The sequence below is a fragment of the Lampetra fluviatilis genome, chromosome 13 (assembly GCF_964198595.1).
Source record: "Lampetra fluviatilis chromosome 13, kcLamFluv1.1, whole genome shotgun sequence".
In the NCBI taxonomy this organism is placed as follows: Eukaryota; Metazoa; Chordata; class Hyperoartia; order Petromyzontiformes; family Petromyzontidae; genus Lampetra; species Lampetra fluviatilis.
In genome coordinates this window covers 6,370,760-6,442,848 of record NC_136287.1, presented here as the reverse complement: position 1 = coordinate 6,442,848, position 72,089 = coordinate 6,370,760, and the positions used below count along the sequence as shown (strand labels likewise).

At 45.1% G+C, this 72,089-nt stretch overlaps 2 protein-coding genes across 2 annotated transcripts; one reads left to right on the top strand and one right to left on the bottom strand.

Annotated features, from left to right (window-relative positions):
* The first annotated feature begins 7,864 nt into the window (after positions 1-7,864).
* On the top strand, positions 7,865-9,248 carry RXFP3 (relaxin family peptide receptor 3). The gene has a single exon (XM_078862167.1). The coding sequence runs from the start codon at positions 7,938-7,940 to the stop codon at positions 9,177-9,179; it is 1,242 nt and encodes a 413-aa protein (XP_078718293.1). The 5' UTR covers positions 7,865-7,937; the 3' UTR covers positions 9,180-9,248.
* A 25,825-nt stretch (positions 9,249-35,073) lies between these two features.
* SLC45A2 (solute carrier family 45 member 2) lies at positions 35,074-63,923 on the bottom strand. Its single transcript, XM_078861870.1, has 7 exons — positions 63,575-63,923; positions 61,670-61,840; positions 57,631-58,004; positions 53,719-53,865; positions 50,042-50,165; positions 39,579-39,784; positions 35,074-35,349 (listed from the first exon to the last, which is right to left on the bottom strand). The coding sequence occupies exons 1-7, from the start codon at positions 63,921-63,923 to the stop codon at positions 35,116-35,118; spliced, it is 1,605 nt and encodes a 534-aa protein (XP_078717996.1). The 3' UTR covers positions 35,074-35,115.
* Positions 63,924-72,089: the final 8,166 nt, after the last annotated feature.

Below are 72,089 nucleotides of genomic sequence, written 5' to 3'. Positions count from 1 at the left end.
AATTCGGACCTCCCCGTATCACCCACAAACTGACGGGATGGTGGAACGGCTGCATCGGACCATCACGTCCATGCTGTCCCAGCAGGTATCGGAATCCCAGACAGATTGGGACCTTCGCATTGCCGGTGTGTTGCAAGCCTACAGGATGGCTCCCCATGCGGCCACCGGATTTTCCCCTTTCTTTTTAATGTATGGCCGCGAGGCTAACCCCCCTGTGACGACCCAGGTGAAGCTCTCGGCGCCTCAGGCGAAGTCTACATTGTCCGAACACGTTAAGTTTAACATCGGCAAATTATCTGAGGCGCGGGAAGCGGCTGTGCAAAATTTTGAACTCCGCCAGAAGGCGAACGAGAGGCTTCGGCTGGGGCGGGTACATGTGTTCAAATGGAAACCAGGGGACAGGGCATGGTTGCACTGTCCCCAGGTGCCGCTGGCGACCTCGTCAAAGTTGGTACGGCCGTGGCGGGGGCCCGTGGAGGTCGTACAGGTCTTGCGGCCGCAATGTGTACTCATCAAGTGGGGGAGGCGTCGGTGGTACGTGCACCCCTCAAGGTTGAAACCGTTCATTGCGCCGCCCCGTGGTTCACACACACACACGCATGGCCAAACGTGTGAGGGGTCCGCCGACTCCCCGACGTCGCTGCTCTCGCCTAACCTGACATCACCTGTTCCATCTCCAGGTGCAACTGGAGTGACGGGTCCACGACCGCCAACCCCCCCCCCGGGGGGGTCGGGGGTCACTCGGCAGCGAAACCAGACTCTCTCGCACCCGGACCGTCAACAACCGCCACTGAGCATGCCGGGACGGGCCCTTGTGACGGGCCCGCCGCGAGAACGCGCGCCAAAACGCGCACACAATTGTGAGGTCGGCCGTTGGGGGGCCTTTGCGGACGAGGGGGGGAGGCGTCCGGTGAGCGTGTATATATGTTGGGTTTGCGGAATGGGGTATTTATTCGGGAGGGTGCGCCGGGTTATTTTTTTTCTTTCTCTTTCTTCTTCTACCTGTTTCCTGTTGTTGTTGTTATGGTTGTCATTGTTCTTGTTCAAATTACGGGAGGCACACACGGTTTTGGGGAGGGATGCACCTTTATTCTGATTTTGTTGCAGCCGGGGACGGCTGCGAGCTGTACAGGGGGGGTGATGTAGAGGTGTAATTGTGTATGGGCGCGGATGGCTAACAAACACAAGGGGCGTGGTTAGGGCCGTACACAGAGGAGGTGCTCACACCGACGTCCGCACCTGGATCCCCCACGGGCCCCTCCCGGGGGCCGAGTACTATAAAAGGTGGTGAGCCGGAGTGCTCGAGGTCGGAGTATCAGCTTTAACCAGCGAAGACCGAAGACCAGCTAGCATAGGCCCCGGAGCTCCCCTGGCTCGCTGTCCTTGTCAGGGCCGACCAGGGCAAGCCGGTGGCGTGGCCCCGAGAGCCCAGACTCAGGGTGCCGAGATCCCAGCTTGACCAGGGCTGGGATAGGTAGCCTCCCTTAGCTCCGTAGTGGAGGACTCGGGTTTAGGTTAGCGGGGTTAGATGTCGTGTCTCCCTGTTAGTTGAGTAAAGGGGACGTTAACCCCTTAAGTACTGTGTACACAAGTTGGTGTCAATAAATAAGTGTGCCTTCGATCCCGTCGTCAAGCCTCCTGAATACTACTACACAGGCGGAAGGCACACGATCCCCTCCCACCGAGCAGGGGATGAGGTTGCCAGTCAATGATGGTTGCGTGTGCGGCTGGCCACTTGTGGAGAGTACAGAGTGAAATGAGCAGGGAGAGGTAATGTCGCTCATGCAGAACGACATTTCTCTGCGGCCCTCTTCATTCCTATTTCCGCAGTTGTCCACGATTTTACCCATAATAGCGTATGAGAAGTCCTGCAGCAATTGCTGTATCCCCCAAATACCCACCACGATTGTCTGCAATAAAACAAAAATCCCGTAATCGAAACCTGCACACGGGTGAGAACAGTACTTTGCTATAATCGTGTGACAGAGAGAAACGGACATGAATACACTCACAGAGACACGGAGGCACAGGCACGAATACACTCGGACACGGAGGCACAGACATGAATACACTCACGGAGAGCCCATGAGACAAATTCACGGTGCCAGAGACGAAGGCAAACATGGAGACGCAACAACAGCCACGGTGTGGATTTTCCAGATGCTTCTCATGTCGTGGTGACTGCGGCGCTTGTGCCATACTAGGCGAATTTTGAGGCCACGCGAAACTGTTCAGTGGCTTATACGAAGATACAAATACAAAGATCCCCCATATATCCCTGAACAGACGGCTGATGCCAGTGCTGTTAGCGAGCACCTATGAAAGCCGGCACAGCACACGAGGGGGTGGGTGGCCAACACCACGCCTTTCCGCCTTTGTCTCCCAAGTGGCGATGCTTACACACTGGACCAGGTACTCATTTGAGACTGAGTCGACTTAGGGGAGCCCCAGGACCGGTTCAGATAATCGTCACTGGTGTTGGCCGTGAGCGGGAATCGAACGTAACGCAGCGTGCTAACCGCTGCACTACCGCTTCCCACATACGAAGATAAACGCACATACAGACACACACGGAGACACACAAAGACACGTGTCTCTCCGTAATTCTGTGTGAGCAGCATAAACTTCAGTGACCCCGCTGTGCTGTAAACACTCATTACGTCCCACTTTTGTTCGCAGGTACTGTAAGAGCTGTCACGTGGACATTTCATCCTATTACCCATGATGTTATCAATGGGTAATGGTCATCACGTCATTAATCTTATTATCCACGATATTTTTGCAGATAAGAAAAGTCGTGTGGAAATGTCATCCTGGTATCAGTGCATCATCCATATTTTTTACCCCCTGTATAACAGGACGAAATTTGAGAAAAACTCACAGATAATATAATCCACGATAATGCCCCCCCATATCTCTGTCGAGAAGGGGCGTTCTGTATAAATCAGAACAGTTTACGATCATAGTGTAATGGTCCATGCCTCCAAGCTAGCACCTTGGAGACAAGGGTTTGTGTATCATGTACATCTGTGAATATCCCAAATCCGCTCTCTATAACGGTGACCAGCAGTATGGAAAGTTTATCAAGCAGCGTTTTGCGGAACTTTGAATGTCATCCCCTTCTGTGCAGTTTCTTCAGAAACATTGTGTTCTTCTCACATGTCAAACATTCATCCATGGAATTTTCTAAAATATCCCAATGAAAAAAAAAGTACTTTGCCTCAGTATGGATTTCCCAGATGCTTCCTATGTGCGGAATTGTATAGCCACTCATTTTCAGGTCTAATAGCCAAAGGGCAGCCTCTGGGTGAACTGAATGGATGTCTTCAATGCCTCTGCTGAATTCATGAAGTTCAGAAGCGAATTCCCTTGACTTATTCTGAATTACAAGTGTACTGCACTAATGGTGTGATACGCCTTCAGGGTATACTTTCGGAGTGCCACGGGCAAGACGGTGTATAGTGGGTTGGTATCTCCTTCGGTGGAATTATCCGACCAGCGCACCTCTGCCGCTAAGCAACACCACTCTGGGAATACTTCCTCTACCCACCCGTACAGACGTGAACAATCTCCTACTAATACGCCTAGAATCAAGTCAGACATTCTGGAACACATCATTCTAGACTGTTGGAAGAACAATTGAGAGAAAGTAAACGTCATTCCGAATTTGCAGCTCATTGAGAGTGAGACCATCAGAAAGCCATTAGGAGACTCACTGCCCCACCAGCAGTGGGCTGCCTAATCCACATTGTATCCGAACCGGCCACGGAAGGTGCAATCACCTTTTGCACAAAGGGAAAATAAAAATTCACCCAAGTGTGACTGGCGCACCGCAACAAACAGTGGGACAAGCACACAAGTGGTTTACACTCATTGTCGTCTGATGCTGGCAGTTGGATTACAACCTAGACATCGATTCGCCGTTGCTACTCAATCCATATCGATGCTAAATAGAGAGGGTGGCACTCGTGGTGTTTCACAAACCCTGGATCATGCAAATTCACAATGAATATTCATAAATGTCGGAGGATAATTCGACACAATAGGGAATATATTGGCATGTGAGAGATATGCCACCTTGAGATATAAATATATTAACTGATAAGATATGCAAATGTGACCAGTCTATGTGCTCAAAACGCCATCAATGCAATATCAATGCATTTTTTTTACCAGCTATCCCGAACATCGCATTTTTATGATATATTGTTTTTACATTCCAGGGTAAACGCTCTATATTTTACTATACGATGCATTCATGTGTTCATAGAACATTCATTGCCGATGAAACCATGTAATTTGCGATGCGTTTACACTCCAACGTGCTGTGGTGTTGTCACATCCACAGGAATTGAATGATCTCCAAGCATCGCTTTGCTCAGTAATGCGGTCATTGCGCCGTCTGCTGGCCACAATGATTTACTAACCAATGCATTGGCATTACATACAGACGTAATATTGTGTTGTGTCACTGTTAAATGCGTCAGCACATCAACATGAAGTTTTAACAGTCTATCATTATTGAGATATTCACTGACCATTTACACTGAATGAGTGATGATCAGCGGACTCTACTAACTCATTCGAGGTTGGGAGGCTCAGGACTGATTCAGATAATCGTCACTAGTGTTGGCCGTAAGCGTGTCGTGCCGGCCTCCATAGGTACTCACTAACAGCACTTGCCTCAACAGTCTGTTAAAGGCTATACGGGGATCTTTGTTTGTGTCTACTAACTCACTTTAAGCCAGTGGTTAAACATGTGCAATTTCGTATTATCCAGGTTCTGTACAAAGAGGCACACCCTGACTCGTAGGTTACGTCTATGGAATTCTACGATACAAAGCTTACTCTTTCTCACAGGATTACGGACGCTTGTGTTGCGCCCGAAACGTTGTGATTTATTTCATTTTATACCAACGTGACTTTACCGAAAGAACCAAAGACTATGGATTCCTGCAGTCACGAAAGTTTCAAATCAAGATTGATACAAAGCTTTTCATTTACTTGGTGATATGTTTTTGCGAAGACTACAGGTAGATTGTAAGTGCATTGTTAAACGTGGTTGGGTTTGCTAATTTTGGTATGGCTTGTTGCACTGCCTAGGCAAAACTAAATAAATGTTGACAAGATGTATGCATCCATAATACAGTCACACGATTGTGCGCTGGGAGAGTCAGCGCGTCGGCATACCCTGGCTCTGTTCTATTTCGAGGTCATTAATGGTCGATATGTAATAGTTTTAAGTGTCTTCGTGGAAACAAATCAATGCATTTGTGCAATTTCTAGTAACTTAAAAAATATGTTATATCCATTCATCCCACACAACAAAATATTCAAGTGTTATCTGGCTACACTTTACCTATCACAAGTAGGCACATTATTACGCAATTATCGAAGCTCACGGCAATGTCCAATTAGGTGTCTTCATGCCGAGTTCTATTATTTTTCCACTCATCCTACAATTTACGATGGAAGTAATCTGGATAGTTTATGTAAATGTGATAATGCATTGAGCAAATACAAAAAACACATGCGTGTTATTTACACTACTTTCTAACAGGAAAAAAATATACAGCAGACTGACATTCGCAGTCATTGCCCTTGTTCAGAACACAAAGAGAATAAACTCCCTGTGAATGTTCCCTTCATAAAGAACGTGTGTTTTTGTTTATGCCATGCCAGAGGAAAATTACACTAGGCTAATCAATAGGCTGACATTAAACTGGATATGCATTTGGAAAGGAAATCAGTTTGCTTTAATCGGTCTTTGCACCCCAATTTTTTTCACGGGTGTTAAATCTTTATATGTTGTTACCAAAAGTTAACCTCTATAGTGGATCAATTGAACAGCAAAGGTCACATTTATCATATGTATACATTCTTATACTTTTCACTGTCTAGAAAAAAAAAATTCTCCATCATAATCCCAAATGGAATGATGCTATTCTCGACCATTCGCTCTGGCTTCACAAGTTGAAGACAAACGCCAGTTGGGTTGTCCCAAGACAACCCAACACGACGGTGCTTGGAACATTCCGCGGGGGTTAATTTAGTGATTTCTTTTTTAAAACAACAACCAAACGAGAAAAAACAAGGTCACTCAATGGCCAGCTTTGCAGTTTCGTGTTACATTCGCTCAAAACAGATGAATAGGATACAGTTAAAACGTAAAGGTGTCATCTATTGTATGGATTTAACATGCTTCGCGTGTACGTTTTATATTTCGAGCCAATTGTTAGAAAAAAATAAAACACTGGTTGCTGCAAAAAAAACACAACACGATTTGAATTCTATTTTAAGATTTTGCCATTACATTTGAGCTTGGCATAGAGTCAGGTACTCACGTTAGGACTATTGTTAGCTGTCATTTGTATGAAACGATTTACATTCAAATACCAATTTGTAGTGTAATCACGTTTAATTGCTAATAATGTTTTGCCATGAAAGAGTGTAACGAGGGTATTTAATTTTGATTTTGTTTAGCAATGGCCAGATTACAAATTATCTACAATTAAGTCAACAATCCATCTTACAGGTGCAGTGGATATAATGATACAAAGTTGCCACCCACAGGGCATATTTGGGGGGGGGGCGGAAGAGCGAGCTGACAGGCGAGCAAATTGCCCCGAAACCTATTCTTCAATCTGTGCACACACTCGCGCATGACGCACACAGTGATCGTAGAAGATTGCGACTGAATAATTGACGTAAATAATTATGATGTCGTAGAAGAGATACAAAAACAAGAATTTAACACGAACAAGGTCGAGTTTATTTTAGCAGCGATACATGTTTGAAAGCCGACATTTTTCCAATTTTGGCACCCAAAACTTACAGACAAGAGGGTCATCTCGTAGGGAAAGAACACCATACAAATCTCCATTGCAGCCCCCCAGAACCACGACAATCTCCGGTGGGGTGTATCGCTTAAGCCAATACAAATCGGGAAAACCCCCGCTGCTACTAGTGCTGCTGGAAACACACACTCCACAACAGTAAAGATTTACATTTGACTCTCACCATGAGCGGTCAACCGTGGTTAACATGTAGCTAAACAAAACATATTTTAAGAGGTTCTAGTTGAAGTGTGTTGTCAACATAACTCACCGCATTACTGCGCTTGACTCACCATTAACATCACTCGCTCTCACACAGTCTATATATAAAAGCCAAAACTTGCAGAGCTTCTTGCTGATAATCGGTCACTTCCGAGTGGGGGGAAAGGCGGAGGAGGAGGGGGAAGGTCGGGGCGGGAGAGGAGGGGAGCAGGCGCGATTTATAAACACAGCTCGCAAGGGCTGCTCCTGCAGTTGGACTTTCAGTCTCGGCTCGTGCGCTTGCTTTCACGCGGCGATGTAAGTTGCAGCGTGTTGACGGTGGGAAGCTGCGTTCCGAATTGATTTGTTTCTCTTTGTGAATTGGTGTGCTATTCGTGCGGAAGACAAATATACATTTGACGAATTACGTTACGACCAATTGACATCGTTTGATTCCGTGTATCACAGAAGCCTTTTTTTCCGAGAAACATGTTCGCTACTTTCAGCACCTCGGACAGCGCACGCGACCGCGCTGCGTGCTGATTGATTACCGAGCACTGGTCAGCTGCATTGTGTTATCGTGCACGGTGTTAGCCAGTCGAGCGCGGTGGGTTAAGGACCCAACCGATGTGATTTTGTTTTGTTTACGCGCGACTTACAATTGTCGATCGGCAGTCTGCTCAGGTGGGAAACGAACTTCGCGTCAAGCTCTCCAGCACCCGCGCTTTCGGCAGACGAAGACCCGTTGCAGGTGTCAGTCAAGTCGCAGGTATTTTGCTCATTCGCAAGGCGATATGCGTCGGTGAGTGGCTGCCCCGCTACACGCGGCAATTCACGCTCTATTGGTATTGTTGTTGTAGGTCTCAAAGCAATCACAGAGCAACGGACAAAGGGATCCAAATGGAGCCAGTGTCGCTAACCGGCGTGAAGACCTCTGCGGGCGCGAACGTCTCCAAGTATAATATCAACTTCACAGCGCCGCGATACGTGACTCTGTACGACATCGACGTACCGGCTGACGGCTCAGCCGGCCTTCGGATCATCATCTCCATAGTCTACTCGCTGGTGTGCGCCCTGGGACTCGTGGGCAACTTCTTGGTTATTTTCCTCATGAGGAGCAAGCAGCGGTGGCAGAAATCGGCGATAAACACTCTGGTGTTCGGGCTGGCAGTCACGGACTTCCAGTTCGTGCTCACTCTGCCGTTCTGGGCCGTGGAGGTGGCGCTGGATATGACCTGGCCATTCGGGCTCGTCATGTGCAAGCTCATCCTGTCGCTGACCGTCATGAACATGTACGCGAGCGTCTTCTTCCTGACGGTCATCTGCATCACGCGCTACTGGTCCATCGCTTCGGCCCTGAAAGCGCGGAGAAGGCCCGCGGCTTGCACGGCCATGTGGCTCAACCTGGTCATCTGGCTCGCGGCTGGACTCGCCACGCTGCCGCACGCCATCTACTCCACGACGGCGGTCGTGTCCAGCGAGGAGCTGTGCCTCGTCCGCTTCCACGGTCCCGTCAGCAGCGCGCAGTTCTGGCTCGGGCTGTACCATCTCCAGAAGATTGTGCTCGGCTTCGCGTTGCCCCTGCTCACCATCAGCGTGTGCTACCTGCTGCTGCTGCGCTACCTCAAAGTGCACACGCTCAACAACAACAACCCCAAGAAGCGGTCACGCGTCACCAAGTCGGTGACGGTCATCGTGCTCTCGTTCTTCATCTGCTGGCTCCCCAACCAGGCCATCACGCTCTGGGGAGTGCTGGTCAAGTTCAACAGGGTGCCCTTCAGCTCGGCGTTCTACGCCGCACAGACGTACGTGTTCCCGGCCAGCGTGTGCCTGGCCCACACCAACAGCTGCCTCAACCCGATCATCTACTGCCTCATGCGCACCGAGTTCCGCGAGGTGCTCAACGAGATGTTCTGGAGAATATCCCCCGCCGCGCTGACGCGCAATTGCCAGATCGGTCCCTTTCTGCACACCGGGGCTCGCACCCGCGAGCGCTGCGAGGCTAGGGTCGCCAACGACATCGTGGCCATACCCCTGCAGCCCCTGGATAGCAGCGAGCAGGCCCGCAACCGGGGCTCGAACCTGTGCCACCGGAGAGACGACACCCTGCCCAGCACCACGGCCGTGCAGCGGCTGTGCTGAGCATCGGAGCTCACGAGGCCACAGTGTTCCTCGCGCACACTCTGCACCACGCGTGTTGCTTGTTCAAGATGCCACGAGGCGGTTCGACCCGCTGAGATGCATTTCATCGGAAAAAAAAATATTTTATTTATAGTCTTGCCCTCGCAATGGGCTTTGTAGGGTACCGTGGTAGTCTATTCATTTTGATGGTGGTAGTGATCCATACGCTCGGTTGAGATACTGCCACGATTTATTACGCTTGTACATCCTGGGTGTGCGTAAAACGTAATTACGGTTGTATTTAACCTCACTGAACTGAACGCATTACGCACACAGATGGCGCATACGAGGTGGGAGCGCGCGCGTATTCTGCTTGTTGTGCAAATGCACGGACAAGTACTGTACTGTACTTAAGCACGAAGCCCATGAGGCTATGACCCCCCCCCCCCACGCCGAAATGCGCCCGCTCTCGTCAGATCTCGGAAGCTCAGCAGGTGTGAACCTGCACAGCGTTCGGATGGTCGACCACCAATGCGTAAAGCAGGCGTCGTAGAATGCCGCGGGACTGCATCGTCAGCAGCGGGCAGTGCAGCAAGAGGCCAATGTTGTATTCTACTATCGTTCAACCTTCTAAGCTCACCGCCTTCACGAACCCGTGCTGACCAGCGTGGTGAAGTGCGCTCAAATACCTAACCACATTTAACCGCACGGCCCTAATCCAGCGGCGGATTGACAAAAGGGCTGTAACATGGGCATGCGCCAGTATAATTAAAAACACGTTACTACTGATGCGTGCGATCAAGAGAGCACGCGCTGGGGGTTGACGCCTGCGTGTTGAAACTGCAGGGAGGGGAAGGTCCGCACAACATCGTAGAAAAAAACACGGAGTCCTACTGTTTGGGGACATTGAGGACGAGTAAACTCATTGGCAAACATTATTCCATCTGTTCTGCTTGTACAACGGGCAGTCAAATCGTTATAATTGAGTGCACTGTGGGTGGGTCTGTTCGTCGATGTAGATCACAGGGTTTGCTTAATAGTTCGTGTTTTGTGTGCATACTTCGTTAAAGTGGTGTATACATACTTGGCCAACAAAATCTACTTACATAAACATTTATATGGTGGTGCCAAATTGTATGATGCAATGGGCTTGCTTAACACCAGTAATTTAACATTGGAGCCATTTGCTTGTTGTGTTTTAAGCAACCCAATCCAATTGATGCCATATATGTCGCTACAGTATGTCCACAGTGCTTGAAATTGAAGTGCGCATTGCTAATTGGTGTAGCAAGAATTAAGTGTAATGCATATTGGGAATTTCTGTGAACCCATGAATATTTCTTGTTGGGGCGGTTGCACAGTGGTTAACACGGTCTGCTACAAACCCGGCGAGCCGAGGTCTATGCAAAAACCGGTGACGATTATCTGACTAGTTCAGGGCCTCCTCTAGGTAGACTCAGCCTCAAATGAATACCTGGTGTGGTGTGCAATCATCACCACGAGCGAGACGAAGGCAAGGACCAAATCAAATCGGGTTGTCACGTGGGCATGTGTTGCCAAATGATTGTTTTCCTTTTCAGCAAAAACCGGTTACGTTGAAACGCAAACGAAAATCTTTGGTCAAGCATCACCAGGCGCTCGCAAGAGCTCAAGGTACCTGATGTAGGCGCCACGACGCCATGGGGAAGAGTTATGCAGGTGAACCCGTTTGATAGAGCAGATTGCTGCTTGGTTGTAATTTACAAAGTTCAAATAGTGTAGCTAAGTGAATGTATTTAATTATTGGCGAACACAGGCTATGGGTTAACTCTATTACGGTGTTATTGCGTTCGTTCAAATTGAGAATGGTAAAAAAAGTCGAAGTAAATCGTGAGTAAATGACAATAATGTAAACAACTTGAGATATTAGTGAGAGGTGCCTTACAAATACATGTAAATTGTTATATCTTCAATGAGGTAGATTTACCCAACTATAATGTAACAAACAATAACTCTCCATCCCCCACCCTACTAATATTTATAACTAACCCTCATAGCTCAAAATTACATTATACTTTGAGCATTAGCCCAAAATAAATCAATTATTGGTCGTCATAATATTGGTTATGAAAGTAAAAACCAATTTATATGATTATACTCTTAACCTGGGTTCATTCGGAACATTGAACACACTCCATGATAATTTCCAATTTTGAAATATTGATTCAAGAAGAGTTTTACAAATTCGTGTAGATTTTGTGCATACTTGAGTGGAAATTCAGACGTTCTGATTATCATAACTAGACGTAATGTTAATGTATTGATTTTTCGGCTTATTTGGAAGCATTACACATATGATTACATCTGTAATAATGTTAATATAGTGTTTTTGTGCTATGTGTTTGTGTACGTTGTATTGCACACTCTAGTATTGCAACATGTGAGTGTGTGTGGCTGTGTGATACTCTCTGTGGAATTGAAATTGCGAAGCCATCAAGGATCATTATAATTATGGTTTATATATATTTAAAACCGTTTGGCCTTGATTTGTAAGAGCTCGTAATGCCTGCATCAGTTTCTCCTAATTCAAATCAATATACAGTAGTTGATAGCATTCATCTGATCAATATATACATAGAATTCATCGAGACTATTTGTTAAAGATTTAACTTTTACAACTCAGAATGCAGATGAACGTGACGACAATACAAATTAGAATGAGAAGATATTTTCTGAAATTGGATTTTGAGAAAAAGTCAATGGGAAATGATTAGGCATCTCAGATTTTATAACCACGTGGTCATTAAAACAACCAATGTCAATGAACGATACGAAAGAAAGCCGTAAAGTTTGGTTCAAGATTCATATGAGCAAAATAAGTAATGTACAAGTTACTAAACAAAATTTTAAAGAATTGGAAGCACACAACTGGAAAAACACAGCAGAATATATAAACGTATGGCAATTATTGAACGTGGATTGATATAAAAAAAAATACATCAAACAAATAGTGGATGAAAGCAGGATGGAGTGCTTTTGTAAAACTGCAAAAGCGCCTAACGATGCATGTGGTGAAATCAGTTCATGTGCAAAAATCTCATCGCAATTCATTTCCCTCGTGGACACGAACAGAGTGAAATTAATTGTGACATCACAAGACCATGGGAAATGGTGAACGCATGTTCCCGAAATCTTCGAAAAAAGTCAGCTTCATAAAATGCTTGCTTGTCACATTAGCTTCGCAATTATACACCTTGTGGTTATACGCATTGTCGGTTCAAATTAATAATGGATAAATATTTTTAACGTAACATTGATGGTGAGACGTAATTTGATCACGAAAGAATGTTGTGAATGTTTGTATGCTTCAATTAAACGTAATATTTGTTGTTTTCTTGCCAGCCATCGTCCCGCCAAACTACCTTTTGGAGATAATTAGGTCAATGTATTAAATGTGCCCAGTAATGACAACGACAGGCATTGTACCGAAGATGGATAACATTTACGAAGAATTCTAATCGGACTTTCAGCACACAAGCGTTAATATAGCCACAACACCGTCACAGCGGTTGTCTCAGACCCCTAATGCGATGGAATGATTCTTCCCCCTCAAAAGTTCAGAGGAAATGCCTGTGGCTCCGCATGTCACATTGAGTCACCCAAATGGTAAAAAGTTACAAGCCGGTGGGATGACAAAGCGTGTTGTTCTCTTTCCACAGGCGCGCACTGTCAATCGTAGATCTGTTTGAGCTCCAATCACGCGTGGCTCGTTTTTCACTGAGGTGCTCGCTGACAGCACTCGCCACCACGTCGTTCGCAACAAATTTGTTTTCGACATTTGGAGAACTATTTATGAAGCGTGAAAGCGAGGTGAGCAACCCGATGAGCGGTTAAGCATGCCATTGACTGTAGCAACTCAATAAAGAGCTAAGGCTGCAAGCTAAAGTAATGAACACTTTGAAAATAACTGCATGTCGATAACTTTTCTCAATTTCACTGTGGGGTTCACGGTGTCTTATCTATTGTTTAACATGTGTGTATATTGAAACGTTTCGTTCGTATATATATCCAGAGATGACTTTCTCATTAAATATTTCCAGGAGCCATCGACCTGCCCAAGCGGGGCAGGAGAAGGCTTGGGAGGGATTATTTTCTGGAGCTCAGCCCCAGAAAGCTCCAGATGAAATTAAGCCCTGGTATTATCTATTCCAAGCATCGCTAGCCGCAAATAGTAAGCATACACACAGGTGGTGTGTTGTTTTTATATATTTCTGAGAGCAAACATGGTCAGCAGACTTACAGAGGTCATATATGGGTAACTTTTTGGCCTCATAAATGGTGGGGAGTGAATACAAATCCATCACATGGCTGGTTATAGATCACTACAAGACTCGTCCTTGTGTATCGGTTGAAAATGTAAAAAAGAAAAATCTAAAATGTGAATATTACATCGTGAGAGATATGGTTTAAAAATACCATTGATATTTATCAATTTGTATTGCCTCATTGTATTTTTTTTTATCGATGAAATACTTACACTGTTGTACAACAATTGCGTTAGTGTTCTCTGAAGGCCAAATCCTGGACCTTTCTGGAATGCGTCATACAAGCCAGCCGCATGCCAATATTCCTGCTCGCATGGATTTGATAAATACGTAATAACAGAGTGCACACCAGTTTAAAAGCCAAAAGTAATATGTAATTTGGTTAAAAAACAATCTCATGCGACCCAGAATTATTACATGAGGTTGTCTTCAGGGCTGTTCCATAAAGTGCCTGTGGCATTGTCTTAAACACCTTGACTGCTACTTTGTTAATCAACACAGGGCATCTCTGTGATAATTGACAAAGTACAGGTTGTCCACGAAGATGTCATCATCTATTTATGAAATAATTATAATTGGGTTGGAGGTGCGTTTTAAGGTTTGATAGGTGTGGTTTGAAAATTTTGGCAAAGGAATTCATTAAACTCAATCAATAGAGACAATCACAGCCGATGCAATCACGGTGGGCGAACACCTGGGACCCTCTCTCCAATCTAGATGCGATGTGTATCGCCACACGCCATGGTGGACAGGCGAAGGATAAGATGGGATGAAACCCTCGTGATAAAAAAATCTTCACACTACCGCGTGTGCGTGTATAGTTTTATGGGGAGCGGCGGCGCAGTGGTTAGCGCATTACGCTATGACCCTGGGCGAGCTGAGTTCGATGCCCGCTCACAACCAATAACAGTGGCAGTCCTGAGACTCCCCGAGGTAGATTCAGCCTTAAATGAGTACCTGGCGTGGTGTACCATGCTGGCCTTCATAGATCTTCGCTAATTGTACTTGCAGCGACAGGCAACAGGCTATTCGGGGGAATCTGAATTATTGATCTAGAATAAACCGCTGTCTCGTAATTCTTGAATAATAGATCACACCTTTGTGGACACCCTGCGCATTCACTCGAGTTCTTAAAGCACTTTTAGAAAACAGTGAAGTTGTCTATGGAAAGAGAGAATACCGTAATTTTGTCGACAGTACTCTTTAACTGGGACTAAGGGGCTATTTGAAAGTGTGTCACAACATACAAAAATACATGTAAATATATATATACTTCACTATGTGTTATATATAAACGATATGTACTTTATACGTAGCTGCTGTATGCTGAGCAACACACACTCGTGAACATTTGTGTTGTAATGTTTTGATGCCCTCGAACTCCCTTCGGCTGGTTATTAAGAAGCAGCGGTGTCACAACGCGTCACGACATCGATTTAATATTGATTATTGAGCTCACAACGCAGGCACGTCAATCGCATGTATGTAAATTATTGTTCTTTCAATAAATACGCTGAACGTAATAGGTTCGCCTGACCCCCTGAAGTTAACCGTGACACTGAATTATGACAAGTGATGGAATCGTTAGGAAATATTTCAATGGGGGAAAAACACGCCCAAGGTTTCCTCTGGGTATCGATCGTACTATTCCGCAGTTGGCAAGAGTAGATTGAGCCATTGCATCTCAGATACATCAGTGTACAATCGGAATTATGTACCACTGTTACATTATTTCATTAACTGTTTGCTTCGGGATGGGGCTTAACCTCTGATGTTCAGGTAACGTGTGAATTCTCGCAACATCAATTCAGGATGTATGCATATTGAACTTCTTTCGCACCGTACGTAGCCAACCATGCTAATCAGATGTGCGGGGGAAGGGCAATGCCTCTGTGGTGTGATTTCGGGTTATTGCGCTGTGCTGTTGGACATGTTGTTTGACGTTTTGCGTCATGTGCTGGGAGTTTCTTCGGTGAATTCATCGCACGCGGAGCGAAACGTCAGACACCGTGCCTAACAGCACGCGGCACAATTAGAGGGCTGGGCAGCACAACCGCTCGTTGTGGTGGTTTACAGTGAGGACTCTCCTGGCGAGATCGATAATGTTCGAGCACAAACGTTACGAGAGTGGAACTTTGACACTGACTCGCGACTATTTTGTTGGGGGGGGGGGCTCAAGTAAACATTGCATTGTGAACCTATCCACAGTACAGCATTAATGGTATTATAAAACTGCGGTTAACAGAGTGATTATCCAAGTTTGTTGAAGATATGGTAATTTCGTCCCATCTCAGAAGCCATGTAGGTTTGAGCCTAATGAGGATTTGTTGCAGGGGTAGCCAGCCATCAAATTTTCCCCACCGATGTAGATACAGGGCCGTGTGGTGGCCAAGAGCATGGTCGTGTGGAGTGTCACCTGCTCTTATGTGAGATCTCTCTCGGTAATTCTGGCTTCCTTACATTTGGCAAAAAAATACATTAAAATGCAGGACAATCCTTAAGATGAGTTTTGACACTTGGTGAGGCTTTCATGGGTAAATAATTTGCATTTTTTTAAGTCAACAATAATTCTTCAACAAATTAGTAATGTGCACGAATCCTATAACGCAGTTTAAAGGTATACCGGTATAAGACTCACATCCCAAAGAAACTCTATGGAATGAATACTGTCTATTATGTAGGATGTTGTGAGAGAAAAAATCAGGAGCACGTGCTTCGTTTCTCACGTAGAATGAAGGAGGAAGAAGCTCTCTCTTGGCAATGAAGCCGGCTCATTTAAGGTGTTGACAGTGCTATTACCTGCGGGTCAGGAATATTCTTATTTGGAATGTGCTGCTATATTCCCATAATGTAATGGAAACCAATTATATAGAGATACACAGAATGCAAAAAAGAAAGCGAAGGAGAGAACATGAACTTAGTGGTGTATATTTTGTATTTGAACGTAGATTGTGGACAACAACAAACAAAAAAATGTGCATACATTATATATCATAAATGAGTGTAATCTTGTGCCTTTGGAATAAGGAATGGCCAAGTTGACATAGCATTAGACCATTGATTACATTTTTATATACTAAAGTATTGTGATTTATTCAGTGATCATTTTATATAAAAAAGAAATATATACACATGCTAATATTTGCAAATTTTGCACTTTATATATAAACACTTAGAGGCAAACCATGTTATCCTAGAGTGCTTCAGCATATTATAATATCAATTAAATGTGCTACCACTCAATCATTGATACAGTCGATGAACACAACAACGAGCAGTGTTATAATAAAGTAGATGGATGAGCAATTCATTGCCGTGACATTATAAGTCACTGCAGAATAATACGAGCATTTCCTAATTTCCTCGTAAAAATCACTGCACTTTATATACCTGTTACTTAAATATCCCTTGGCCATCACTCTCTGAATTGTGGTTCTGTGATCGTGTAATCCATTGTGCATTTGTCCTGGGTTAGTGATAACTGGTTAAACATTATTAATGTATTTTCAAACCTAAAACCTGCAAAGTTAGTTTCGCTTGTGTTGTGCACTTTCTTTCTTCATGAATTTCATTGACATTATCATAGTTCAGTGTGTACAATGCTATAATTGAAGCCATTGTGTGGCTTGCCAGCTTCGTTTTTTACGTATTTAATTTTAGAGCTTAGATTTCTCATGGAATGTTTGACATGGTCCCCAAATCATCCAACCATCTGTACTTTAGACCTCAGCCCCAATTATGTAACACTCGTGTTTGAAGTACAGCCCTGTAACTGATACATAATTAATATTATATGGCTACCATGCGCATGTAAGGCAGAGCGTGTGAATAACTGAATCAAGGGCCTGGGAGATGGGTGGAACAGTCAACAACTCGGGCCCCCGCGGTAGCGAGATGTTAACTCCCTCGCCTGGTATGTGGGATGTGCGTGGCTTCCATCCCGACCCTGACACCTGTATATTTGGAGTCTGTATGTTCTCTCTGTGGTCGCGTGGATTTTTCTCCGGGACCTCCGGGTTTTCTCTCCACATTTAGAATCAACATGCATCGAGAGTATGCGGTTGGTATACATTTCCACATGATAAGCCACTTCGTCGCTTTTGAAAAAAGAGCTATAAAGCTCAGTGAGCCCTACCTGGTAGAATAAACATAGTTTAGTTCAATAGTTTTAGTTTCACTCGTGATAATATTACCCTCGTGCATGCGTAACATGTCCTCCGCGCTAATACATGCAGATGGCGGACATTGGCACCACGTTGCCATGAAGTGGACTCTTGTTGAAGATCATTGTCTCCTTGAGTGAGATAGGCGGTAGGCCAGCCCCTACAAACAGCCGCAATCACACACTCCACCTGCACGTGTTCGCCAGTCTTCACCGAGGTCTTCATTAGAAGTTTGGGTGGTTGGGAGGGGGGTGCTGAATCTATTTTCCACATCCTACCGCCTGGCTGCTCCAACTAATGAAAGACCGCTACTCTTGTGATAAGATGTCATGAAAGGTACGGATCATACGGAAGTGTGTTTTTTGTTGTTGTTTTTGTGAACCACCGTCGCGATGAGTAGATGCTGAATTTAAGCGCGGGGAAATGCACGAAACGAACATGGAGGTTCCACTGGAACACGTCTTGATTTGTCGTCTACGGTATTTAATCGATGTCCGTTTCATGCCGGGCCGTTTCTTCTTCTTCTAAATGTAACCCCCGCGTACATGGCTAGTGTGTGTTGGTGTTCAGCTTGTGAAAGTGATTATTAATACAGTCGCAGTAAAATCCTCTGCATTCAAGTTGTTGTTCATGTGAAATATAATATTGCAGAACGAAATGAATAAATATGTAATGTACAACGACTGCAATACGTTTTATATGTTTTCATTGCAAATCATTAACTTAACAAAAAATGACGTGAACAAAATAGCACGCGCTGCTGTGTGGCATGTGTACAAGTACACCGAAGGCAATGGTAGATGATTTGCAATTTAGATTGAAGAGTAATTTTTGGGACAAGCTGTCCCATCGTACGTGTTCCACCACTCAACCCTAACCCTCTGGGGCTGATAGTCTCGTGATTACATGAAACAGTTTGCATAAAAAGCCATCATTTCACAAAACTGCATTTCACCAAATGTCCCGTATTGCTTTCACAGCTGTAGGCACGTTTGAGAGTGTGCCTTTTCAGGGTGCAAAATGTATGATAATTGTGTTTTCTGAATGTGTGTTTAGTTTTGATCCTTTCAGGTTCAAGCACTTCATTTCTGTGCTGTATTTATGATCATTATGGAGGCACTTGTTGCTTGTGTGACTTCTGTTCAGCACACTTATGATTTAATGTCCGCACCTGTTTTTTTGCTGAATTATTTTGTGCATGTGAATATCTATTTGCATCCACAAAAAGCTCAACACATTTCCTCAATAATACTGTGGCCTTCACGGGAATATATATATTAGGTGATATTTCGAGCAATAGCCCTTCTTTATAGCACATATGCAACAATTGCGCTTGTGTATCACTGTACACCTCCGATTCGCTTGGTTGGTTACGTACGGTGAGAAAGAAGTGTAACATACACACTGTCATAACAGCATCAGAAAATAGTGTATGTGGCATTAAGATATGCATCACATCCGTGACACTACATAGCATATGTGTTTGGCATATGCTTGTAACCTGCATAGGTTCAAGCACACACCAACAGGTGATGCATGTCTGCCACACGGTCTCCATGTACTGAATACATGTTAGGTTTACGATACAATAATCAAATCTCATCCTTAAGACTCGACTACGTTTATTTGTATGTTGTACGGAATTGGATCACGTGGCTCTCACATTCACAGCCGCTAAAAGGCGCGACCATTCACAGCGGTGTTTAAACAAACAAAAAAGAAAATTCAATCTTCAATCCCAATAATTAAATTTAATTATCGGGGGATAAATGGAGAGGGGTGTTGTATTTCTCATCACATCCACACCGCTGTGAATGCAACCTAGGGGTGTCCAATTACCGAGCCACAAATCACAACCGGTGAACGCGCTGATGTGTTGAGCAACCTCGGTTGTCGCAAACCGTTTACATGCCTCGTATTCCTTCACCCTCTGACATGCGGCACCTTGCCATTTACTTCACACATGACAGACCGTGCCACTGTGGCGCAAGACGGATGTGTGCGCGCGCCACTGATGGCAACGGCAATTCACTTCTCCATGTTTGATAAGAGACGATCACACGGCTGTCAGTGCTCCAAGCCACGCAAGTCACAGTAAGCACAGCCCCGTGCATTCACTTTCTCTTGCCACCACAGCTATCGGAAGGGCTTAGACGAGAGGGAACTTCTCGACTCGAGATAGCACGTGGCATGCACGTGGCATGCTCCTCTATGCCGGCCATGATGGTATGTGCTAGTCGTAATTATGAAGCCAATTATTTACCGATAATTATTGAAAGCCTCACTGAGTCGCAAGACCATTCAAGTGTGGCGTGTGGGTGAAAACTGTAATATCGTGGATAAAAAGCCACGCATACAACGGGATAGCACTCAATTCTCTGCGCAGCCATATACTGATTCAACCAACAGACACACTCAGCCACGGTAAACAGAACCAAACCAACTGTGGATCACACCCATTATCGTACTGCCATCTCCTGGCACCTTGCACCCCTCGCAATCAAATGCTCACAGCACCCCGTGGCGTGCACATCGCTTCTCACCCATCCAAGCAACTTGAGCCAGGCTTGACCCTCCGTAGTTTCCGAGATCCGGCAAAAATTTGGCACAAGCAGGTGATGGGATAGACTAGTGATCATTCAAAAAGGCGGTTCAGCATAATCTCCAAATGCTGTATATATATGCTCGCACGTCTATTATCCCTGGCTTTACCAACTCACGATGACCAGCCGTCGTGAAGTATGGTCGAATAATAGCTTTGGGAGGCCGTCATCTAGCAGTAGATTGGCACTATGGATTTGCGGTGTTTTAAAAGGCGTTACTGCTGCATACGGTCATAGAGCACACTTTGGGCTAAAGACTTGTGTGCATAGCCTGCAGGGAGATTTCACGAGTAGTCATGCTGCTTTAAGATGATTAAGGAGGAATACAACCATTAGCATGGGGTTGGGAGGACCTCATCCAGCAGTGGAATTAGCAAACGGGCCGTACCTGTACAGATGCTTTGCCTGTCAACCCAAACGATCCGGGTCTCCAAGTGCTGTCCTTGCCGTTCGCTACGCGTGGTGCACGCTTTGTGTTACATCACCCCGGCTAATTAATTATCAGCGGTGAAGAGGTGAGTGATTGTGAGCGTGAATGCACATTGTGCCTTTGCAAATTGGTGACATTTTTCAAACATTTCGCTGCCCGGGAAACTACTACGAGAATAGTTAAGCTATTCCTTAATTCATAATATAGGTCTTTGGGTTAGATTGCGTAAATATATAAATGTGTCGTTAAACCCGCCACCACCCGACACAGCCAATTAGTAAGGTTTTTTGTCACGTAAACAAACATGCCAATTCGTTACTAGTGTAGTGACATCGCCGGATGTCACTGTGGAGTGCCGGCCCTAGAGAGGAACGGCGTGCAGTATAACGACATCGCGGACACGACGATGATGTGGGTGTAGTACCCAGCACTATCAATCAGCGGTGAGCGCTGATTGATAGTGCTGGGTGGCACCACGCTTGGCGTGCAGTGTCAGCCCTACAGGATAGAGTGTGGGAGTGCCGGCCATGGGAATGTGGGCACTCTGGTTAACCCGAGAGGACACGTGACCAGTTAAGTCAACAAAGGGGCCCCAAGTGGGGGCTCGGGGTGGTCACGTGGTCGTGGTCCAGATCCTGCTCGAGGATTCTGGAAGGTGGTCGTGGTTAAGGGCAGAGCCAGCCACACCGTAGAGAATATAAGCCGGGTCCCCCAGAGGGACTGGCGTTGTTGTTCATCCTGAAGAAACCTTCGTCTACGTTCTACGTCCTACAGAGTCTCCAACACGTGGACTGGGACCCAAGCTGTGGTCCTGGTCCGTAGTAACTAGTTACAGTGTAATTAGTGTAGTTAGCCTAGTGGTCACCACCATAGGTCGTTATTCTGTTAAGGGTACAGTCATACCTCGGTATACGACCACTTTGGAATACGTGGAATTTGGTATATGTCGTGTTTTGACGAGAAAAAAATGTCTTGGGATACGACATCTTGCTTGGGATACGACGCACTTGCTAGAACTTGTGTGGGTCGGGATGAGTCACCGCGTACAGTACCCGCGTATACCCCGTTCACGACTGTAACAAAGCGCCGCTCCTCAGTCTGCCTGTACAGTAGATCTCGTTCAGTGCACAACCCTTGCTGTAATTCTAACTCCTCTCAGCAAGGTAAAGTAACGTAAAATGTTATTTTTGTTCCAATTTATTTTAATTTATTTATGCATTTATTTTAATTAATGTATGCATTTTAGTAATAAGTAGTGTCTAAAGTATTTTATACAACCCCATTAATGTATAATATGCCATATAAAATATCATTTCTTATACTCTGGAACGGATTATTTCCTTTCCCTTTATTTCTTATGGGAAAAATTCGTTTGGTATATGTCATTTTCGGTCCTACCTTTTGGAACGAATTAACGACGTATACCGAGGTACCACTGTAGTTACCCCGTGTGTTGGTGTTAAATAAATGTGTTGCCTCCAAGTGTATGTCTGTGACTCAGTTGAATTCACTACACTAGTACAGCACACCGTTATGTTGGAGCGTACACCCACAACATTTACAATACGAGTACGACGTTTCACCAGTAATTAGAACAAGCATCATCAGGCGACAAACCTTACTAATTGGCTGTTGGCAGGTTTAACGACGAATTTATATTTACACAATCTAACCCAAAAACCTCTATTACGGATAGTATTGGTTGTGAAAGCCTGCGTGTTAAACTATGCCTTTATTATAATTCATTTGGAGCTTTCGTGACTGCAGGAATTACTCTTTGGTTCTTTCAGTAAAGTCATGTATAAAGAGAAAATAATAAATTAAATACTAGCATACGACGTTTCGATTGCAACACAAGCAATCATCATCAGGTATAAATGAAATAGAAACACAAATCTAGTATACTTAGAAATATAATGTAATACAACAAAGAGTCGGATAACATAACAGTCAAAACCCCAACTGGTTGATTACGTTCTTCCTGAGAATGCTAAATTTGAGAGATACAACACAGAAACAGAGACATATAGACAGACATATAAGTGGAGACAGATATCACAGAGATACATAGGCACACAGAGAAACCACGCCTCTGTGTCAAGGCCTTAAATAGAGAGAGGGGGCGGGGGCGGAGAGAGAGGGAGGGGTTAGAGAAATTAGCATGTCAATGAGTGGCACGCTGAAAAGGTTGTAAAAATGAGGAGACAGGGAGAGAGGCACACTGAATTAAATAACCTAGCAAAATTTCGAAATGTAATGTAATGCAACACAGAAAGTCGGTCAACACACAATTAACGCATAGACTGGTTGATTACGTTTTTCAAAGATTGCTAAGTTAGAAGCTAAGTGTGATTTTTGTTTTTATGCTCTGCTCTCTCTGTTGTCTCGGCTGTTGTCCCTCTCTCTCTCTCTGCTTGTCTGTTCTTCTTGTTTGCGTCTTGTCTCTCTTTAAAAAAAAATTCACACTTAACTTCTAACTTAATGGTAGGTTTTTACCCTTTTAACTGGTACAAAACTGACACCTTTATTCAAGGCATCATGTTTGCAATGACCACAACACAAGTAGTCAATAAAGCAAACAAAAAGAAGCAACTCTGATAAGGATAATAATATGCACTGTCCTTGAAGTTGATTGGCCCACACCCGAGACGGCTTTCTTTAAAGCCTAGTCCCAATTGGTGTAGGGCCAGATGACACCAGAAGGCGTACAACTCAAAAACAGTGCAATATCAGAGTATTGAGAGTTCGGGGTAAACATTTAAACTATGAGATCTCTTTTACCAGTGGCAAAATATAATGGTAGGTTTTTACCCTTTTAACTGGTACAAAACTGACACCTTTATTCAAGGCATCATGTTTGCAATGACCACAACACAAGTAGTCAATAAAGCAAACAAAAAGAAGCAACTCTGATAAGGATAATAATATGCACTGTCCTTGAAGTTGATTGGCCCACACCCGAGACGGCTTTCTTTAGAGCCTAGTCCCCATTGGTGTAGGGCCAGATGACACCAGAAGGCGTACAACTCAAAAACAGTGCAATATCAGAGTACTGAGAGTTCGGGGTAAACATTTACACTATGAGATCTCTTTTACCAGTGGCAAAATATAATGGTAGGTTTTTACCCTTTTAACTGGTACAAAACTGACACCTTTATTCAAGGCATCATGTTTGCAATGACCACAACACAAGTAGTCAATAAAGCAAACAAAAAGAAGCAACTCTGATAAGGATAATAATATGCACTGTCCTTGAAGTTGATGCCTTGAATAAAGGTGTCAGTTTTGTACCAGTTAAAAGGGTAAAAACCTACCATTATATTTTGCCACTGGTAAAAGAGATCTCATAGTGTAAATGTTTACCCCGAACTCTCAATACTCTGATATTGCACTGTTTTTGAGTTGTACGCCTTCTGGTGTCATCTGGCCCTACACCAATGGGGACTAGGCTCTAAAGAAAGCCGTCTCGGGTGTGGGCCAATCAACTTCAAGGACAGTGCATATTATTATCCTTATCAGAGTTGCTTCTTTTTGTTTGCTTTATTGACTACTTGTGTTGTGGTCATTGCAAACATGATGCCTTGAATAAAGGTGTCAGTTTTGTACCAGTTAAAAGGGTAAAAACCTACCATTATATTTTGCCACTGGTAAAAGAGATCTCATAGTGTAAACTTCTAACTTAGCAATCTTTGAAAAACGTAATCAACCAGTCTATGCGTTAATTGTGTGTTGACCGACTTTCTGTGTTGCATTACATTACATTTCGAAATTTTGCTAGGTTATTTAATTCAGTGTGCCTCTCTCCCTGTCTCCTCATTTGTACAACATTTTCAGCGTGCCACTCATTGACATGCTAATTTCTCTAACCCCTCCCTCTCTCTCTGCCCCCGCCCCCTCTCTCTATTTAAGGCCTTGACACAGAGGCGTGGTTTCTCTGTGTGCCTATGTATCTCTGTGATATCTGTCTCCACTTATATGTCTGTCTATATGTCTCTGTTTCTGTGTTGTATCTCTCAAATTTAGCATTCTCAGGAAGAACGTAATCAACCAGTTGGGGTTTTGACTGTTATGTTATCCGACTCTCTGTTGTATTACATTACATTTCTAAGTATACTAGATTTGTGTTTCTATTTCATTTATACCTGATGATGATTGCTTGTGTTGCAATCGAAACGTCGTATGCTAGTATTTAATTTATTATTTTATCTTTATACGTGACTTTACCGAAAGAACCAGAGTTATTCCTTTATTGCGTTTCTGTTGATCACATGCTCCGTTGAAAGTAATGAACAAAACTGTTTAAGGGACATTTTCCTGTGCAATAACTCTACGAAGTCTCTACAAAGGCTCTTGCCAACCCTGATTTATTATATTAGTGGTTTTCAAACTGCAGTTGCATGGGTCATCATGATTTACGGCAGACTGCTCAGGCCTTGGGCAGACCCTTCAAGACGAAGAGCAGATCCATAGGTCAAAGATCTACGCACACCACTTTGCTTCTCATTGATGCTATTTTTGAGCGACACTAAAAAGAGAATTGAGACAAACTGATCACAGTTGGAGGAGCGAAAATAACCCTCCATCTTTTGTTGTTGTTACTTCTCAATTGACTCATATGGTATGTCAAACTGTGCCCTTTTCACGTTTTGACAATGTGAGTCAATGCCTGGGGTCTGTGAGCCTTTGTAAATCTCACCGTACTTAAAGGTTTATGCGATGCTTGGGACTTCATGCTCTGCTGGAAGTTTACCTGCCGAGCAAAAGCTGAGAGGCCTGGTACACGCTTTGGCAGGCTGTGACTTTCGTGTCAAAATTAGTTTTTGAGATGAAATAATTATTTTGGTGTGAGCTGCAGTTGAGGTTGTTATTAGTGATTGGAGGGATATAAATAATGGATTAAATTTTGACTTAAAACTTTGTGACTGCAGGAATTCATATTCTTAGTTCTTTCGGTATAGTCACGTAGATAGAAAATAAAAATAATATAATAAAATACATTTCAATTAAAAATAATAAATTGAAAATAATAATAGCAAAAAACCCACGACGTTTCGATCGCAACACAAGCGGTCTTCATCAGTCAGAGAGAAAAGAGGGGGCAAGCCTCCAAATGCAACTGCTTATACTGTAAGGGTTTCCAAAGTGAATGGGCGGAGGACGAGAGCTGGGAGCAGGAGAGCTGCACGGCACAAACAGCATGGGCCGGGCAGCCAGTTAGAGATAGGGGGAGAGAGGGGGGGGTTAGAGATAGGGGGAGAGAGGGGGGGTAGAGATGGGGGGGGGGCATTGCACCTCGCTACACACATCCACACTGTTGACAGTAGAGGATGACAAGAAAACACAAATCAAATCATGACCCAAAGTGGTTGACGACATCTTTCCAATTATTGATGACCCAAAGTGGTTGACGACATCTTTCCAATTATTGATGAGGTTAAAACCGTCGTCTCGGTTGAAATTGTGTCTGTGTCTGTATAAATGGATGGCTTCGTGAACGAATCTTTGTTGATAGCCAGTCGGCTTGCAAAGTACCATCGTCTTAAATTAATTAATTTCACGTGAGCCAGCCGCATTCAAGTAATGATCAGCCACGGCAGAAGTATTGGTCTTGTCGTGTTTCAGATCTTGTGTTCACGAACACGGTCCGAGATATCGTTTAGTTTCCCCAATGTAACTGCTGCCGCACGTACAGCTTAGTTTGTAGACGCCGGGATATTGCATGTCAGGAATCTTGTCCTTCAAAGATGGGATCAGAGCACGAATTTTATGCACTGTGTTAAATCGGACCTGGATCTTGTGTTTGTTCAAGATTTTGGAAATATTTTTGCTTATCCCTGCTATGTAAGGTAAGGTGATGGTTTTGATTGGATCTTCAGATGGCAACTTCCTCACGGTTGTGGTGATGGCTTTGCGGATTGTGTAGTCAGAATATCCATTCACCTTGAGAGCCTGGTGTACGTATTTGAGTTCACTGATTAGGTGTTCGTGGTCAGATATACATTGAGCTCTATGATGTAGCGTTTTGATGAGGGAATTCCTTGGGATGGATGGTGGTGGCAATCAGGTTTTAGGTAGGCGTCAGTATGGGTTACTTTCCTGTAGACAGAGTAACTCCATGAGCCATCTGGCCTCTTTTTGATTAAGACATCCAAGAAAGGTAGCATGCCATCCCTTTCTACCTCCATGGTGAATTTGATTGTTGGGTGTATGGAATTGATGTGATTGAGGAATCGTTTCAGAGCCGGCCATGTGGCCAGATGACCAACGTGTCATCCACGTATTTCTTCCACAAGGACGGGCGTAGAGTGGATGCCTGGATGGCATCCATCTCAAATTTTCCATGAAACTGTTGGCCCCAACCAGAGATAAAGGATAACCCATTGGGGTGCCTTCAGTTTTTTGTAGAATGTTCCATTCCAGGTGAAGTCTGTATTGGTGAGGCAGTGTCTCGCCAGGGCTGGTACATCAGCATTCAGTCCTTGTTGGACCAAATCTTCAATTATTGCAATGGTATCAGGCACATGAACTTTGGGGAACAAAGAAACGACATCGAAACTAACGAGCAAATCACCTGGGGACAGTGAGATGTCTTTAATTGACGATACCAGGTGAGCTGAGTAAAGTACAGAAGAGATGGTCTTACCAGTGAATGGGTGCAAGGTCTCAGACAGATCTCGGGCCAGTTTGTATGTGGGTGAGCCAATGGTGGAGACGATGGGACGAAGCGCTGTACCTTCTTTATGGATTTTTGGTAAGCCATATAGTCTGGGTGGTCTAGCAGCAGAAGGTTTTAAGGAAAACCGTTTGGTCTGTTCAATTAATGAAACTGAATCAGTGATTATACTGTTCGTTTTTGTAACGAGGCAGTTGGTGGGATCTCAAGCCTACATAAGACCTTGTTTCAATAGCTTTCTCTCTCACACCTGAAGACAGTTGCTTGTGTGCGATCGAAACGTCGTGATCTATGAATCATTTCTACCTACGTGACTTTACCGAAAGAACCAAAGAGTATGGTGGGATCTCTTTAAAATTTTGTGTTGCTACCATTATTAAGTAGGTCCTGAATGTTGTTATTGTACACGTTCTTGTCCATGATGACCGTGGCATTGTCCTTATCGGCTAGGAAGATGACGATTGAAAGTTATTATTAAAAAAAAATATTGTATTTTATTTTATTATTTTTAGTTTATTTTTATTTTCTATCTACGTGATTTTACCGAAAGAACCAAGAATATAGATAATGGATTGTTAAACAGACGAGAGATGTTTGTTTCATTACTAATGTTAAAATCACTCGTGTATTCAAATTCACCAAAATTAGTTCAATACACGAGTAGAATTGAAATATAAATGAAATAAAATTGTAATCTCTTTTGAAAGTTTTCATGGCTAATTATCTCTGTAGTCGGATACCCTTTTTCTATTGGCACATGCGAGGCCCATGCGGTACGAGTGGTTTTCCACTGGTCATTTTCTGAGTTGAGCCAGGACCAAACCACGCAGCTCTGGCCTCACAGGACATGTGAATCTGACTTGGGGCCAAGCCAGGACCAGAGTGGTGTTCATAATTTGCATCCTATTTTTCGTCAGTACACTTGAACGTGTGATGTTAGGGCCACGCGTATTACTGCATATGATGTCTGTGGCACGGCTTAGCTTCCGCAGCGACAAAACTGGGATCCTTGTAGAGCTCTGCCAGGCTGGTTCAGGCATGGCCCAGCATGTCACAGTAGAAACAAATGTACTTTATTATCGTGTGGATAAGTTTCTACTGAACATTTTTTGATTTGTAAATGCAGACATGTCTGTATGCCATTATGCCCTTTGTTTTTGCAAAGGTAACACATTATATTGGCCAGTGGTTTGCAACTTGTCAATTGATTATTCTTTATGTTCCAGGAAACATATTTTCATGCTACTCTTTGAAATGTATACATATTTTATAAGACATCCACAATTGACAAATACTGGCAGTTATATCTGAAACACACAAAAACCAATCATCCTGTAGTTCCAGTTTTACAATTGTAAATTAGGGGTGTGGATCGATCACTTTATTTCTGAGCTGTTGACTCAGAAAAATCAATGTGTGATAGACTTGAGTAGTAGGGCTCCATCGCTTTCATCATGACATGTTAAATATTGCATTCAGTTTCATGTTTGCGGTACGGGCAGACACACACAGGCGAATTTGCTGGAGGACTCTGCAATCAACAATTGTCCCATTAATCTATAAAGGGTTGCTTTGAGTCTAGTTTGTGATACAATGCAGTAATGTTTACACTAAAGATCACTACGGAAGAAAATTATGACGATGATAATAATAATGGCTTTTTACTTTTCTTACTTTGCAGGTGACCACTAGTTTGTATAGGTTTGGAGAAATGATGTTAACGCTATTGTTCAAAGCCTCGAGACATGCTTTGAACAGTTACTATTTATACGCATGGAACATTTCCATTATAAATCAAAGAATACGTTTCCTCAGATGATTTTGTTTACATATGCAGGAGCAGCCGCGTATAAAAAAATTCTAGCGGGAAGTATCTGGCGTTGCCTAGGCGAAAAAAAAACCACACACACACACATCGACTCACACACACACATCGACTCACACACACATGGACTTACACACACACATATGGACGTACACACACACATCGACTCACACACACACATCGACTCACACACACAGACTCACTCACACATACATCGACGTATACACACACATCGACTCACACCCATCGACTCAGACACACACACATGGACTTACACACACACATCGACTTGCACACACATATAGACTTACACACACAAATTAACTCACATACACACACATCGATTCACACACACACATCGACTTACAAACACATACACATCGACTTACACGCACACATGGACTTACACACACAAACACATGGACTTACACACACAAACACATTGACTCTGACACACACACATTGACGCACACATACATGGACTTACACACACACTTCGACTAACACACACACATACACATCGACCCACACACAGACATATCGACTTGCACACACACACATCGACTCACACACACACATCGATTTACACACACAAAAAACATCGACACACACACATCGACTTGCACACACACACACAGTGACTCACACACACATCAACTCACACACACATCGACTCACACACACACGGACTTAGACACACACACATTGACTCACACACATACATACATGGACTCACAAACACACACATCGACTCACACACATACATCGACTCACTCACACATGGACTAACACACATGGACTTACACACACACACACACCGACTTACACACAGATGGACCCACACACACACACATGGACTCACACATATATCGACTCACATACACACATCGACTGATACACACACATCGACTTACGCACACACATCGACTTAGACACACACATATCGACTTACACACACATTGACTTATATACACACATTCACTAATGCACACACGTGGACTTACACACACACAGCGACTTACACACACATACACATGGAGTTACACACACATACACATGCACTTACACACACATACATGGACTTACACACACGCACATTGACTCACACACACATATGGACTTACACAAACACAGCGACTGTCACACATACACATCGCCACACACACATACATCGACCTACACACAGACACATCGTCTTGCACACACACATACAGCGACTCGCACACACATATGGACGTACACACACACATCGACTTACACACACATCGACTTGCACACACACATGGACTTACATCGACTCACACACACACACACGGACTCACAAACACACACATCAACTCACACACACAAACATACATCGACTCACTCACACATGGACTAACACACATGGACTTACACACACATCGACGTACACACAGATGGACCCACACACACATGTGGACTCACACACATATCGACTCACACACACACATCGACTGACATACACGCATCGACTTACACACACACATATCGACTTACACACATCGACTCAGCCACACACACAGATCGACGCACACACAGACATCGACTGATACACACATCGACTTACACACATCATCTCACACATACATACATGGAGTGAGACACACACATAAACTGACACACACATACATCGACTCACTCACACATCGACTAACACACACACGAGAGTGCAATCATTTGCACTCTCATTCTCACATGTCCTTTGGATTGCACTCTCATACTCACATGTCCTTTGGATTGCACTCTCATGCTCACATGCCCTGCAGTCCATATCTCACAATCGCTGGTCCCACCGTCTTGCCCGATGCGGCAACCCCCCCTCCCTCCCCCTCTCGGGTCAATATAATGCCTCGTCTACAGCAGTCCGATTCCCTCACCTGAAGACGGTCGCTTGTTCTTGCGATCGAAACGGCGTGATCTATTATTTTCTCTATCTACGTGACTTTACCGAAAGAACCAAAGAGTATGTTAATAAATGTTTCAAGGAAGCTGTGTCTTACCTTGTACGGTGTTCACACGAATGAGAATTCCCCCCCATAGAATGTGTGTGACTTGGTAGGGGCGAGCATTCGCAGACGCGTGTTTTGGCACGCGCTGCGAGGCGCGAGCTAATAAAGAAATAACCAAAAACAGCACTATATCGCTAATGAAACTACTTTAAAGGTGACGGACGCGAAATTGGAATAGCGCTGGCTCAGCACGGAGCTTATGGCATGGTACCTGACTACTTTTTTTTTAATGAAAACCCCAAGGTTTGCGAGCCAAATCGTTCGCAAGTTTCGGCCACAGACAGACAGACAAAAAATGCCTTTTATAAGTAAGAAAGACTAGCGGGAAGCACCCGGCGTTGACCGGGCGAAAAAGACAGACACACACATCGACTTACACACTTACAGATATTGACTCACACACACAAACACATGGACTTACACACACACACATATGGACTCACACACACAGACATCGACTTTAGATACACACACGTGGAGTTACACATTGATGTACACACATACAGCGACTCACACACACATAGAATCACACACACACATACATAGAGTCATGCACCCATGGACCTACACACACATATGGACTTACACACACACACACATCGACTCACACACACACATATGGCCTTACACACACATATGGACTAACACATCAACAACCGCCATTCGCCATTAAGTGGCGGTGACGTCACCACGACGCTTGTGCCAGGTGATGTGCACCTTGAGGCCACGTGACGTGTCAACCACCCTCTGGCAGGAGGGCACGGGGCAGACCCAGATGCCACAGGTTGAATGACTGGGACGACTGGCTGATGCACCACCTGTGCCTCCTACTGTGCCAACTTGCTGTGCTTTAGCCACCCGGCGCTCGGCTCGTTGTTGTGAACGTCGCTCCTCCGCCTTCCGTTGTTGTTGGAGGGCAACTGCCTCCAACTGCCCAGTAGCAGCGTCCTTCACTAGCCTCCTCCTCCACAGAGGCCGATCTTGACACCGCTGGTACCAGTCATCGGCAAGTCCACTCAGCTCCACATCCTCCTGTACCACACCACTCCATATCTACTCTAGCTCGTGTCACACCCGTTTAGCCCCCTCGATCTGGCCGAACAAAAGCTTCATCTTCTTGGTTCTTTCGGTAAAGTCACGTAGAAGGGAAGTAATAAAATAATAAAAATAAAACAATAAAATAATTCTCACAAGAACCAAGAAGATGAATCCCTGCAGTCACGAAAGCTTTAAATCGAAATCGAACAAAAGTTGTTTAGGCATGCGGTGGCTGGGTATGCAGGCTACATGACCCAGCCAACGCAGCCTTGCCTGCCGGAGGAGCTCACCGATGGGATTTGTCCACGACTTTCAAGGATTTTTGAGCTCCTCACAATCCAGCCTGGCTAAACCCAGGATGGATCGTAGGCAGGCCAGCCTAAATGTTTCTAACCGACGAAGATGTTCCATTAGGAGGGGTCCATGTTTCACAAGCGTAGAGAAGGGAGGGAATGACTGTGGCCGAGAAGACCTGAAGCTTTGTGTGGAGCGATAGACCAGGTAGCTTCCACACAGCGTTATGCAACCGTTGAAAAGATAATGCCGGTCGACTGATTCGGAGTCAGACCTCTGCTGTTCAACTGGAGCCGGTCATGAGCACACTGCCAAGGTATGGGAAACTCTCCACTCTCTCCACAACTGCCCTATCACCAATTGGGAGTTGTGGGGGTGGAGTGTCCGATGGTACAAAATACCCAGGCAGGTACTTAGTTTTGGTGGGGCTGATGATAAGGCCACACCTCCTCTGAGTAAGCAGCAATTACCAGATCATCGGCATACATAACATGGTTGAGCAATAGGGAGCCATCCCTTGACCGCACCCGGACATCGATCAGCATCCCATTGTATCTGTACCATTATTATTTTAATTTATTTCTAACTACATGACTTTACCGAAAGAACCAAAGAGTATGGATTCCTGCAGTCACGAAAGCTTAACATCAATAATAGCACTAAATTGTTCATTTAACTACTTTAAAATTGACAGATGGGACAACGGAATAGCGCTGGCTCGCCACGGGGCTTACACGCATGGTACCTGGCTGCTTCTCTTAATCGTAAACCCCACGGTTTGCGAGCCAAATCCTTCACAAGTGTGCGTCCACAGACAGACGGACAGACAGACGGACAGACAAAATGCCTTTTATAGGTAAGAAAAGAAGATTGTTTGACGTGTATTTCGTACAAAGCATTTCGTATCACATTTTGGAATGGATGGTGAAACTATCAGGGAATAATGTGGGCAACATTTTATTTGTATTTGCTCAGTGTAATGCAATCGCGTACGAATGTTAATGAATATGCCGAGCCACGTTTGCCTGGCGGAAACAGAGTGAAGTGTATGAAGTTCATCCATTGCACTCATCGCATGTGTGTGAGTGTTGAACACAATTAACTTTTACTACAACAACAACAAAAATCACATCGGGATTGCTTCATCCAAAAGAAATGTAATCATCACGTGACACTTGCAGGACCAGGACAAAAAGCAGGTTTACATGACATTAGACACCCGCCATCGAGTCTTCCTTCTCTCGTACGGCGTTTGAACAAAGCAATTGGCTCATATACATCTAGAGTAGCTGAGGGGAGGCCGCACGTTCCACGTGTTGTATTGGGCAGTCATCGGTGATATGCGCGCAATGGTTTGCCCCTCACCTCATTCGCTGGGAACGCGGGTTTAAAAGGATGCCCTGCATTAGTATATTTTTTATCATGTGAGACAAGAGGAACTCTCACGACATCATTGGGTACAAACGATTTATGTACACTCTAAATTAATAATGAGCGTATTTCAAATGTTTTCGTGGGGTTTGCATCTCGTTTTTTAACTATGTGGCAACCATTTTTTTGCCTTTTGTACGCTTTTGAGTTAGTGATATTTCAATGTAGCTATAATTCTGTATTTTATCATCATGGGACCTCCTTTGTCAGTACCAAAATATGATCATAGGGTTTTCCCCTTTTTTCTGGCCAAACAGTTGTTAAGATGTTAAAACACCAAACTGAAACCTTTTACAAGGAATCATGTCTGCCTTAACCACAATGCTTGTGGTCAGAATGCAAACAAAAAACATACTCTGATAATATATGCATTGTCCTTGAAACCGATTGGTCCACACCAGAGACAGCTTTCTTTTGAGCCTCGTCTCAAACGGTGTTAGACCAGAGGACGCCAAAAGGCGTACAGCCCAAAGACAATGCACTATCTGTATTGTAGTGTAAATATAATCAACTGGAGTGGAGTGGTGGCGCAGTGGTTGACGCATCACTGTACGAACCCCGTCACCTGAGTTTGATCACCATCTACATTTCACAAAAGTGGAGAGTGATATCTGAACCAGTTGGGCTCCTTCTCCACCCCCTCACTGACTCACGCTGCCCAGTTTGGTGAAGTATGCACAAACAACCCACATGATGATAATGGTGAGGCAGTACCTCCATCCAGCAGTGTATTAACAAAGGACTTCATTACAATATTATTAGAAATATTAAACTGTTTCAACCAACTGAAAGTATGTGTATCTCTAGTCCCTTAAAATGTTACACGTCTAGTTTGGAAACTACAGGATTAATCATTTACTCACACACATTCCTTGTGTGTATGTATATTAAAAAGATGAAATAACACCTGGAGTATTAAAAAAAATCGAAAATAGTAACATTTCCATTTGACGAAACAAGGAATAAACCGTGTAAAATATGCAAAGCCTCTGAACTTTGCTATAATTGTCACGGCACGTTTCGCTTCAGTAATATTTGACACGCGTGCTGTTTGTGCCGAGCAAAGCGGCTAAAGTTTCCCCGCTCGCTGTCCGGATACATTCAAAGGTTAGGTGGTCGAGTTTGGTGTGAACACAGATTCCAAACGAATCATCTTAAATCACGGCTCAGCTTCGGATGAACACAGCAATGAAGACGCAGCCCAAGAGCGCGACGGCCGACCCCGAGATCGCTACGACCACCACGCTGCCAACGGCGTTGACGATCGCGCCCAGGCCGGCGCCGACCAGGATTTGCGCCAACTGCACCATGCACGTGAGCGCCGCGCAGTCCAAGCCGGCGCCCCGGTGCGCAACTTGGACTGCACTGTCAGACTCGCGCACGATGTCGAGCTGCGCCATCTGTAAAGCGCAACGCAGTACGGAACGGGCGGGGGGTGGGCACAGGTGAACGCTTTTTTAGTCGTGTGCGTGTGTGTTTCGTCGTCATCTCGGTCATCTCAGACAGTTGACCCGTGGCACCTGCTGGGTCTGCCCCGTGACCTCCTGCCAGCGGGCGTTCGACACTTCACGTGGCCTCAAGGTGCACATGGCCTCGGACAAGCGGCGAATGGCGGTTGCTGTTGTTTCGTCGTACGATCGTGACCGGTTTGCCGACGTCGAACGTGGAGTGGCCGATGGAGGGATATGGGGGAGGGCATGGAGGAGAGGGTTGTACGTGTGCAATACGTTCACATTCATTGCATTATTTTGTAAAGATATTTAGAATTTTGAAATGTTTTTTTACGGGGTGTTGACATGTTACACATGTACGCTTTGTGATCTTTCAATGAGGCGCTGTATAAAAATAGATAATTATTATGTGGCATGCGGAATGGACCCTCACACATTGTTTGTGTGTGTACTAGGGCTGAACGATTTGCTGAAAATATCTAATTGCGACTTTTCTGACAGATATTGCGATTTGATTTACAATTACATTTTTTAAAGTCAAGCTTCAGTTCAATATTCACTGTGTAACGGATTTAAAACATGTGATGGAGCATTACCACATGACACCATCAAAATATGAACTGCTTGATATATTCTAATGCAAGGATGAGAATTTAAAAGATATTAATTGCTTCCAACATGTATTTATTATGATTTTTTTATTGAAATAGAATAATCAAACATAGAATTGTTAAGTTAAATAAATAAATTTATAATAATACAAAATAAAACAATTCCAATAAGTAATAGGACTTTTCAAATTGCAAAAAATCGCAGCCTTTGCGATTTGCGAAGCGCATTGTTTCCAATTGCGATTTCGATTTGAAATCGATTAATCGTTCAGCCCTAGTGTATACCCACAGCATGTCACACATTGTAATACACATGCACTTTATCACACTGGTGCGCCTCTTAAAATACTTTCTTTCCCGTGTTTTGTTGCCTTATCTAAAAACTGTACAGAAGAACTGGCAATGGTATTGGTAAGCTTAGCTTTAACTGTCACTGAAATTGGTCCAGACATTCTGGAATATTTGTGATGATATTTGAAGAGTCCTTGGACAAATGGAAGGACAGACAATCTCAGGAGTGCATATTGGATCCACTGAAAACAACAGCTTATGACATGATGGGTTTGGAACCTTATTTCATAAGCCTCATAGCGTCAGGAGACACTGGAGAGGCCTGAGACTATCCAACTGCCACACCTGCTGAATAATTGGCTCCACTACTAAAATCCTATCGTCAAGTCAAAGTAGTTTCTTATGAAAAGCAATGGGCGTCAAAGCCTTTCCCCATATACACAGTGAGTCAGAGCTAAAGTAGAATGCACGGAATGCGAAAGCAGATCGTATTGTTACTCATCTATTCAGTAATAAAATATGGTTAAAGTTTGACATTGACTGTGCCGAGCCACCGTGTTGGCACAAGTCTATAATCCAGCATTGTGGAGGTCAGTGTTAGCGGATCGTGACACATTTTGTGGATCTTCCTTCCCATGGGCGTCAATGTACCATACCCTAGCTTATCAGGATAATGCAGTACAGCAAATGTGGACTCCAGGTGTTCCATCTGTACGGGGATAGAGTGTTGCCACTCACACTCATGGGTTTTCTCTGAGTGATCCAGTTTCTTCCCTCATGTAAACACTCATTTATTGGCTGATAACACCTTAATATATAGAGGACCGCAGAGCTTCGGAGGAGGGTGGAATTTGGCACCGGTGCACCGCATGGCTGCCTTAGCTGCTTGTCTGTGGTTCCTCACACTTGTGAGTCGTTTTCTCTTCCTCTCTCTCTTCGAGTGAGTATGCATTCCAAGTTGAAAAATGTATTATTTACCCAGACTCTTTTAAAGAGTTGTTTTGCTTTGGGTGCTTGGCCAACAAATTGTACAAGTTCAGGATTTTAAAAATGTGTGACTCCTGCAGCCATTAGAGGCAACTACATTCACCACATATATATTGATTTCTAATTTTATTAAATATGTTTTCAATTGTAAAAGAGTATGCCTTTTAGAATGGACAAAAGCATGTAATTATTATTTGCAGAAAAATAGGAATGTGTTATAACATTTTATAGCTATTGGGACACTATTCCAACATCGAGCCAGGCCGCTGTTGAAAACACTGGCAGAACCAACTGATCTCCAAGAGTAAAAACTCACACTTTAACTGCAATTCATGAACGCTTCAGTAAAATCATTCAGTTTTTTTTATTAATTGTAGCATCTTCGTCATAATAATTCCAAATATGTACCCAGGGAAGCCTCACTGAGTGTCTATTTTTTTTCGGAGGGACCTGTATTGCGATGGTTGGCCTAATACCATGAATGCGCACCTTGGCTTCTTGTGGATTGCTAATGAATTTTGCCATGTGGAAGTAAACCAACAAGAGGGGGAAACAATCTGCACTGCCATCTCCTGGCCATCTCAAAGCCCCAAGGCCTGGCAAAGCCACGGTGATCAACTCCACCTTTCGATGAGCACCGCAGCTCTGATTAGCACAACACACCTCTAATTTGCACAGTTGGTTAGATACGGTGCAAAAGAAGTTCAACATACGTACGACTCCAATGTCCGCTAAGAGATGCATTTAGGTTGATGTGGTCTTTGCAAAAACGCAATAACATAATTACGCACACTAACCATCTGCTCACAAACAACGTGCTTCTAGTATTTCTATCTTCGTAATAATATAAGTAATAATAATGGTGCTACATCTTCAAGTCTCCCCTCTTAAGAATCGGTCTCCTGTCGTATCCAAGCTGATAACTACGTTTTATTTTACCAGGCAAGGTCCACTGAGCTACTATAAAGCTAGTTTTCAGAAGCAACCTGACCGCAAATGATAGCTCAACGGAGTGTCGTCTTATTGTGTGGACATTTTTATAGCAGCCAAATACACCAAACGCATGTTTCTAAATGTGGAGGGGAAACCCGGAGGACCCAGAGAAAAATCCACGCGACTACGGGGAGAGAGAGACACGCAAACTCCAAATATACAGCAGGCCGTCAGGGTCAGGATCGAACCCACGACGTCCTGCGTACCAGGCGAGGTAGTTAACATCTCGGCACCATGGCGCTATCTCTCACATGCAGGCAGTTGTGATACCGATCTGTAATTTCTTCCAAATCTTGAACATCCCTGAACCGTTGCAGTGGGGCCGTGTTTATCAATCCTCATACCACGTTTTCAGATTTTTAATAATGGAATGTGCGGGCCTGATGGTATGTATATTTCCAAACCCTGTAATGAAGCAATACTACCAAATGCATTGCTAATGAATTTAGTCATGCATCCGATGCTGTAACATAGGCTCTTTCGCCGTTGGACATGTCAGAATATTTAATTTGTCTGCCTTCAATTCACGCTGCTTGCCCATATTCATATACATAATTGGGCATCTCTGAAAATGTTATGAGCAGCCTTTGTATATGTTTTCCATGTCGCATTTAATGGGAAATATTGAACTGAAGTCTCCATCAGTTCCCAGCGCCGTAGCAAGGGAGGCGCCACCCCAGCAGTTACTGCAGGTTGCTCACATTATTGGTGGGTGGAGGGGGGGGCACGGGGATATTCCGAGCTACAGCTGTTTGTTCTTTATATGGACTACTTAAATTCATAGATTATCGTTACTGACTGACCGATTGAACCAAATTCTAATGTTCTAGAAGGGCTGGAAAGCTTATACTGATTCAGATTTTATTTTTTATGATGGACTAGTATATAGTTGGTTATACGCATAGATCATTATTAAGTGAAAAATGGTTTAAATGTTCATGCTAAACACTTCAAATATGGTTGTCATTATTGGTAAACCAAATAATTTGCCTCTACAGTATGATGCTGCAGCCAAAATAAAGTGGGAAAAAGTCCGCTCCCGGATACTTGCAAACATTTATGTCGATTATAGCATTCAATCAATCTATATCCTAATTGTGTTAAAGGTCCAGGTAAGCACTGCATGTTTGTGTTTTACTCTATCCTGTACATTCTTTGTGATTCAAAGGAACATAAATATATATACCGAAAGACCCCAAGAATATAAGTATAAAATTAAATATATATTTTTTTAGAAAAAAAAATTCATATCTGCATGCAATCGTGCTACTGGGAGATGAGGTTGTAGCTACTTACCTCTTCCTCCAGATGATATTCTGCAACGAGGCTGTAGGGCACGGTGTATAACGTGCTGGACATGATCCCGAACACCGTGCACAGTGCCAGCGTGGAGTAGATGTTGGGAATGATGGCTATCAGACCAGTGCCAACACCGAAAGTAAAATATCCCAAAAAGTACATGGCTCGCAGACCCAGCACCGGGGTTAACCACTTCTGGCAATCTGTGGCACAAGGATATTAATTCATGAGTGTTAGCATTAAATGCCAAATACCCCCAACAACATTTAAGCATTGTTTCACAGTTGTACGGTATTCCTCGCTCCATTGTTTACTGTCAGTTGTGTGCAGAGTCACGTTATTTTCATGAAGCCCTCTGTTTTATTGTAAGTGCTGAGTTTTGATCGAGTTCTTGCTGTGTGCGCTGGTTAAATGTTTGAAATTTTGATGCCTTCTCTAAATAAAGTAAATGCCTTCCGTCTTCGTCGCATCACTTGCAAAAAAACCTTCCATAATAACAAGCAAGTCGTTATTTTTTAAAATGGAATTCTTTATTTCAAAGTGACATCGTAGCATTTTAAAAAAAATCTAAGTTTTGGCATTACACTCTGTACATTGAGTTTGGTTTTATATATTTAAAAAACTAATTCGCTGAAAATATCTTCCACTCCACAATTGTAGAGCTTTTAAGAAGCTGTGCTGGTTTCAGAAACTTGCTGTTATGCTACTGTAATGTAGTAACTTGGCGGGAGACGACCTTACGGGTAGCACACTCTTTATTAACACCAACTTATATTACACGGGTGGCTAACTGCAGCCTAACCCACGGGATTCCCCTGGCTACACCCACACGGGCTCTTACGCCCCGTAGCTTCTCGGAACCCACCCGGCTGGGGTGTCCGTCTCGACTCTGGGTCCCACAGCCTCGTCCCACATGGACGTCAGACCACGGGTCCCACAGTCTCGCCTCCGAGCCACACAGGGTCCCGGCCCTTACAAGGACAGCGGGACTAGGGGTCTCAGGGCCCTACCTCTTCAACTCCGTCTTCGATCTTCAACTGGTTAACAACTCCCCGAGTGCTCCCGCACGTCCCCCTTTATAGTCCTTCATGCGGACGTCGCTGAGAGCACCCACCCCAGTTGACCAATCACTGCGCGCTGCCCACGATCCTATTTCCCACCTTGTGTCAGCGCGCACAACCACGCACCCCGCGCCGCCCCGTGATCTCTCACTGTCGGTGCGCGTCAACACCACCACTACATCACCCCCTACCACATAGCTCGCAGCCGACCCGGCTGCTATAAAAAAAAATTTATTACCCCCCCCCCCCCCCCCCCGTGTGTGCTCCGTAACACAAGCAACAATCACAACAACACAACACAACAAGAACTCCGCCATCCGCAAGAATCAGAACATGCCACCGCAACAACAAGAACAATATGTACAACCCGGCGAGCGACAACAATAAATGTGTATGCAAAAAAATGACTCGTGCAGCGTCCCTTCATTTCCGAGCGCCCCTTGAACGGGACATTATACCGGGCAGAAGGGGAACGTGGCGGCGAGCTGCAATCTCGGCCCCTCCCCTCTTTTTTTTTTTTCATGAAAAGTGTCGTGTCTTAGCACGAGTCCGCCTGGCCGGTCCGTCGTACGGCACCAGACGCGGTTGACCGTCCGGTGGTGCCGGCAGTCCAGGAAGGCACGGGGCAGGCATCGGAGATCCGCGCGTGCCTCGGGGTTCCGGTTCACGACGGTCAACAGCCGTCAGGTCCGAGACACCTGGGAGTGGGTCAGGTGGAGACACGTGAGGATCAGACTGCGACACATCCCTCCCCGAGTCGACGGCCACATCACACGCTCGGTCGTTACGGCACAAAGGGAGGTCATGCGGTGCCGCGAAGGGTTTCAGCCGGGAGGGGTGTACGTACCAACGGCGTTTTTCCCATTTAATCTGGATACTCTGGGGTCGTGCAATACGCACGATTTCCACAGGTCCCCTCCATGGTCTCAACAATTTATGGGACGTAGCCAACGGTGCATGTGGGCAGTGCAGCCAGGCCTTATCGCCTGGTTTCCAATCGTGCGTATACACCTTTCGTGCATGCAATCTTTCGTTAGCGATCTGGCGAGACCTTAAATTCAACCTCGCAGCCTCTCGCGCTTCAGCCAGTTTGGCGATATTAAATTTGATGTGGTCGGCCAATTTAGATTTCGCACGTGGCTGGGAAATCCCCAGTTGGACATCCATGGCCGGATCGGCCTCCCGCCCATACATGATAAAAAATGGGGAAAACCCCGTCGCCGCATGGGGGGCCATTCGATAGGCCGCGAGTACCCCAGGTACCTGTAAGTCCCAATCAACCTGATCGTTGCAGACCTGTTGGCACAGAATAGAAGTAATCGTCCTGTTTAGACGTTCAACCATTCCATCAGTCTGCGGGTGGTACGGGGAGGTATGCACTTTCTTCGTACCCAACAGGTCGCACACCTCGCGCAACAAAACGCTCGAAAAATTCTTTCCTTGGTCCATCAGCAAGCGTTCGGGGGCGCCTTTGTCCAAAACATAGCCCTGGACAAAGGCGTCCGCCACTGCCGCAGCCGACTGGTTGGCGAGTGGCCACGCCATGGGCCATCGGGTGAAGTATTCTACGCCAACCAGTAGGTACTTGTTACCCCTAGGTGTAGCGGGAAAGGGCCCCAAGATGTTGAGCGCAACCAGTTCGTTCGTGCGCGAAACCTGAATGGATTGTAGCGGTGGATTAGCCGCTATTGGTGGCGGTTTTCTTTGAGCGCACCCCACACATCCCTTGAGGATGTTTGCCACGTCGCTCCCCATACCCGGCCAATAATAGTCCCGTTGGAGTAGGGCGAGCGTTTTATGAAATCCCAAATGCATGAGTCGTTCGTGAGCAGCCAGAACGACCCTACCCCGCATAGCAGATGGCACAACGAGCGTATGACGCCGGGACATATTGTCCCACTTCATCAGGAGGCCCTGTCTGACCACCCAGGAACCGACCCGCGTCTTCCCCCCCCCGGGAGCCTCTGCCTTCCGACGCAACGTGAGTAGGGAGCTGTCGGCCATTTGGAGACGGCCCCACTCGATAAGAGGCAACGCGAGTAACGAGTCCCCGCCCGTGGGAGCGGCGGGCGCGTCGACCCCCGGAGCGTCAGTGGCGGCGAGCAAAACTTCCGCGGGGACGGTGACAGGGGGTTTACACCCCGCCGATCCCAGAAGACATGCGCATTCCGAGCGAGGCGACAACCGCGACAAGGCATCCGCATTCGAGTGCCGCAATCCCTTACGGTAAATCGTCGTGAATTGGTAGTCTTGGAGGACCTCCAGCCATCGGGACAATTGGCTGGAGGGTTGCGCCACCCGCATTGCGTATTGGAGAGCCGCGTGGTCCGTACGAACAGTAAAATGACGGCCGTAGAGATACGGCCTGAATTGCTGTATAAAAAAAACGATTGCTAGCAATTCACGACGTGTCACACAGTAGCGTTGTTCCGCAGGTGACAAAACTCTGCTACCGTAGGCGACCACCCGTTCGACCCCCCCGACCACCTGTGAGAGCACTCCCCCGATACCCGTGTTACTGGCATCCGTGTCAAGCAGGAACGGTTGCGTGAAATCGGGGTAACACAAGGGAGGAGCCCGCACCAAGGCATCCCGAAGGGAGCAGAACGCAGCCTCCTCTTCCGGCCCCCAGTGAAACCTTACCCCTTTAGCCGTCAGAGCGTGTAGGCGCCTGGCCATGGTGGCAAAATGTTCGACAAAACGGCGGTAGTAGGAGGCGAATCCTATGAAGCTGCGGACTTCAGTGACTGAGGTTGGCTTTGGCCATGAGCTGACGCAGTGCGTCTTAGCAGGGTCTGTAGAGATCCCTGAACGGCCAACGATATGCCCCAAGTACCTGACCGATTCCCGAAGCAGGTTACATTTAGCCAGTTTAAATTTTAATTTAGCGGAACGCATCCTGAGGAACACCCCTCTCAATCGCTGGAGGTGCTCCTCGAAAGCCCGGCTGAAAACGATATCATCGAGGTAAATCAAACAGGTGTCCCACTGGAGTCCTGACAAAACCAATTCCATGAGCCTCTGGAACGTGGCGGGAGCGGAATGTAAGCCCATGGGCAATCGATTGAATTCAAATAGGCCTCCTGGTGTCCGGAAAGCGGTCTTTGGTTTCAATTCCTCATCGAGGGGCAATTGCCAAAATCCCGAAAGCAGGTCAAGCGTCGAAAAAAACTGTGCTCCCGCCAAGGCATCCAGCGACTCATCCATCCTGGGGAGTGGATACGCGTCGGCCATCGAGATTTTATTTAGGTGGCGGAAATCCACACAAAACCGCAAGGACCCGTCCTGTTTTTTTAACAAGGACGATGGGAGCACCCCACGGACTGGAAGAGGGCGAAATGATGTCGGCAGCCAACATGTCATTAACAGCCGACTGCACATGCTCCTTCTCGACTGGGCTGAGCCGGAAGGGATTCTGCCGAATAGGGGCCGCGTCACCCGTCGCTATGTGGTGGCGCAACAGGTCCGTGCAGCCAATATCGTACTTGTGTCTGCTAAACACGTCAGCGAATTCGAGTAGCAGGCCCCTCAACGCTCCCAACTGCACACAAGACAAGTTACTAGACCCAGCACACAACGAGTCCAACCATTCTGTCCCCTCCTCCAATGGAGGATGCGTATCGAGGCTAGAATCCGCATGTGCAACGAGCTGTTCATCGACGGGTAGCGGCGCCGCGTGAGCCAGCACTGTGCCCCGTGTAATTACAGCTGGCCGCGACCCCGTATTCAGAACCATAACGAACGGATCCCTGTCCGCCCGCACCATGGTCTGAGCTACCGCAAAGTCGAGGCCCCCAACAGCTCTGTTTGACGGCCCCAACAGAACACCTTGTTCCGCCGCATCCACCCCGAGGGGTTTTCGCAATCGAAGGGGTACCAACATTTGCGATCCCGGGGGCACCCGCACAGTCTGAGTTGCCAGCGCCTGAACCGTAGCACAAACCGTGCGTATTTTGGTAGGACTCGTTAAAAATGCAACCCGCCGACCCGATGGAAGCTCAATGCAGGCCTGATCGATGAGAATTTTAATGGACATTTTAGCCAGAAAGTCCGTACCCAGTAAACAAGGAACTGCCAGAGATGATGACACAAAAATAGGACCCGCCAATTTGATATCGCCAATACAAATAGTCGCCCGAATCTGTCCGATGATTCCCAAAGAACCCCCGTTCGCCGCGTAAAACGGTACGTCCACCGGAAAAAGGGGTCGACATTGGACGGGGAGGATGTTATAAATAAGGTCCGAAATGATAGTGGCCGACGCACCCGTGTCCACCAGCACCCGGACCTCAACCCCGTCAATAAAACCCGTTACTACGGACGACCCGGCCGACGCAGCCACTATCCTGTGGGCCAACTCGGACCATTTAACTGCTCCCGGGGCGTGTACGAACCCCCCTCGCCGAACCAAATCCCCGGTACCCATACGCGGTCCCCCCACCGCGAAGCGGCGACCCGAGTGTGCCGTGTATGTGGACCGAGCGTGTGGGGTGCCGCGACTTGCCGGGGTTAGCTGGGACGACTTGGGGCCTTGGTCGTCGTCCGGACGTGGTCCCGTGGCGCGCTGACGCGGGGCCCGGCACCCGGACGCGACCCCAAAGGCTGCAGTTGTAACACATGACGAGGGACGTCGTAGGTTTCGGTTGCTCCAGCTTGCGGGACGATCGTATGGGCGAACGACCTCCCGATCTCCACTCCCCCGGTCTCGACACGGTGAAGGCCTCCTCCCGAGCCGTAGCAGTCTGAGGCTCGGCGACCGTCGGGGCAGGTGTCGCGATCCCCGCCGATGCACAGACGACCGCCCGCTTGCGCTTGAGGACCTCGTGTGCGTGGATACCTGTAGCAACCCCCAAGGAGCAGATGTCCATTTCATCCGCCGTATTGATGGGGACTTCCAGGTCGTGAGCCAACGCCAGCAGCTGCTCTGTCACCATGGCGTCCTTCCCCTCCTTGTCCATGCGGGGAAAAGCGGCGTCCGCCAGGGCGAGCAGCGCCATGCGATAGGCGAGCGTAGTTTCTCCAACCATCTTACGCCGTTCGTAGAACTGGTGGCGACAGGTCGAGGGCGGTCCGAACACCTTAGCCATGAGATGTAGCGCGGCCTGGAGCGTTGAACGGGACGACCTCTTGATGTGCGAGGAACCTTCGTTGGAAGGCCCCCCAGTCGCCCCCGTCTGCCTTGAACGCCGTCAGCGCGGGCAGTCTTTGTTGGAAGACCTGGTCGTCGTCCTCCGATGAATGCTTTTCCCGCGCGCCGCTGTGGTTGACGAAAATGTCGGCTCCGTCGGCAGGCGCATGGTGGAGAGTTTTGGCGCGCGCCGATGACGCGGGCTGTGTAGAGTGGAGGTCCCCGACCACGTGGTGTCCACGCTTCCCGCCAATCGATGGTGGACCCTCAAAGATGGCGCCAATTTTAAAACTTTCGGCGCGGAGCGCGTTCTGGCGGGATCCCTCCGGCCGCGCTCCCTCCTCCAACCTCGTAGTCGTCCTCCCGCCTGCTGAAACGGTGATTTCTGCCAAAATTGAAGCGGCGGCGAACAGCAACTCCGCCAGGCGGGAGTGTGCATCCTGTAGGCCGGTGTCGGAGGCGAGCGGAGCGTCGGCCATCACCGCGAAGTGCTGCATCGGCGGCAACTCTTCGTCCTCGCCTTCCGAGGCTTGTGGCTCCGGTACGCCGTCGTCTTCCCGATCTCGCTTGTGGGTACGGGTAGTCTTCCTAGTATCCATCCTTTTGAAGACAGGTTTACTTCTGACGCCAGTTGTAATGTAGTAACTTGGCGGGAGACGACCTTACGGGTAGCACACTCTTTATTAACACCAACTTATATTACACGGGTGGCTAACTGCAGCCTAACCCACGGGATTCCCCTGGCTACACCCACACGGGCTCTTACGCCCCGTAGCTTCTCGGAACCCACCCGGCTGGGGTGTCCGTCTCGACTCTGGGTCCCACAGCCTCGTCCCACATGGACGTCAGACCACGGGTCCCACAGTCTCGCCTCCGAGCCACACAGGGTCCCGGCCCTTACAAGGACAGCGGGACTAGGGGTCTCAGGGCCCTACCTCTTCAACTCCGTCTTCGATCTTCAACTGGTTAACAACTCCCCGAGTGCTCCCGCGCGTCCCCCTTTATAGTCCTTCATGCGGACGTCGCTGAGAGCACCCACCCCAGTTGACCAATCACTGCGCGCTGCCCACGATCCTATTTCCCACCTTGTGTCAGCGCGCACAACCACGCACCCCGCGCCGCCCCGTGATCTCTCACTGTCGGTGCGCGTCAACACCACCACTACACTACAACCACTCTCCCCGGCGTCACGCTGTGAGCTCGCCCGCTCAAGGGAACACAGCGACCTGACACTCTGCGGTGTCATCACTGTGTGTTCTGCTCCACTGCCCTCAGTGAAAGGCCCCTACTGCTCATACCCAAAGCTGTTTCATTCCACCGACACCCTGAAAGCCAATTACTGCCTACGGACCGCATGCATCCAATAATGTCTATATATAAACATTGGAAGTCATTCATGTTCTTTTGTCAGGAAACCTTCACTTCTGTTGTGTCATGCTACCAAGGACATATCATTATACATGGATTTTTGGATTTATTATGATGATATGCACGAACGTTACTGGCATTTACGAGGGGTCCTGCAGTTGATTTTGTATTCAGCCACTAACAGTTAAGCAATGCATGCATTGTAGTGTTTATGTGCAATAAAATCACATGTAACATAAAAAATAAGGCTCTTTTTAGAAAGTTTGTGATTTGCAATTTTGGAATTGTCAGTTAAAACTTTCCTGAGCTTAAATATTTACAGCTTATCACCATATGAATAATTTTCGAAATTGGCCAATTAAAGAAAAGCAACAGGAGTGGATCTGCACAGCATCAAAATGCGACCCGTATCTCAAGGTGATAGAGGAAAATTGCTTTGTAAATAACATAAAAAGAACTGCAATTATTCTATTAATTGCCATTTTACATAAAATCAAACTTTTAAATGAATTAAAACTATTTAAATGAAAGCAATCAAGTGAATAATGCCACATTGTGGCATTTGTATACAGAATATAGTGAACCTTAAGTGCGATTCACTCGCTAATTTAGAATTTTTTTTTTTACAAACTCATCATTACGAACATTCGTCATCATCTTCATCCACTGTTGGATGAAGGTATCCTAATGCCGTCGCCATCCCACACGATCTTATGATTCCACAGTTCATCTCACTTCTCCACATGAGCTGATATCATCACTTAATCTCAACAGAAGTTGTTTTCTTGGTGAGTTTTCGATCCTTTGTTGCCTTTATGTCGCCAGTCTCATCCGTTAACCATCGTTCCTTTGAGTGATTTGTCCTGCCCAAACCTAGAAAATATTTCTCCACAATTCGATTTCTTCTCCCTGATCCATGCATTCCTTTTGCCTGTCTCACAGTGGAATGCCAAGCATGCATCTCTACTACTTCCATGTGCAATTTTCTATTTTGTTCCATTTTCTTTGTCGGTGTCCATGATTTCAATCCATACGTCATCGCAGGTACTATGCTCTCGTTAGAACATTGGCGTGCTGCTTTTCATGTTTAAATTCCTCTTTTTCAAAAGCACTAAAACCTCCTGTTCCTCTCATCATTTTTTTATCCCTGGCTACCTTCAATCCTAAATGGTGAATATTTTTCCCATTTTTGTGTATACCTTTATTTTACCAAGTATTTATTTGTAAACATTTCTAACTTCAGGGTGAATAACTACAGAGAGAGAATGTCTATATTTGCCTGTATTTTGAACCTCTTTCGCACCATACGTAGTCAACCGCGCTTATCAGAGGTGCGGGGGAAGGACAATACACTTATCATAAAAAGCAGTTCTAAAGAAAGTAGTTTTAAATATAGATTCAAAAGTGCATAGCTTCAGTGGTTTCCTAATATTGGAAGGTGGAGCGTTCCAGACTGCTGCAGAAACCCATCTGAAAGTACACGATGCAGTGACCATCTTTGTACGATGTCTCGCTATAAGTCGTTCTGAGGATAACCGGAGTTTGCGTGATGGTTTATGCTCCTTGACAAGATCCACAAGGTATTGTGGTTCATGTATTGTGATACTTTCTTGATGCAATCTCCGTGTAGCTGTTCCATTTTTTGTAAATGGGTTTTATAACTTCTACATTGTCAGTTAGGCCTTGGCTTTTGAAGCCCTTGGATCACTGCATCGATTTGCACCACAAGCCAATTGCCTTTTTCACAGTCTACAAAGGCTATACATGTTGGTCATTTGTGAAAATTCTTCCTTTCCAGAATCTAGTGTAGGTCAGCTGACATGTGGTTGGCCTGTTCATGGGGATTGCTAACCTCTGCATTATTATTTTGTTGTTGCTCTTTCAAAATGTTCATACAATCTACGGTATTCATATTCGTGGATGCATGGTTTTTTGAGTCGGTTTCATCACGAACGATCTAAGTACCTTTCTACGCGTTTAATTTCCGTCAACATTAAGTCACAAAAACAAGTCTGCTGCTTAAGTTCCAACAACTGATATCACTTCTTTCATTGTAGCCTACGGTTATCCCATCTTTTACTAAACCTTTCCCCTTTTCCATACTGGCAAGTGCGTTACTTCTTCCAAGTGTGACACTGGGGATTTCTCTCCTCTGCATGTGAAAAATTGTGGGATACTTTGTTGTTGTTTTTGCATGATATTCATCCACAGAACTAAGTAACAGCCATGGTGGAAAGCATGAGAGGAGACGTCTGAAAACATGCGACAAAAATGAAGGAAGATGTCACAGCAAACATTGGAGGCACGAAATCATAAAAACTACGGTTGATAATTGGCAATTCACAATTGGTTACCCTTCACAAGAATGATGGAACCATAACTCATCATTGCGATAGAATCCGAAGAATTATGAGCACAATGTTGACAGCGATTGAAGGTTATAATTGTGTCATAATTAAATCTTGACTTAAAGATTTCGTGACCACAGGAACATAATCTTTGGGTCTTTCGGTAAAGCCACCTGGTGACGATTGCTTGTGTTGCGATCGAAACGTCGTGATATTGTTATTATTTTAGTTTTTATTATTTTTTATATCTACGTGGCTTTACCGAAAGATCCAAAGAATGTTTCATAATTGTTGCAATTACATCTTTATGTTTTTTAGATAACCAAGCTTTGTAAAAAAAAATCACTGTACACATTGTTTTACTTTTAAGTTGTTTTCTTTTTTTAGAAAGGTATCCAACACAGTTGTAGTGATTCACACTTAATGTTTACAGTCATTAACAAACAGCAATTGCTCCAACAAACATGTTGGAATATGTGCGTGGTCAACTTCAGCAGCGATCGTTATTTTATGCGGCAATAATAATGGTGATAAGCGTGCGTAGCTGGCGCTCACACGAGTAGATGGCAGATGACAGAGCGTTGATGCACATCCCCCAGCACCCAATCTCAACCCCGTCCTCGTACAGCCTGTACTCGGAGGAGGTATGCTTGGCATATGGATCTCCTTTATAGACAATCTGTGGCACAAAATCCCAATGACGTTGATCATTAGGGGGGCGGCGGGGGGTGGGAAGAAAAATATACACCAACAACAAATGAAGCAATGGTTGATTTGCAGTTAATCCAGATCTCATACAGAATGAATGTGTGTATTTTTAAATGAATTTAGCATTTCTGGCATTGCTACTGTCTTGAATTAATTTTGTGATAGACTAGCATCCTTTGAATGTGACGATCCATCTGTCCCAGCTAGCCATCCAACACAACTTTAATCTTGCAGAGTCCTGGCTCTACTCTTCTCTTTCCTTCTCTGTAATGTATATTCTGATTTATCGTGATTTCTCATTATGTATTTTTCTCTTCTTGGTTCTTTCGGTAAAGTCACCTTCTACGTGACTTTACCGAAAGAACCAAGAAGATGAATCCCTGCAGTCACGAAAGCTTTAAATCGAAATGTATTTTTCTGTTTATCAATTCCTCTGTTCCCTCTTCGACGACTCACCCCCCTCTACATTCCTCCCCTTGCTCTATTCTACCTCACCCAATTCCCTCCCCCCTATACAGTATCTCCCACCTGTTTCTCTCTCACCTCTCACCATTGATCCCCTTCTTCCCATCTCCCCCTTCCCCATCTCAATCTATCTTGACTCTTCCTAATCCTGCCTGCCATTGGTTGTCGCTGTCCTCCGCTGTCCTCTTTCCATTTTGCTCGCTTTCTTTCCTCTCCATTTCACGCCCCATTTCACTCTCTTCACGCCCTCACCACTCCGTTCCTCTCGTCTCCCCTGTTTCTCTCTCCTCTATCGCACTTCGAGTGTGATACACATCCGGAATAGGGGGTGAGGAGGAGAGGTGTGATATTGCCGCGACGCATGAACCAGACTCAACGCCGTGGGATGTGGGTGACGTCTTTACCCAAACATGTGCGGTGACATCACCACGTGCGCACCTGCATGTCAGCCAACCAGGAATCGAGCTAGGCAGCCAGAAATCCAGCCAGCAAACCTTTTTTTAAATTTAGTATTAAAACTGTTCAATTACACAATGAGCCACATGTAATGTTATGTAATCTTGCTTACACTTTAGTAGAAAAGAGAAATGTATTTAATGCTTATTAGATAAATAGAATAACCACAAACTTTAAAGGATGTATTTTATATGACTGTGATTCAAGCGCGGCAACAGATGTGTGAGCCTTTGTGATATACAGTATTACTTAAATGCCCGCCTAATGAAAGCCCTCATTAATTATAATCTTAATTAATCCTCATTTCACGTTCATTTTTATCAGGTTCCACTGGCTTTGTGAGCACATGAATTATGATCTCTTTTCCCATTATTATTTTCTGTTCAGATGAGCTTATGTCTCAAGGAGGTGATTAGTATGCCCACATGTACTTCTGCTGCTCTCCATCACTGCTCACTTTGGCACTAAACAAATAAGTGAAACTGAACTATAAAATACTTTTTTATTTTGCCAGGTAAGGCCCACTGAGCTATGTAGCTCTTTTTCAGAAGCGACCTGGCCACAAATGATAGCTCAACGAAGTGGCTTATCATTTGGAAATGTATAGCAGACAAATACTCTAAACGCACATTTCGAAATGTGGAGGGGAAAGCCAGACGACCCTGAGAAAAATCCACGCGACCACAGAGAGAACATGCAAACTCCAAATATACAGGCATGATGGTTGGGATCCAACCCACAACCTCCCGTATACCAGGCGAGTTATTTAACATCTCGCCACGGTGGCACCCATAAGAGTGAGCGGCTCGCAATCGAAATATCGCAAATTAAAATCCTGATCGAGGGTTGACTCAGCCCATCATCCCTCCTGCGGTAGATAAAATTAGTACCACTTTGTGGGGAGGTCAACAGTGGTTATCATATGGAGAAACTCCACAAAGAAAAGAGGACTTTGCACTGCTGGCTCAGAGCTCTAGACAGGAGATAAGCACTACCTTAATGTTCATTTGACTAATAAATCACTTTAATGTAAAACAATGTCAATATTTTAGCTGTCTCTAGGCCAACATTAAATTGTTGAATTGTACATTGAGCAACTATATTTGACCAAGAGCTTACTGTAAATATATGAAAATGATCAATGATATTTATTTAACCAGCTTAGACTGCATTCAGATTTGCTAATTTCGTTTTCTTTCAAGCATATAGCTGCTCAGATTATATGTATTAAGGGGTTGACAAATACGAGTGTCTATTCATAGATTTATTCAAATATTCTTACATTCATCACTGTTCGTCTCTGGGTAGCTGATATCTCGCTAATGTGCTACATTGGGTATTCATGGCTCTGCAAACGCCACAACACGGCTGGCCAAATCATTTGTCTACGCACTCTGTTGATGTACAGCTACAATACAATGCAACAGTGGATTTACACCGCATCTAAATGCGACCAGTATCTAAAGATGATGCAGAGAAAACGTGCACGTATTTATCCTGCGGACAAAGGCAGTTAGTCATAAGCATAGAGAATAAAGAGAGTCTGAAAAAAGTGTTCTAAATTTATGCTACAGCTAACAATGATCCATGTTTACTGGAAGTATATCACAAAAAGGGGGAGATTCTGGCGTGCGACAGCATAACACAGCGGTGGCTTGTGACAAATGATTAGTGCGAGATGTGTCAAACAGAAAGTCCGTGTGTGCACACGCTAAAATACACGCAAGTAAATCCTAATACTCCTAAAGATTAGAATTTAAAAATTTAAATAAATAACTAAAAAGCTCGTGTATTTCAAAACTTTGGGTCATTATAAGTTGCCTAAGCCCCATCAGACAGTGTTTAAGATGCTTACAATTCAGATGTAAATGCCGAAGGGTCCAACTACCAAACTGAAGCAACTTATCATAGAGCCTAAGCGTACAGTGAGGGGAAAAAGTATTTGATCCCCTGCTGATTTTGTACGTTTTCCCACTGACAAAGAAATGATCAGTCTATAATTTTAACGGTAGGTTTATTTGAACAGCGAGAGACAGAATAACAACAAAATCTAGAAAAACGCATGTCAAAAATGTTATGAATTGATTTGCATGTCAGTGGGCAAACGTACAAAATCAGCAGGGGATCAAATACTTTTTTCCCTCACTGTATGTTGTGGGAGAAAATACAGTACTGAGGTCATTCGATCTGGCTACCTTGTTAATGAATGTAAACTAAAACTACCTAAACTATTTTTTTTAATTTTACCAGGTAAGGCCAACTGAGCTACGTAGCTCTTTTTCAGAAGCGATCTGGCCACAAATGAAAGCTCAACGAAGTGGGCTTATCATGTGGAAATTTATCGCAGCCAAATACTCTTAAACACACACGATTCTAAATATGGAGGGAAAAACCGGAGGACCTGGAGAAAAATCCACGCAACCAAGGGGAGAATGTGCAAACTCCAAATATACAGGTGTCAGGGTCGGGGTCGAACCTCCTGCATACCTGGTGAGGGAGTTAACATCTTGCCACCACGGCGTACCAGACAGATGGGTGAATAGGCAGACAGACAAATGGCGGACGAGACAAGAAGGCATGTTGTTTTTATGGCCGAGTAGTACCTGGCCCATGTAGTCAGTGAAGAAAAGCATGATGGAGAGAAAGGCCATCCATCCCAGGAGGTGACTGATGCACAGGCGCCGCAGTGTCCACGGCATGCTGGCAAGGGCACTCAGGAGTCTCCGGAGGCTCATCCGGCGTTGTGGCAGCTGCTTGTGTTTGTGTGCATGCGCGCACGTGTGCACACGGGCGTGCATGTGTGAGCGTATGCGCGTGACATTCACGTGTTTGTGTGTGTGCATGCGTGTGTTCAGACAAACATTTAAACAAGGCACGTAATATATGTATGGCAATTCCAATGCATGCGGCACAAAAGCATTGCATTGATATCGCATTTACCATGAAGGTCCTGAACTGCGTTTGAAAATACTGCATCTCATTCTTTACTCAAATATGCACGGATAATGACCGTGAAAGAGTGTAGTGAAAGACAGAGCTCCCACTATCTCAATGGCATGAGAACAAAGACACATGAGTTATGCCCTGTCTAATGGCATATTGAGAGTGAAATGAAGCCCACAGTAGTACATCCTGTAAGGGAAGAATTATCCTGTAATGAGCTCTCCTTATTTGGATGTGTAGTGGTATTTTTTCACACGGACAACTTCTTTTTCTCCTGTCACTTTTTTGTACAGAACTCCTCGCGTTCAACACCCACACATCTCCGTCTCAACTGTTCCTCTTGAACTGCTCGTCTGCTACGCTCCAATCAACTCTCTTTCGCTCCGCTAGCCTGCTATGTTGCACTCTGCCAGCTTCTCCACTGCTAGCCTCTCACTTTACACTCCTCTAGCTTCTCTGCTGCTAGCCTTATCACACTCCCACTTAAGATTCCGATAGCCTCTCTACTGCTAGCCTGTCTACCCTCACCCCCTCCAAACTCGCCCGTGCCTCCAGTGGGGGATCAGCCAACACCGCTGGAGAGGACGAGGTGTGGCGAGCGGGGTCCCGGACTTCTCTTGAATTCACTCGTGTCTTCACTCCAACCAACTCAACTCCTCTGCCTCACACGTTCCCCTTTTATCCATCTCCTCATTAAGTGCCCTCAGATGGCCCTCATTAAGCCGGCATCTTCCCGACGCCTCTCGCACGTGTTCTTCCCCTGATCTCTCGACTCTGTGGCGCCTACTCCGCGTTTGCATTTGCAGCCAGCCAATCACTGCCTCTTTCCCTAATTGCTGGCGTCTCTCTGTCTGCTGTCACACAGGCCACCCGCCTGCACCTGCTTATCCTTAGCTGAACTTACTGTCTGCAACCCCGTACATAATGCAACTATTTGCAAACCCTGCACGTGTTACGCCACTACAGATGTATACGACTGTAGGGAACGTTGTCATTGAAATAAGGTAAATCACAAAGATATTCACTAAATTCACAGCATGCCATCTGCATTTGTTCTGAGTTTTTTAAAAAGTGGTGTTATCTCTCAAGGCACATCCATATTCAGCGACTTGTGGCACAACTTGGTTGCATACAACTGCAACGCTTCTACGCGGATGCCTCTGTTGCCAGTTGTGAGCGGTTGGTTGCACAACCTGTTGCTCACATTAAAGGCAGACTCTACTTTCAATCAACTTGCTCAGCGATTTTTATTGTGATATAGCTCACCGGGTGCACAGTTGCGAACACACAATTGGTTGATCCTTAACTATCCTTGGGTTGGGCCACGTAGTTCTATCATGCCAGAATTAGTCATTAACCCCTCCATCAGCCGACAAGATTGTCGTATTTACAAAGATAGTATTTACACGCGGCAATGTCTTGGTCAAATTCTGAACAAAAAATGTATCCTCACCAGTGGCTTAATACTTTCGTGACTGTTTTTAAAATCGACATTCGGTGACGTTTTTTTGCTCAAACAGCTTCGAGTTTCTTCAAGTATTGAACTCGGAAATCGAGTGGGCTGCATCAGCTGACTCTGCGCTTTATATATTACAAGCATATAAAAAAGTGTATAAAAATTCTCATAAATATTTAAAGCGTCGTATAAACAACCTACATGGAGCAAAGATAGATTAATGTACAAAGGTGCGATTATTCATTGGCATCACAGGATCATGGCAGCAATGGTGTGTGAAGGCCTTCATCCAGCAGTGGATAGATAGGCCATGGCTGCTACTGTTGCTGCTGCTGGTGATAACGATGTCGTTAAAGTTTTGAATTCGTTTTAATGCGCTGAAAGTTTCTGCAATTCCTGCCATATGCCAAATACCATTGTGTAGGTTTGTGGACTGTTTTTATCCTGCCACATATGATTAAAATATGTACCAAACATTGTGGTACATGTAATACACATTTTTTTCTGCATGACTTCCCCATCCTGCCTATTTCTCCCCCATGGATTTATTGTAACGCTGTATTCAGTAAAACGGAAAACAATAGATTCCTTTTGTACCATACAGCCCTCATTCAAAAAAGCATCCATTTACATTGCATAGTGCCGACAGGATACGATCCTGCTATTATACAGTCTCAGTTTAAGCAGCACCAAAACTGAATCCAGTTATAGAACACTATTTAGCATCTCATTAAAAGGCATTTCATGTCATCCGACGATAACACGGCCTAAAGGTAATTCATTCGCAGGCTCACGGTTCGAATCCAGCAGCTGCCTTGATTTATACTGTGGGTGTATAGCCATACTAAATAACCGTAAAAATACGCGCCATCTTCTTCACAGTGGACATTAAACATCCCATGACATCATTCACTGGAGCAGGCCATTGTGTGCCCCTTGTAATGGTTCACATTGCAATTTACACGCCAAAATTGGCAGGAGCTTCCTAAAAAAACAGCCAGGAGGCTCAGTGAGGCCTTTCTGGGGTCACAAGCACAATTAATAATAAAGTAGATGTAGTTAAATACAATTAGGTGACATTTTATATTCTGCCCGATGACTTTTTTGAGCTGTGTTCCATAATTTTGCGTCAAACTGGAATTACAGCAAGCCTGCCTCTGCTGATGAGAAAACGGACACGTCGACATCGGTCCACAGTTTGCTCGTCTTGAAACAATGCTGCTGAATTTACGCACTACCACAGGGCTGTGCGACTGATGGGTTGTGTGAGAATTGTTTTTTTTACATGAACAGACGAATATCGGAAGGAGACACATTGGCTGCTTATTTATTTTGACATTTGAAAAATCATCCACGTTAATCAGCTGATGTTTTAGGAGAATGATCCTCACATGGCAGTTAATTCCACTCCGAACCGTGTCACGTGTGTGCAGTTAATCTATACCGTGCAGATGAAAGAATCTACAAATTATAGAGATCATCAGCCATGCTCAATCCACTGCTGGATGACGGCCTTCCCAAGCCGCCGCCACCTCTCAGTAGATGTCGTCTCAGTCAGGTTTAGTCCCTTAGTTGCCAAAATAGTTTACGTATATGCTATTATATAAATTGCATATAAATCAGTATCTTAAGTGTAATTTTGTCATCACATTTACGTGAAAGAAAGCCCCTCATACTTCTTATTCAAAAATAACTGATCTCTATGAAGCAATTCATATTTCTTTATTTAAGGTCACACTCATTATACAAAAAGTGCTTGCCAGAAATGAACCACAATATTTTGCTCATCTCGTCAATGACCATAATGCAAACTCCGGTCATCCTCGTAGCGGCTTTTGCGTAACCATCAAAGAAAGACGGTCATCACATCGCGCGCTTTAATATGCGCTTCTGTGGCTGTCTGGAACGCTCTTCCTTCCTATATTAGGAAGCCACTAGAGCTATGCACTTTTAAATCTAGATTTAAAACTCATTTCCTTAGAACTGCTGTGTTTAGTTTGTTGCCCTTCCCCCACACCTCCCTTTAGCACGGTTGGCTATGTACGGTGCGAAAGAAGTTCAACATACATACAAAACAAGCACAATTTTGGGATTTACCACCAGAGGAACAACTCACCTGTTTAAAGTTTCCGACAGGAGGCTTAGATAGTACACCATTACTCAGCGGGTCCTGAGTCAGGGACCTCGTGTCGGCATGATACGGCACTCCGTTGGCCACATCGTCTGTGCTTCCGTACAAACCAACATAGCCTGCCGACTGTGTGGCTACTCGCTCATAGACCCCGTTAGTTTTTGCCGGCTCTTCGTGCCGCCTTTGCTCCCTGGAGAGGGGCATCTCGGGGATGCTGACAAGGTGCATGATCACCACCGAAGACAAGACGATGGCCACAAACAGGTAGATGATGTGGTACTCCGAGCCAAAGGCAGGGCCCAGGAAAGTGCTCTTCCAGTCAATGGCGCCCGTCAGGTACCCGAGTGCTCCGCCAAGTCCTGGAGGGTGAAGTGAGGCAGTGATTTCAAATGGAGCATTGAAAGCTTCGGACAATGAACACTAAATGCTGCCCGCTGAAAAGCACTCGGATTGCACGGTCGTTCCGCGCAATCTGTAAAGTGCACGATGAAACACAATTTACAAATGTTTGGGAATTTGCAGCAGCATTTTTTTTGGGGAGGGGGGGCAAATGACTAACATCAATTCCCTTCCGCTGTCCAACAATTACGGTTGAAACATGGAGCCACTTTGGTTTGTCCATAAAGTGTCGGGGATCCCAACTGTTTCATGATGTCTGTCCAGCGTGGAAGAGTAGGCTAAATACCAGAGGTGGGACAAAGTCATTGTTATGCAAGTCCAAGTCGAGTCGCAAGTCATCAAATTCATGACTCGAGTCTGACTCGAGTCCAAGTCACATGACTCGAGTCCACATCTCATAGGTGGGACAAAGTCATTGTTATGCAAGTCCAAGTCGAGTCGCAAGTCATCAAATTCATGACTCGAGTCTGACTCGAGTCCAAGTCACATGACTCGAGTCCACACCTCTGCTAAATACCCTCTAGACTCTAGAGGGTCTCTCTAGAGCTCCCTATAGTGGAGGCCCTTACACCAGCAGTGGGGTGAGCAAGCATCTGACTCCCGCATCCTTCACATGCTGTGCATCTTTACCTTATGTATGAACTATGTTCTGAAAAACAAAAAAGTAAAATGTATAGTGTTTATCAGTTAAAGGCATCTAAGCCATAAAAACTCTGTGTACTGCTTGTCAAATTTCATGATGATTTTAAAAATTGAATTTACAAACAACATTAATAGATTCATAATAGAGGTTTTTGGGTTAGATCGCGTAAGTATAAATGTGTCGCAACCCTCCACCACCCGACACCGCCAATCAGTAAGATATGTGTCACGTTAACAAAACGACAATTAGTTACTTCTTCAACCCACTGGTGTGTTGAAGAGTGGATCCACAACATTTACAATATGAGTACGACGTTACGCTGGTAATTATATCCAGCATCTTCGGGCGATTTGCCAGAATAGTGAAGCCATCCACCTGCTTCCAGTCTTAAATAGTGCAGGACGACGTCATCATTGTTGAACACCATCAGGATTCGAGATCAGAGTCGGAGGTGGGGAGTTACTGTAATTATATAAGAGGTTAGTAATCAGTTAAGTAGTATGTGATTTCTCTATAAGGAATTGTAATATGTATTGTGTATTACTTAATAATACGCTTTGATAGCTCCAGGCTTAGCGCAGACTGGAAGCGTATTATTAAGTAACTAGCGGGAAGTACCCGGCATTGCCCGGGCGAAAAAGATGGACACACACATCGACTTACACACACTTACAGACATTGACCCACACACACAAACACATAGACTTACACACACACACATATGGACTCACAGACATCGACTTTAGATACACACACATGGAGGTACACACATTATTCGACGTACACACATACAGCAACTCACACACACACATCGACTCGCACAAAGACATACATAGACTCACACTTACATCGACATACACACACATATGTACTTACACATACACATATCGACTAAGACACACACAAACATGGACTTACACACACACATAGACTCACACACAACGCCCTACACACACACACACATATGGACTTACACACACATATGGACTAACACACACATACATGGACTCACACATACACACATCGACGTACACACACACAACGACTGACACACATAGACACACAAACACACATCGACTCACACACGAACATAGAGCTACACACACACATCGACTGACATGCAGACATATCGACTTACACACACACAGCGACACATACACACATCGACTCACACACACACATTGACTTGCACACACACACACAGCGACTCACGCACACACCGACTGTAGATACACACACATGGAGTTACACACACACATAGACTTACACACACACACACACACATCGACTCACACACACACATTGACTCACACACACATATGGACTCACACATACACACATCGACTGACACACATAGACACATAAACACACATCAACTCACACACGAACATAGAGCCACACACACAAATCGACTGACATGCAGACATATCGACTTACACATATGTAATAAGAGCCTATGTCCGGCTCACGTGGTGATCGGCTCTGCCGGTCCCGCTTTACAGCCAATGGGGGGAGAGCCTGGGAGCATGGCCTCGGCGTGATCACGGGATGTCAGCTAGGGTGATTGGTTCTGCTGGTCCTGGCCTCAGCCAATGGGAAGACAAGTAAGGGGCGTGGTCCCGGGAGTTGATGGGGAATCTGGAACATTCGGCGCAGGCTATTAAGGATTGGCTGGAGTGTACCACGTGACCCAGGCGTTAAATAAGGGGAGAGATCAGAGACACGTGGTCAGACACGGAACGAAGAGAGAGGGGGGCCACGCACGAGCGGGGCTCCACGTGCCACGTGGCGGTGCGTCTCTTGTGGGCTGTCTGCCCGCTTCCCGTTGCCTGCCAGCAACGGGGAGTGTTTGTGAACTGAAGAAGTGAAATAAAAGGACCGATTCCACAAGCCGTTTCCAAGAGGTTTATTACACATACACAGCGACGCACACATAGACTGACACACCCACATGGACTGACACACACAAATGGATTTACACACGCACATCGACGTACACACACACACATCGACTTACACACACACATGGACCCACACACACACATCGACGTACACACACACATCGACTGACACATAGACACACAAACACACATTGACTCACACACGCACATAGAGCCACACGCACACATCGACTGACATGCAGACATATTGACTTACACACACAGCGACTCACACACAGACACACACACATGGACTGACACACACACTTGGACTTACACACACACACATCGACGTACACACACACACAAACACGATCCCCCCGCCCGCTCTGCAGTAATATCTACGGCCCATAGTGGTAGCATCTACCGACTGAACAGTAGTAACTGCACGCATCGGGGTGGGGGGGGGGACATCAAACTGTGAAGAATTTAGCTCAGCGTTTTGGGTATTTTTATTGCATTTTTAACGCGAAAGAAAATGTCCCCCTCACCCCCGCCGAACGCGTGTGACTTGGTAGCCCCCCCCCCACCCAAGGCGTGTGAGTTGGTATGGTCGAGCGTGACTAAGTATCAATGAATAAATAAATAGAAATCGCACTAACTCGTTAATTTAGCTACTTTAAAGTTGACGGACGGAAAAAAGGAATAGCGCTTGCTCACCACTGGGCTTACGGTTTGCTATTATTTTTTTATGTAAAACCCCACCGTTTGAGAGCCAAATCCTTCGCAAGAGTGCGAACACATACACACAGACAGACAAAAATAACATTTATAGGTAAGATACACAATACATATTACAATTCCTTATGGAGAAATCACGTACTATGAATAATACTGGTCGCGAAAGCCTACGTGTTAAACATTTATACAACATGCAGTGAGTGCATTGCTTGTACTGAAACATAATTGAAAAAAATACTTTACCACATCTTTCGATAAAAAATATACACTTCATCGCCTCACAGGGTTAGTCAATTTGGAAAGATTAAAATCCATTTGCGATTGGATCTTGTGACACAGTGTTTGTATTCCACGTGAGTACCTGTCAGCAGAGCCTGCATCTGCAATCCACGCTCCTTGTCAGCGTGAGCGCAAACATCAAATAGATAGGCTTTAATGGGGCCATCAATAAAGTCAGCGGAGAAGTCAAACAGCACCACTCCAAACATGCAGATCACGATGGCCCAAGTTGGGCTATTGTTCTCGGAAATTTCTGCCGCGAGAAGACAAGAGCGATTGGACAACGGTGCCTTAGTATGAATGCATGGGTCAATATTAGCTCACTGCCCCAATGCGTTCAAAAAACCGTCAGCCACTCCAGAGAAGAAGCGGGTCAGGGAGTCAAACGGGGTTCCACTGAGCCACCAGGCAACCCGGATGCTTACTCAGCTTTGTAGTTTATCCACTGCACATTCTGCCAATTTAAATAAGTCACCAGCTGGTTGCAGTTTACATATACGGTGGGCTATGTTTGTGGCCCAGCTCCAGAACTGGCTTTGCCAAATTCCCCATTGTCCAGTGGCCCAGTCCAGGCCTTGGATCAAAATTATGTTTTTTTATTGCAATTTCCTTTTGCCAGGTGTGAATAATGTAGCCCATTCTGATTATCTTTGTATATTGCCTTTCCTTTTACAGCATGCATAATCAATGAAATGTAATACAGCACCGACACAAACCTGCTTATCAATCTAGCATAATCCGCTTCAATACATCTTCTCCAGTCATATTCACAACATATATATCATGTTGTGCATCGAACGCAACTCATGTGCAATAAGATTAATATTAACCAGGATAGCAATTCTGAGCTTGAAATTTCAAATATCAATATCTTTCATATTATCACCGAGTATTTATTTATTTTATTGTGCCATGTTAACATGTCTGCTAAAAATACAATTTCCAGTTTTCACTCTGGTTGTTCATTCTGACATTATGGTGGTGACATGGGCCTCGCATGAGCGCACATGCGGCTTATTCCAGAGATGCACGGTTGGAATCCATCAGTCATCCTGATTAATACTATTGGTGTATTAACCATATGTTGTGCAGTAAAACCACGCGGAGACGAGGAATACTATAAGGGCTGTTGCTGTTTATTAAACACTGTTAGACTCAGCACTATATGTTCACACCAGGGATAAGTGCTCTCTATCTTGGTCCTTTACCCCGGACACTGAATGCTATCTGGGTCCTGCCCTCCGCTATCCTTTGGGACTCTCTCACTCTTCTGCCCGGATCAAAGGTTCAGCCAACACCACTTCGGCGACGAGGAGAGAGGAACCCTCTCCTTACCGACCCTTACTGAATACTCGGGACCCTACCCTCGGCTATCCCTTTGGCTCTCCCATTGGTCTGCCCGGAGCGGGGGTCCATCCAACACCGCTCCGCGACGAGGAGGGAGAGACACCTTGCAGCCGATCCTTGCCCTGGCTCCCCACAACGACCACGCTTTCGTCATGGGGTCCCCCTTAAGTACCTTGCTAGTCTCGTCAAGAAACATCAACCATCAGGCAAATCCTGGTCATCTTCGCAGTGGCTTTTGGCGAGCCATTGAACAAAGTCGATTACTACATCACAAGCTTTCAGATGCGCTTCTGCAGCCGTCTGGAATGCTCTTCCTTCCGATATAAGGAAGCCACTGGAGCTATGCACTTTTAAATCTACTCAATTTTTTAGAACTGCTTTGTGTTTAGTTTGTTGTCCTTTCCTCGCACCTCCGATTTACAAGGTTGGCGACGTAAGGTGTGAAAGAAGCTCAACATAGATACGAAAATATAATGTGACGTCAAATTACCCCGTTAAAATATTCACAGCAATAATGTCCCCCTACTGTGAAAACTTAACAGGACACCTCCTTCAAAATAGTGGTGAGACTCAGTGAGGCTATCCTGGGTAAACATGTGTGCTCACAAACAAATGCCGCCACCATCGCAGTGAAACTGACCCGAAACGATGGAGTCGCCGTTGAGAAACAGCGTCATCCCCGTTAGCATGAGCACCGCCAAGGCCACGATGTACGGCCTGCGGCGCCCGAACCTTGAGTGGCAGTGATCGCTCGCTGAGCCGATGATCGGCTGCAGCACGAAGCCTAGCAAGGGGCTGATGAACCATACGACGCTGTACAGGCTCCGCGGGAGACCTACGCTGAGCAGCACCGGCATCACAAACGCAGCTTCCACCGCATAGCAGAACTCCCGGCCAAACATGATGACGCTGTGCATGAGCAGCCTGCTCGTGGGGTGCCTCGCTCGTTGCTCCTCGACGAGGACGTTATTACCTTCGGAGTTTTCCATGCTTGTACACGCGCGCGCGTCTCGTCCACAACACGTTCCGGTGAAGTCTCTTTGTGAGGCCGAATGAGTTTGTTAAGCGCGCTCGGAGGCACGTTGCGTCACGAAGAGATTAAACCCGAGGGCCGGCAAAAAGTCTCCCCTCGGCTTGGCACGGGGTTGCTGGTCATCTGACCATCACTCATGAGACTCGGAATCACACCACATTCATTCCTTTACATAAATGTGCTTTAGTCTATGCGCTGTTGCACACAGCACAGTGCAGTTCTTGTGTAAGGTCAGCGGATCACAGCTTTTCCACGTGGCATCCACACTTTTGTTGTTGCTTCAGATTATGGGAACTTTCTTACAGTCATATTTGTATTGTGCAACTAAAGAGAAAGAATATTAGTGCTGTATTCGAAAAAAGATTGTAATTTTGCTCTGTGGCTTTTTTGAGTTTTGTAAGGTTCGCTATACATTTGGTTCACTGTTTCATCTCTCTGAATTCAGTAAATAAAGCGTACATTAGGGGTGAAACCCAATTAGTATCCGCCACACTATGTTTTGTAAACATGTGGAATTTCAAGCACATTTTCACAAATGTATGGAAATGTCCAAAACAGTGATTTTATGGGACACCACTTCATATCACGTGTAAACCATAAATCCTTTTGCATGCTTGACTTTACATATATATAAACAACAGATGTAATATTTAGTCTCAGGAGACACAAGCGCACGCACGTAATCGTGTTGTATTGAATCAGGACTTCAAGCCGAGAATGTGGGCCAGTAGCCTTCACTTTTGGCCAATGCAAGATGATTGATTTTGCTGCATGTCAGCTGCTATGAGAAATTGGTGTAGGACAGGCAGGGACAGAATTCAGTAAATACAACAGTTATTTTGGTCCGGGTTCAAAATAACAAAAAAATATATAAAAACTAAAACTAGTCATAAATGTCACTATATGAGTCGGGAGGGGTGGAATGGTGGCACAGTGGGTAGTGCACTGCTCAAAAAAACAAACAACCTGAATTAAATTCCCGGCATGGCGAAGTATGGGCAGCAACCTTGATAAGTGACATGGCATGAGGAGGCTTTCATTGGGAGATGCTTGATAAAGGAAAACCATAATTACCATCTATTATTATGTTACTATACATTTAGAACAGATAGAAGCAGGATGGCAGGCGTCACATAATTCATCTCTAAATGCCTTGAATTAATTTGCTTTCTACTAGTAAACATTGTAAGACGATTCACTCCCTCCACTTAATGTGTTCCTAAAAGATGACATCCCTGGGCATAATGACTCATGAACTGTTTGTGCCTGTTCTTCCAGCATTGCTTTTCCTGACCCAGGACAACACGGCAGCAAATAATATTGTAAGCGTGTGGGTGCCCATGCTCCGAGATGTCTGCTCGCTGATTTTTCTTTCTTCTAAAAATGCTCAAATTAGTTGAAAAATCTAAAGCGGCACGGCACTGCTAATTTGAGCAGACGGTTCCCTTGTGACCCTTGGTTTAAAGGTTGACGACCTTTGGCATGCGTTGAACAACATAATGGCTCAAACCCTAATATAAGCCCAACTCGAGCTATTTATGGTATTCCGTTTTACTAAATTCTAATTCCACCTCGTGTCCAAGTGGCTTTCTGTGTAATCGCTTTCCTCTTGGGAACGTGTGTGCAGTAAAATGGCTTTGCCTGTCCGATGGCAAGAAGAGTCACATGAGCTTAATTCGTGGAGTCTGTGCGAGCAAACATTCCCTGATGCTGGACGCTATCCATCAAAGATCCAACATGAAAAAAAAACCTGGAGGAGCTGTCTCATCAATTATGGAGCAGGAATCAGCCCTCATCGCCTCTCAGTCGAATAGCTCTGTTACGTCACACAATGACCCCCTTTAGGGCCACGAGAAGCTCGGCGAATCTCTCGTTCCACGGTGGCGTTCCTCTCTCTTTTTTTCGCCCAGTCGATCGGTACACATTCAATAAACCAATAAACAAGTGGAAACAACGACCTCAAACCGAGGCATTTATAGTATATACGCATATATATGTGTGTGCTCTAGAAACTGCTCTAGAGGAGTTGTACACCCCTGGCTGCCACTACTATTCAGTGGCCTAAAATCAAATGTTTTCGTTCCGGATGACCGCTGCAACATATGATCTTGTGTTTTGATTTAGTGTGCTGATCTTTAAAGGTGCATTTGAAAAATGTTGATACTCCTACTGATGCTCCTGCTGTTGTGGAGTGACTCATGCAACCAGGGTTTGGTGGTACATGTTATTTATGTCGTTTATTGTGAAATTTCGGTCACAGTTCCTATGATCACTGTTACATTGCTTATGGCTTTATTTTGGTGATTTCGAAAAGTTTTTTGGTTTGGCCATGTTTGTTTGTTGTAGTACGGAGTTAGAATGATGGCTTTAATCTAAGTTGTCTTGTGGTTGTTGTTGTTGTTGTTTGACTTGCATCCCACTGGGATTTTTGCACAGCGTTGGTGTACGGTGCTTTTTTTTCTGGAAGACTTTGCAGTTTTTTTTCTGGCTTTTTCTGTTTGCGCATAGTCACTTTAAGATGTTTTCTTGTTCATGTTTTTGTTTTTTGTTTGTTGTGGTTGCACCCGAATCAAGAGCCGAATGGCTCACAGGGCTATACAAAATAAATGAAACTGAAACTGTGTGTAAAGGAGCATTTCAAAATGAAGCATGCATCTTTTAAGCGTAAAACTGCTTTTAATAATCAAGGTGATACAAATAATAATGTAATGGCGTTTGTTAATCTACTGCTGGATGAAGGCCTCTTAGTCCTTTCGGGCTTGTGGGAGGGAGGGTGGGGGCGACCATAACCACTGCCTCACCGCTCCACCCCACTTGCATTTATGCCTTTGTGTCGTTGACGTGACAATTTCGAAAATAGCATTAATAATGATTTACAACCCTTTGTTAAGCCACTGCTGGATGATGGTCTGAGCATGCTATTTCGATCATGTAGGTTGTTTTACCATACTTCACCAGTGATATCGTCCGGTTCAATAACCACTGTTCTACTGCTGCTCCACACTTGCATTTATAAATATCTGTGGTTTGTGTGACATAGTGTGAAATAAATAATCCCAGACTTTTATCAATACACTCTTGGATGAAGGACATCTGATGCCTTTTTAGATGTGGAGGTTATTCAACCGTACTTCACCCCACTGATTGGTATTGGTTTGTAAAAGGAGGTGGGCCCCTGGTCAGTTGAACTCACCATTGATGCGAGTTGTGGCCAAAATTCAAGTCGCGGGGTTCATCGTGCAGCTCGTGCACTCCACTGCTACTACTCCACAAAAAAAGGAAATATAATTAGAGAATGCACAACGCCATAGTTTCAAATTTTCAGTGTTTAAAAATATCCTCTCGGTATATATTTCAAATCTCCAATTTATAATGTTCCAGGGAACATTAACAAATTGGTTTGCGTCATATTCCTAACAATAGAATACCCTTTTAAGCCACCCTGTACTTTCACATATAACGTTTAGTTTTCTGCTTTTGAAGTTAATGAGATACCCTCTCTAATTTTCTCGCTAGCACAGTGGCACTGTAGAGGTAAATGGGATTGTTACCAGCGTTTTCAAGCTTGCTGCTCTGGTACTTACAAATCTCATAAGAAATACTTTCAATGCTAACCAGTGTAGTGAGCGACTTCCGAGACACGTCGTGTAGAGAGCTTCTTATTTATTCTCACACTGGGCACAACACCGGGCGTTATACAGAACATATCTACATGGCTACACATAGCCGACCCTTCTACACAACCCCATTGTCGGCGTCTAACTACACAGCTGTCTGACTAGCGTAGCGACGACAACAATGAGAGCCGTGCAGAGGATCGGCCACGTGGCCGGACGACGAAGAGAGATGATGGTGAGCAGCGATGCAGCCAGTGACCCAGGACCCACAACAGCCGCAAACCTCTGGTTCCATTCCCCTTATATACCTCCCGGCGTGGCCAAGCCCCGCCTCCGGCCACGCCCCCTTCCATAACTTTCGAGCAGGTTCCCCAGATATGCCCCTCTTTTTAGTTAGTATTATATAACTTGCTCATACCCGCGATTACCCCTCCAGGCCGACAGGTGGCACCCTGTCATTACACTTGTACAATCCCTTTGGGCTTGAAAAGCAGAGTTTATCTCTCCCATACTGAAGTCTGATGATTGCACTTTTCCTCAAGAAATTGTACATGCTAGCAGTACAACGCTATGGAATGTTGTGGCCAATAAATCGATTACATTGAAAACTGCCACAATGTATTACCTAAATATTTATTTGGCTTTTGTAAGCAGCAATATATCTGATTAATTGGTACAGTAGTATGTGTGGAGAGGCCTTGCATTGCCTCATGCGATGTTTTCTGCTCGGAAAACTTCCAACTCCGTGCCACGTGAACTTTAAACACTTCATTGGATGTGAGTATCTGTCATGAACGATCTACCTTCAGTTATGTGTTCGCTCACAGACCTCGAGTCCAAAGTAAGATGTGGTAACTGCAAGAGAGGGGGCCAGATTAAATTTGCCTCGAAGATGCCTTGAAACAAAATATGCACAAAGTGAACAATGCTCACTCGAACTTTAAGCAGCTGTAGACTCCCTCCCCATATAGATCTTCACACCTCTACGCAGGGTCCCCACTTGGCTGGTGCAGTGAGTCCAACTCTCTCCTCCCCCCCTCTTATACATACAGTCCTACCACGCCGAATTCGAGTTTTCGCGGAGTTTCTATTCCCCTCCAATATCGATCGGCATATTGTACCGGGCTCGCGTTTTGTGGCGACAAACTCAAAAAAACACAAGCAGCTGTCGACTGACCACCACATGGTACCGTGCCATTAAAACGTTGCAAAGAATTGCGTGATCGGAGATGCGATGCCACTGATTGAGAAACGGCGTTCATCTCAATCAGTCCAAACGGGCGAAGTGTGGAAGCCACATTGAAGGCCCAGAGGAGACAGCTGATGATCGTTCAGATCATCCTCAAAACACCAAGGGACTGGAGCGAGATGAACAAGTGTCAAGCCTTCTTCGCCGAGGCCAAAAAGCTGTTCTCTACTCAAATTGCGATCGCTTATTCTATTAGTTCCTGTGCTATCGCATTTGAATCGACGCAATATTCTCTTCGCCAGAATTAGCTCATAACAAAGGATAAACAAATATAGGGGATCAAAAATGCTCACCAGATCATTCTCCACAATTCATCACTAAAACTCCTGGGTTGAGTTGTATAAAAAACTCAATATCTGGAATATCGCGATTCAGTAGTCCCTCGGGTAACGTTTTGAATCCGTTCCGCGAAAACTACTCTTCACGGAAATAACCGTTAATTGAATACTCTGTAGCAATTGCATGTTAACATAATTAATCCGTAATGTAATCGAAGCCAGTCGAGGTCTATGGGCGTCGTTGATTGGCTGAGGGCACGCTCAGCTCCACCTACGAGCGCTCGGATTGGCCTAAATTGCCATCACGTGCGTAACGTGAACGTTCCGCTCGTCAGAATGTCAACGTGAGTCGAAGCCATGAGGTCCTACGGGAGGTGAAACGTTCACCGAAAAAAACGTTAACCGAGGGACTGCTGTAAATTATATTTCTACGATTAAATTCATCCTGGATGCACCTGATACCATTGATATAAAAAAGCTAAGCAGATTTGGACCTGGTTAATACTTGGATGGGATACTGCCTGGGAATACTAGGTGGTACTGGCTTGAGCTGCAAGCTGGCCAGCACACAGTAGTACAGATCATTTCTTATTAAATTAATCTGTGTGGCGCTTTAAGTGGTACCCCTTTTATGTGTAGGTTACCTGGCAGGCGCCATGGTGGCTAAGAGATGTTAACTCCCTTGTATATCCTGATTTGAAGCTTTCGTGACTACAGGAATCCATACTCTTTGGTTCTTTTGGTAAAGTCACGTAGGTATAAAATAAAATAAATCACGATGTTTCAGGCACAACACAAGCGTCCGTCATCAGATGTGAAAGCATGATCTGCTGCTGAGGCAGACTGGTATACAGGAGGTCATGGGTTCGATCCCGACCCTGACGCCTGCTGTATATTTCGAGTTTGTATGCTCTCCCCGTGGTCGCGTGTATTTTTCTTCGGGTCCTCCGGTTTTTCGATCCATATATTTACACGTGATAAGCCACTTCGTTTAATTATCGTTTGTGGCCAGGTCGCTTCTAAAAAAATAGAATAGCTATATAGCTCAGTGGGCCTTACATGGTAAAATAGAAAATAGTTTAGTTTAAAAATAATTTAATTTATAGTTGATGTGTGGAGCTCCCAATCCAGCTGTACCACAAGGCAGCAGGCAGGAGGCCCTGCACAGCAACAGGTTCTTGAATCTGCCTGTGTGTATAGCTTTGAGTGTCACCCGTCCGATTTGTGAGTTTTATTTGGGATACTTCGGTTTCCTCCCACATGCCACTCGTTCGTAGAAGTAGGCCAAACATCCCAATGCAGGACCCACCTGATTTTTTTTTGTGAGACTAAGTGAGGCTGTCCTGCATAAATATAAGGGCATGGAGTTGGCAGCATGTATGGCCAGGGGTAAGACATTGCAGACATCGATGGCAGCAACCAAGCAGTAACAACAAACTTCTCATTGTGCACAGTTCTGGCACTGAGTTTTGATAGAAGGTCAAGGTCATAACAAATCGGCAGCCTTTATACAGACTGCAGACGTTACAATATGGAAATTCTGTCTGCATTCTGCGGAACTGTAACATATTTGCCGGTGAACACCTTAGAACTATGATAATTGTTTTTTTACCCCTCTATCTGGCAACCAAAACTGACACCTTTTAACAAGGAGTCATGTTTGCATAGACCACAACACCTGTAGTCAAAATGCAAACAAAAAACATAACTCTGTATGCACTGTCCTTGAAGTTGATTGGTCCACACCCGAGACAGCTTTCCTTAGAGCCTAGTCTCACATGGGTTGGACCAGATGACGCCAAAAGGCGCACAACTTAAAGACAATGCACCATCAAAGTATGAGAGCTCGGGTTAAGCATTTACACCATTGGAACCTCATTTGCCAGTAAAAAATATGATAATTGTTTTTTTACCCTTCTATCTGGCAACATATATGTTTTTTGTTTGCATTATGACTGCAGGTATTGTGGTCTATGCAAACATGACTCCTTGTAAACCTTAGAACTATACAAAGGGTCTCTTCTACAAACCAATGTGAGTCTCGTAAGCTTGTGCTCATCTATAAAATGCCACATGTTTTATGCAAGAGATTACGAGAAGGGTCATAATGCACATCTCTAGCACTAGATCATGTCGACAGTGTGACCTTTCTGGAGACATTTGCTGAATGAAGCAAACTGCTATAATTTATAAAGAACTACAGAGTTTGGAAGACACTGGCAGCGAGCGTACACTTGTATATGTGTGTGTTTCTACGCCTGGCACAAGCGTCGTGGTGACGTCACCGCCACTTAGTGGCGAATGGCGGTTGTTGTTGTTTCTACGCCTGCGAGAATGTGTCATTCTCCTTCTACGGCGGCTATTTTTACGGTGGCGTGGATCTCGTATGGGGTTGGGGGTTGTGCTTTAGTTTGGCTATTTCAACCTTAGCCACTTCCACTGAATATTGAGAATCTGATTTCTTAAAAACGTTGAATTTGACATCAGCGTGTGTTACAGTGCAATTCACATTATTATGCACATTACAGTTGACGTGGCAATTTATACTTGGTATAACTAATTAGCCCATGAAGCAGGGGACAAATGCAAATGAGAAAGAAATCACATTGATTGTTAATAAAAGTAAAGTGGCCTTGGGCAGAAGATAGTTATAAATGGGATGATAGCCGATGGATAAGACTAGTTCCAGAATGGCAGACAAAATAAGGGAACACACCTCATAGGGTGATGAGTACATTGAATATTGAGTCATGAGATCAGTTCATGCACAGGAATTCGGTTAATTTTGCTACTGCAGGACTGTGATGTGCAGGCCTTCATCCAGCAGTTGGTAGACCTTGGCTGAAGACGTTGATTGTTTTTATAAACGGTTTTTTTTTTCAACCAGGTGAGAGCCAATTGAGAGTAAAAGTCTACTTTCATTTTGGATCTCAGTGCACACGTAAAGAGTCAAAACAACAATAGCCAAAACGGCGGTC

Bases quoted from the DNA above. Each gene is read 5' to 3' on its own strand.
- RXFP3 (XM_078862167.1), top strand. From the start codon at position 7,938: ATGGAGCCAGTGTCGCTAACCGGCGTGAAGACCTCTGCGGGCGCGAAC.
- SLC45A2 (XM_078861870.1), bottom strand. From the start codon at position 63,923: ATGGAAAACTCCGAAGGTAATAACGTCCTCGTCGAGGAGCAACGAGCG. The intron at 58,005-61,669 runs GTACTCACGTGG...TTCACCCTCCAG, and splicing joins GATGCAGGCTCTGCTGACAG to GACTTGGCGGAGCACTCGGG. The intron at 35,350-39,578 runs GTAAGTAGCTAC...TGCGCTTTACAG, and splicing joins AATATCATCTGGAGGAAGAG to ATGGCGCAGCTCGACATCGT.